The sequence below is a fragment of the Mus caroli genome, chromosome 10, assembly GCF_900094665.2.
Source record: "Mus caroli chromosome 10, CAROLI_EIJ_v1.1, whole genome shotgun sequence".
In the NCBI taxonomy this organism is placed as follows: Eukaryota; Metazoa; Chordata; class Mammalia; order Rodentia; family Muridae; genus Mus; species Mus caroli.
The window spans coordinates 119,510,144-119,576,588 of record NC_034579.1 but is presented as its reverse complement, the minus strand read 5'-3'; the positions used below and the strand labels follow the sequence as shown (position 1 = coordinate 119,576,588).

Sequence of the window (66,445 nt, the reverse complement as noted above, 5' to 3'; positions counted from 1 at the left end):
ACAGCAAAAAAGAAAAAAAAAATAAAAAAGAAGGAAAGAAAGAAAGGGAGAAAGAAAGAAAGAAAGAAAGAAAGAAAGAAAGAAAGAAAGAAAAAGAAAAGAAGAGAAAAGAAAAGAAAAGAAAAGAAAAGAAAAGAAAAGAAAAGAAAAAATAAGAGTAAGGGGCTGGAGAGATGGCTCAGCAGATAAGAGCACTGACTACTCTTCCAGAGGTCCTGAGTTCAATTCCCAGCAACCACATGGTAGCTCACAAACACCTATAAAAGGATCAGATGCCCTCTTCTGGTGTGTCTGATGGCAGCTACAGCAGACTCATAAATAAAAATAAACCTTTTTTTGAAGTATGTAAATGTATATTTATGCTATAGCTTATTCAACCATCCCACTATTGGTGGATATCCAGGCTGGTTATGAACTTTAAGAGAACGTGTATCCTGCTCTCTTCATGTTCTCACCCAGACCTTCGTGGTCCCTAAGCCAGTTACTTCCCATGCCCCCTCCCCCATGTCTCTGCTACCCTTGACAACAGCTCAGTTCTGCTGCCCCACGATCAGCTAGCATGATCGTTCTTTCAATCTCCACCTCTGTTCCTCTCTCAAGGCACCTGTGCTGGAGGAAGCTAGACAGTCAGAACACTGGAGCCACTGAGGGAGGAAACTGTACTGTCAGAAGGTTGGGGCCACCCGTGATGAGTTTACAAACTCATCTGGCCCTTGGTGCAGCCCTCCCCCTCCCCCGATGCGTTCCTGTTCAGTTTGCCCTGCCTGCTGTCCAGAGCACCTGGTCTAGATCCTAAGTCTCCTAGAACCACTCTTCTTGGAGACAACCTTGCTTCTGGGTTAAAGACAAGACCAAGGGAATCAAGTGTGAAGTCCTGTTGCATGAGACTTCCTGGGGAGACATGAGCAAGTGTCTACTTAGCCCAAATAAGAGAATCCCTGACAGACCAAAGTAGGGATACCACCAGTGTGTGACTTGGCAAACCCGTGTGTTTATTGGGGGTACTTCTGGAACGTGAGTGAGAGCTTACTTACAGGAGCAGAAATGACTTAGAGACAGCTGCATCACCAGAGCCCACTGTAGCTCATGAAACCTGGAAGCAGCGCCATCCATCTCTCTCTTTCAAGCAGTTCGGTTGGTCTGAGCCTCTTCAGGCAGCTCAGGGGTCTCTGTTCCCTCAAGGCAGCTCAGCCTGTCTGAGTCTCTCAGCACTCCTTATTGTTTACCTATGCTTAAGGAGGGAAGGACCGAGTGTATCTGCTCAGTTTCGGGGACTTCCTGAGCCTAGCAGGATTCCCCTCGAGATGAAATGTTTCCTCTCCCTTTAGAATGAGCATCCCGTCTGCAGGGCTTGCTTTTTCCCAGATGGAAGCTTTTCCTCTTGCATACACAGATCTCCATGCTTACACTTTCAGGTATTTTATTGCTATTTCCTCCAAATTAAGATGTTATCTCTTTGGGAGAGGAAGGAAGATAATCAGTGAGTTATCAGGTTCAGAGCACTATAAAGAAAGTCTGGCCTTTGGGAGGCAGAGGCAGGTGGATCTCTGAGATTAAGGCCAGTCTGGGCTAGGACAGCCAGGGCTATGTAGAGAGACCTGCCTCACAACAAACAAACAAACAAACAAAAAAACACAAAAGAAAACAGCAAAAAAGAAAACTAAAGGAAGGTACAAGACTCAGAAAAGGCACTCAGAGAATTATGAGTTGCAAGGTTCTAAGGTTGTATTAGCAAGAGAGATTCCCAGGGACAGGGGAACTTAGTACTTTCCTGCAGGGACCTCCAGAGGTACAACCTCGAAGAGGTCACTGCTTGGCTCTTCAGTGATACATTTGTCTTTGAGTCACTCCTGCAACCCCTCACCCCTACTTCAATAAGTAACCCCTTACCCCCACAATAAGCAACCCCTCACCCCTACTTCAGTAAGCTGTGCCCCTCCCCCAACCCATCAGTTCACCAAGCTAGAGTCAGGTGGAATCCTTTCTTTAATTGATCTAGCATGAGCCGTCGTCCATTCACATCGTGAGAGGCCATACAGCTAGTGCCCCGCAAGGCCCAGCAGGGCCAAAGATCAGCTGAGGGGCTGTTCCCTGGTGAGGGGGGTAAGGCTGCAGCTGAGGATGCCCTCTGAGGTGGAAGAGTTGGGAGGAGATGCTGAAAGGGCTACCTCTCTTTGCGGCGGTGTGCTTCCTGCTGTAATGGCACTTGTACACTTTCTGTTATCTGGGGTGAGATACACAACCAAGGCTGAGGCACCATGGGGGTGGGGTGGGTCCCAAGGATGCTGTCTTCCTCCTTGATGAGCAGGGTCCTCTACATGAGTATGGGATACCCTCCAGATAGCGGATGCAACATGTGTTATGTTGTCCCTGAAGCAGCAGGCAAGAGAAGAATTGTAAGCAGCTGTTGTCGAGTTGCTTGGCTTTTGCTGTGAACGTTCAGTCATCCAAACAGGGTTCAGCTGTCTACCCAGAAAGAACTTACCATGGAAGAGGGCTAATTATGAAAGCAGGGGTAGGGGCAGGGGGACACTACAGATGTATTCTCTGCTGAGCCTGATAAAGGGAAGGATAAATGGGGGTGTTGGTTTGCCATGCCTTATAGAAGGCGAGCCAGCCATAAAGAGAAGGAAAGTGCAATTTAGATCTGCAATAAAGCACTGGAAAGATGGTTCAGAGGTTAAGAGCATCAGCTAGTCTTCCAGAGGTCCAGAGTTCAATTCCCAGCAACCAAATGGTGGCTCATAACCATCTGTAATGAGATCTGGCGTCCTCTTCTGGCCTGCAGGCAGAACGCTGTACATGTAATAAATAAATAAATCTGAAAACTAAAAACTAAATTCTGCACCAAATACCTTTTCCTGGGATAATAATAAAAAAAATCTTAGAGCCCGTTGGGAGAGAATTAGTGAAGAAGGGGAGCGAGGGAGGACAGAGAAGAGATGACCCTGGCCAGAGACTCAGAGACTTAACTCAGAGAAAGGGATGAAATGAGGTCCTTAATAATGGTCCAGTTCGAGAAACGAGTGATCAGGGAATACTGTGCAGCTGAATTGCTGGCATTGGCACTGCCTTTTTAAAATTTTTATTTACTTTTATTTTATGTGCATTGGTGTTTGAGGGTGTCAAATTCCCTGGAAATGGAATTACAGACAATTTTGAGCCACCATGTGATTGCTGGTAATTGAACTCAGGACCTCTGGAAGAGCAGCCAGTGCTCATAACCACTGAGCCATCTCTCCAGCCCCCTGGTACAGACTTGTAAACAAGAAACGAAATGTAATCTACAGCCTGGCTGGTGAAGCTGGGGGGACACCTGGGAAGTTGCAATCCGAGGCTGTGGAAGTGAAGAATCTGAATATAACCACCCAGCACTGCCTGAGACAAAACTGCATTGTCGGAGGCAATGGAAGAGCTGTCCAAGGGTCCAATCGGTGGGCACATGTGTCCATGAGGGACACCTGGCTATTATCAGCTGAGGTATGAGAGGTTTGAGTATCAGAGAGCGATTGGAAGACAGGCATTCCTGAGAGAAGTGAGTGTTTGACAGCAGTAGTTTATAATTATACATACATACATACATATTATATCACATAGTTCCATCTAATACATAGTTATGTAATATATACAATATACAGTAGACATGTAGTATACATATCATATATATATGTATACACACACACACACATATATATATATTTACTTAGCACACCATTTCCACTGGAAACTGCTACAGTCATGAAGACAGCTGTTGGACAGACTTACAGCAGCGCTGAGCCAGATGCTGTGATTGCTGTAGATCTGCCCCTCACTTTTAGGCTTTGGTCTCTGCGTGTTGGCTTCTTGGGGACTTTCCGCGTTATGCTTCATTTCATGTCTGAGTCTTTTTAGGAAGGTCCTAAAGTTACTATCCCTTCTGTTTTTAGGGCGATAACTTTATCTGGCAGTGTTTAGAAATCTTCCTTATGCCCTGGAGCTCGAGATGAGCACAGAGAAGCACTAAGCTAGGGATTTCTAGTTGAGGCCGTGACCCCAGGAATCTTCTTGGGGGATTCCCACTAAGCAAACTCAGACTGTATCATTGGAACAGGGTAAACTTAGAAATGATTGACTAACTCTGACTGGCCAGGAGAATTGGTAACAGATTCAAAACCTCTTTTTATAATACACTTAGCATTCTCTGAAAATGTAAAGATCATACAGGATCATACAGGCACACGCCCAGAGGAATAGAACTCAGTAAATACGATAGATAAACTAAAATAATCTTTTCCTACTTTATGGCAAGAATGATAAAAAAAATACAGGTTAAGAGGTGTTAAGTATTCATCTGCTGTTATTAAAAAGAGTTGTTCAGGGGCTGGAAAGATGGCTCAGTGGGTAAAAGCACTGACAGCTATTCTGAAGGTCTTGAATTCAAATCCCAGCAACCACATGGTGGCTCACAACCACCCGTAATGAGATCTGACGCACCTCTTCTGGTGTGTCTGAAGTCAGTTACAATGTGCTTATATATAATAATAAACAAATAATAATAAAAAAGAGTCATTCAGATATTTTCGGGAATGGGGTCTGGAATGCTCTAAAACTACAAACCCTGCCAGGCTAAAAACAGCCTGTCATACAATAAATGTGTTTGCTTTGTGTGGAGAGCTTTTGGGGCTGCATCTAGGAATTTGGCAAGAGTTTGACATTGGGCTAGGACAGGAAGTAGGCTCAAGGTAAATACAGCTGAGGAGTGTGTTCTTTGTGTCTTGTTAACACCCTGAGTACAGTAATCATGGGACCTTTGTTTATGTTTTGTTTGTTCCTCGGCTACTTTGTTTATGCCTTAGGACTGACCATATTCTTTGTATGTACCTAGAATGATATAAAAGCAGACTGGAAAAAGATAAACCCACTTCTGCCTCAGAACTTGCCGGGGTCATACCATAATGCCATAATGTTGTCTAATTGTCTTTTTTTTTTTTAATTTAATCCTCATTCCCTCCTTTGAGACTCTGTTGACTGAGCTGGCTTGGTCAGCTGTGGCAGAAACATTCTTTAGTCTTTGAATTGGAATTATAGGGCTAATAATAAAAATAAAATTGGTTCTATTTGCACTTTCTAATTGTGACTAAACTTGTAACCCGGGACATGTGATGAAAAAACCAAACACGTGTCTGGAGACAAACTGATATAATCTGTACTTCTCAGATAATCACAAAACTGCCTTTGTTCGGTGAAACCCGAATAAATAAGGAAGCAACCTGACTGCTGGTCAGCCAGAAGTGCAAGATTCCCCTGACTGCAGTGTCTGACTCGCTCCTTCCTCTCACACTCCTCATCTTTTGGGAAAACTCTGTCGACCCTGGGGCCGGCCCCTGGCATTTACTTTGACTTTTGGAGATAGAGACAGACTCTTGTTATGTAGCGCTGGGTCGCCTGAACCTCACTTTGTAGAAAAGTCTTGAAGACACAGAGATCTGCCTTGCTCTGCTCTGTGTCATGAGACAGGAGCATGACAGTGAATGCAAATGGCTTAGACTGATAAGTTATTCTCTGCTGGTTAAAATGAGCCAATTCAAGCCAGGTTCAACTATATATAAAGGCAGGTTTAACGGGAAGCTGCTCTCAGGCCGGCAAGTTCACAAGGAAGGAAACCAGGGATGCCATCATGGGAAGGGAGACTGTAATGAGAATTTTTTTTAATGTATTTATTTTATGTATTTGACTGCCCTATCTGTGTGTACACCTGTGTGCCAGAAGAGGGCATCAGACCCCAATATAGACGGTTGTAAGCCACCATGTGGTTTCTGGGAATTGAACTCAGTACCTCTGGAAAAGTAGCCAGTGCTCTTAACTGCTGAGTCAAAGAGAATCTTTTATAAGCATCGCCTGTCAATAAAAAAGCGGATGGCCAATGAGCTGAGGCAGGTAATAGGAGGTGGGACACTGGCAGGAAGTGAGAGGATTCTGGGAAATTGAGAGAGACTAAAAGGAGATGGTGTGTGTGTGAGTGTGAGTGTGTGAGAGAGAGTGTCTGTGTGTGTGAGTGAGAGTGTGTGAATGTGAGAGTGTGAGTGAGAAGAGTGTGTGAGTGTGAGTGAGTGTGTGTGAGAGTGTCTCTGTGTGTGTGAGAGAGTGTGTGTGTGTGTGAGTGAGAGTGTGTGAGTGTGAGAGAGTGTGTGAGTGTGAGTGAGAGAGAGAGAGAGAGACAGAAACAAAGAGAGAGAGAGAGAAGGAAGAAGCAGAATTGAAGGCGAGGTAACTAACCATAGCTAACCTTGTGGAACACACCGAGTCATTGAATGGGTTGAATCAGTTACGAGCCAGTCAGGGATTGAGTGGAAGCTTGTGGCCAAGGCATTTATTATTAAATATTAGTCTCAGCGTCGTTATTCTGGTAGGAGGGGCTGGGAAAGAGGAAAATGGATTTTAATTTTTTTATAGGAGACAGAGGTGAGGGGGATGAGAAAGAGAAAAACATACATGCAGAGAGAAGGAAGGGGGAGGGAAAGGAAAGGAAGAGCAAGAGGGAGTGGGGGCGGGGGGAGAGGCCCCAAAATGTCTGGACTATACAGGAAAGAGCCTCTGAAGGAAGAACAGCCCAGCCCCTGGGCTGGAGAGTTCAGGGTTGGAGGTGGTGTATGCCAGGTAGGGACTGAGGGATGCTGGGAGAACCTGGGGCCGCCTGGAGTGCTTGAAAAAGGCACTTCAGCCCCATGTCCCAGTGTCTGAAACCAAACAGGACTAATGTGTAAACTGGGCTTACAAAGTGCAAATTCTTTAAAGAAGAGAGGAGAGGAGTTGCAGCACTTCCTCTTGGCACTTGGGAAACAAGCAAGTGGATCTCTGTGAGTTCAAGGCCAGCCTGGTCTACATAGAGAACTCCAGACCATCTAGTGAGACCTATTTCAAGAAGGGCAAGGGTGGGTGGGGGAGGAAGAAGACAAAGAAGTTTGCTGTCTTAGTTAGGGTTTCACTGCTGTGAATAGACACCATGGCCAAGGCAGCTCTTACGAGGACAGCATTTCATTGGGGCTGGCTTACAGGTCAGAGGTTCAGTCCATTATCATCAAGGCGGGAGCATGGTACCGTCCAGGCAGACATGGTGCAGGAGGAGCTGAGAGTTCAAGAACTTGTTCCAAAGACAAACAGGAGAAGACTGCTCTTAGGCGGCTAGGACTAGGGTCTTAAAGGCCATATGCAGAGTGACACACTTCCTTCACCAAGACCACTCCCACTCCACCAAGGCCACACCTCCAAATAGTATCACTCCTTGGGTCAACCATATTCAAACCATCACTTCTGCACTTCTGCCCTTATCACTTAGGGAAATTTAGCTAGATTTGTGTGAATCTACCATTCCTAGGAGAGAAAACTGACCAGAAACCAAAGTCAGCACTGTGAGCCTCTAAGGATATAAAATTGAGCAACAGTTTACCAAAGGATGCATTCTAGGCGTGGTGGACACTGTTGGCTAAGCCTGGGACCCTTTCAACAGCCAGATGTGGCTCAAGGAGAGGTTGTGGCCACCATGCTGGAGAGCCAGCTCTGGTCGCAGGCATGCAGCAGCAGACCTCCTAGATGAGGTCAGATGGCTCATGGGAAAGGACTTGATTATGAAGGGCTACAAGGAGAAATGTTCTTCATCCATATTGCTGTACCCAGCACTGCCATTTTGTTTTGTGCTTGTTTTGTTTTGTTTTGTTTTGTTTTGTTTTGTTTTTCGAGACAGGGTTTCTCTGTATAGCCCTGGCTGTCCTGGTACTCACTCTGTAGACCAGGCTGGCCTCGAACTCAGAAATCTATCTGCTTCTGCCTCCCAAGTGCTGGGATTAAAGGCGTGTGCCACCACTGCCCGGCTCAGCACTGAGAGTTTGATGAAGATATGCTTGTGACATACTGGTCCTTGTTAACATTTTTGAAGTATCTCCTTAACCACCTCTGACCAACTGGCATTCCCTTAGAACAGATGGTGCTGGGCCTTCAGAGATCTTGCCTACCCTCTTTAGAAAGAATCTGTTATGCAACACTCATGCATGAGCATAGTGCAGGTTTGGAAAGGCATCGTGGAAGAGTTGAAGCCACAGTTAAGGAACCTAAAGGAAAGTATCATGCATGGATGATGTTTTGTTAAGGCTACTGCCATTGCTGTGACAAAACGCCATGACCAGAAGCAGCTTGGGGAAAAGAGGGTCATCTGGCTTACATATCCTGAATCACAGTCCAACCGTGGGGAGCAAAAGCAAGAACTCAAGCCAGGCAGAAGTCTAGAGGCAGGAGCTGATGGCCATGGACAACTGCTGCTCCCTCGTCGTGGCTTGCTCAGCTCGCTTTTTTATAGAATCTAGGACCACTAGCTCAGGGATGGCACCGCCCACCATGGGCTGGGTCCTCACCCATCAATCATCAATTAAGAAAATGCCTTACAGGCTTGCCTACAGCCTGGCATTATGGAGGCATTTTCTCAATTGAGGCTCCCTCCTCTCAGATGATTCTACCTTGTGTCAAATTGACATGAAATAAGCCAGTGTGGGTAGAAAAGGATGTTCCCAGAACCAATAAGGTTATTGAATAATATCCCAGTGATAAGAATAAGATATCTTCCTATAAATTGAGGCCAAAAGCAAATGCCAGAAGTAGATGACAAGATCCTACCTACTATTGGAGACCCTGAATTCTCTGTCTATAGGGCACAGAGAAGCCCAGTTGGGACTGATCGGGATGTGCCTTCCCTGCCAGCTGGCTTTCACAGTGCCAAAAGGCACTACGCATTCTCTTGGGTATAATTCTTACCAACAGTTCTGCTCAGTTATGGATACTGTGTCCTGTGCTACCAACATGCCAGGGAAGATTTGCCCACTGGAGCAACAACAGTTGTGTAACTAAGTGCTTTCCTAAGGGAGTGAATTAAGCTTTGGTGCTGTAAGCTAGGCAAAGATCTGCGGTGGAAGCTTTCAGCCTTCTCAGAGGGAAACTTCCCTTTCCCCTAGTGGCCACTGAAGAGAGTCATAATAGACCAAGCTTTGAGACTGCTGAAGTGGTCCGATGCTCAGTGGTAAATGGGGGGGGGGGGATCCACACATCTGTATCACCCCTTCCAAGGCTCGGGCAACATCTCAGAAGAGAGGGAAGAAAGGATAGTCAGGAAGGATGGGGAGTTGGTAACTATTTCCTCTGAAGGGAGGAGGGGTGGGCTGGTGAGATGGCTCAGCGGGTAAGAGCATTGGTTGCCCTTCCGAAGGTCCTGAGTTCAAGTCCCAGCAACCACCTGGTGCCTCACAAACACCCGTAAGGAGATCTGACACCCTCTTCTGGTGCATCTGAAGACAGCTACAATGTACTTATAATAATAAATAAATCTTTGGGCCGGAGCGAGCAGAGGTCCTAAAAAAATTCAACTCCCAACAACCACATGAAGGCTCACAACCATCTGTACAGCTACAGTGTACTCACATACATAAGATAAATAAATTTTGAAGAGAGGGGGGCTCCTAAGACCGGAAGTTCATAAAACGTGTAAGATTCAGGGATCACAGATAGTGATCCTTTTATAAGCCTTTTATAAGAACCACGGGAGAGTCTTCTGTTGAGCTGCTGCAAAGTGGGCAGGAGAGGAGGTGTGACTTCACCTGGGGACGGGCCTTTGGTGACACAGCCTGCTTGGAGTCATTTACACTCCTACAGGTAACTCCTCAGTCCAGCTCCTTCTGTTTGTTGTTTATATCTCGCCAGAAAAGTCACACAGCAAGACATAGCCTTCCCTTCCCCTTACAGCCAAATGATGGCTCTCTTTTCTCTGGACATATTTGTCTTTTGAGACAGGGTCTTACTGTGTATCTCTGGCTGGTCTAGAACTCCCTATGTAGACCAGGCTGGACTTGAACTCAAAGATCCACCCGACTCTGCTTCTGTGTGTTGGCATTTGAAGGTGTGCACTACCACCACGTGCACAGTTGAACTTACATTTTTTTTTTTTTACAGCCGACTCAGAAGCAAGCTGCAGCTTCCTGTCCTGGGACTAGCTATAACCTTTGCTCTCTCTGCTGCATACAATGTTTCTGAGTTGCCCAGTGCACCTAACTCCACTGACCAAGCCAGCTCAGTCAGTCAACTGGGTCTTGAGGGAGGGAGGGAGGGAGGGAGGGAGGGTTGGAAAGAAAAAGACAAGTAGACAACACTATAACACGACTCCAGTCAGTGCAGAGGCTGAAGCGGGTCTATTTTTCTCCAGCCCGCTTTTAGACCATTCTAAGTACATGCGAAGAATAAGGTCAGCTCTAAGGCATAAACAAAGTAGTTAAGGAATGAAGCATAAACACAGATCCCATGGCCACGGTATTCAGAGTCTTAACAAGACCCATCAAGATATAAACAGCACATTCATCTGCTGCCAGAGCCTACTTTCTTGTCCTAGCCCAATGTCAAATTCCTGCCAAATTCCTAGAAGGCGGCCCCCAAAGCTCTCCACACACCACCTTTTGTCTCTGTGTGTCTATGGTTTCTTCTGTGTCTATCTGTCCTTTCTTTATCCCCACCCCAAGTCAGGTTTCCAGGACCAAGCTGTTCAGGATGAGACAGGATCCCTGGCCACGGTGTGGATGTAAGGAACTGAACCCAGGTCATCTGGAAGAGTAGTTAGTGCTCTAGTTGTTGAGCCGTCTCTCTAGCTCTATTTTAACTAATAAAAACGTTACATTTATTTATTGTGTATGTGTGGGTAGGCCCGTGTATGTGGAGGTCAGAAGACAACGGGTGGGAGTTGTTTCTCTCCTTCCCTCATATAGGTTCTGGGGGTAGGCCTTAGGTCATCAGGCTTGGCTTTACACAGACGCATCTCAACAGCGCTGCACCCGGCCTCTTTTATGATGCTCTGTCCCAGTGTCCTTTGCTTGTTCTGAGAAAAGTCACTCATGACCACAGAGTCCACGGCAATCCTTAAACCTGTATCCCCAGTCCAGATGGCTCTGCTAAACACTGGGCCCTTTTCCAGTCAGCCACAGCCTGGGACTTCCTCCTGTCTGTCGAAGCTCACACCCTCAGTGAATTCTCCAAACTGACCTTGAGCTGTTTTTATTTAGTCATGTGCTTCTTTATTTATTGTGGAACCTGGGAATGAGCCCAGGTCTTGCACATGCTAGCCAAACACTGTAGCACTGAGGGACACTTCTGGCCTCAAACCGGGTGCCTGTAGATGCCATTTCATCTTCACTGGGTTAGCTCACCATCAGTACACAGATTTTGGCAATGTTCGTCATCCACCAGAATGTCGGACGGAATAAACATTCTACCAGTGTAAAGCAAAGAGGGTCTCCTGTGCCCGTGTCCATCTCTAGCCTTATGTCTTCACTTTATGTCTTCTGTCTTCCTTTTGGTCTTCATCTTTGTATACTGCTCTTTCCCTAGGAAGCCTTTCAACATCTTGCTCTGAACTTACCTTGTCATTTATTTATTTTGGTTTTTCCAAACAAGGTTTCTTTGTGTAACCCCGGCTCTCCTGGAACTTGCTCTGAAGACCAGATTGGCCTGGAACTTAGAGATCTGCTTCCCTCTGCCTCCTAGAGTGCTGGATTAAAGGCATGCACCACCACTGCCCGGCATGTCCTTATCTCTTAATACTGCAGCCTTCTCATTGGCTAGTCTGCGTCTTTAGACTTTTAATTCCTCTAGGGTAGAATTTTTCCTTTGATCAAACAGAGGAGAATCAGCCCCAAAATGGTAGTGGCTTCCAATTATGTTCTCAGTAAATACCTGTTGGCTAGATGAATTAATGAACGAATTAAAAAAAAAAAAACAACTTGGAGCCATGACCAAAAATTTCATATTTCTAGAAGATGAAGAGATGACTTAGCTGGGCATGGTGGCACACGCCTTTAATCCCAGCACTTGGGAGGCAGAGGCAGGCAGATTTCTGAGTTCGAGGCCAGCCTGGTCTACAAAGTGAATTCCAGGACAGCCAGGGCTATACAGAGAAACCCTGTCTCAAAACAAAACAAACAAGAAAACAAACAAACAACCCCCCTCCAAAGAGAGAGAGAGAGAGAGAGATGGCTCAGCGGGTGAGAGCACTGACTGGTCTTCCAAAGATCCTGAGTTCAAATCCCAGCAACCATATGGTAGCTCACAACCATCCATAATGAGATCTGACACCCTCTTCTGGTGTGTCTGAAGACAACTACAGTGTACTTATTTAAAATAATAAACTAGCGGGGCTAACCAGAGCGAGCAGAGGTCCTAAATTCAATTCCTAACAACCACATGAAGGCTCACAACTACAGTGTACTCATATACATAAAATAAATAAATCTTTAAAAAAAAAAAAAAAAGAGCATGCTCGACTCCCAGCTCCCACAACTCCAGTTCGGAGGATCCGACGCCCTCCTCTGGCCTCCGGGGCACTGAACTTACATCGTGCCAGCCAAACACTTATATATATAGAACAATTAAATATATATATTTAAATTTGTCATGTCTGCAACCCCAACTTCATGGAGTCTGCAACCCTAACTTCATGGAGGACCAATCCACACTTCCATAATACCCAAACTTGGTACCGAGAATGAGGCAGGGGATAGCAAGTTTGAAGCCAGCCTGGACTAAGCAAGGAGACCGGTCTCAAACAGAACGTTCGCCTATGGACAGAGCACATCCACTAGCAACTGGACAGAACCGGAAGCGACAGAAGCGCCGCCCTGCACAGCGCCAACCCCGCATCCCTGCGAGCGCAACCCGCGCCAGGTGACCGCCGGGCGGCCGAGGGGGTGGAGCCAGCCCCGCCGGCCCCGCCCCGCTCGCGCCCCGCCCCGCTCGCGCGCCCGAGGGCGGGCCTCCGGTCACATGACGGCTGCGCAGGTGAGCACCGCTTCCGGGTCGGGCTTCGGAGTCGCGGCCAGCTCCCGCTTCCACTCGGTCGGGTGCGCGGGAGACTATGGCGTCCTCCTCCGTCCCTCCCGCCACCGCACCCGCGGCAGCTGGAGGTCCCGGCCCGGGATTCGGCTTCGCCTCCAAAACCAAGAAGAAGCATTTCGTGCAGCAGAAAGTGAAGGTGTTCCGGGCCGCCGACCCGCTGGTGGGCGTGTTCCTGTGGGGCGTCGCCCACTCGGTAAGAACCGACCCGGATCCCGGCTCCTGCCCCTCGGCCCGAGGGTCTCCCGGGTCCTCGCGCTGCCGCCTTTCCCCCGCCCGGCCTGGTTCCCAGCGCACCATTCCCCGGTGTCCCCCGGGGTGGCTTCTGGTGGAGACTCTTGTCTGTCCCCTTCCCCTTTACTCCTCCCCTAGAGTTCCATCTTCTCCACCTGATATCCAGCTCTGTTCCTTGACTCCTTCCTGTCAGGTCCAGCCCCAGGCTACAGGGACTGGCCAGGATCCGGCTGCAGCCAGAGGGACATTAAGGGGAGTGGCTCTGAAGGGTTATTGGTGAGGTCTGGGTGCGACAGTGCGTGAAGCGTGTTTGGGTACTACTGCCTGGCCAGAGAAGTAGTTTGATTTCTTCTCCACCTTGCTTTTGAGCCCCAGCCCTTGACTTTCGAGCCTTGGCTTTTTCTGGGAATGCCTCTAGGCTTTTTGGACCTTCTAACCCTGCTTGCCCTTTCCAGAGATTCAGCGTTTCAGAGAAGTTACCCCACTCTGACCCTAGGGATGCACTCACTGAGGTCGAAATGCTAATATATGTCTTTGGGCTTAGCTGTGTCCCCATTGTTGGCTGGAGTGATGGTGTTTGGTATAAATGGAGTCACCTGTAAACCAGGGAAAGGTTGAGGAGCCGTGGTGGCAAGGACGTTATTGGTGGACTTTAGATGCCAGAAGGGGCTCAGAACAGTGCAACTGAGTCCGATGGGTCCATTGCACCTCCTGTCCTGAGGATATCGTGGAGGAACCAAGGCTAGTGAGGCATGGCTGGTTTTCTCCTTACTTAGGTCGGGAGTAGGAAGCATGCAGTTATCTTGAGCTTGACAGGGACTATTTTGATTACCAACTTCTTTGGGTTGTAGACATGATGTGTTGTGGAGGTGTGAGGGGGCGAGGAAGATGCCACATTGTTATTTTCTGATTGGAACATCGCTGGCGGTCAGTTAGCTCCCTTCTGCCTTGGCTGCTCCCAGGGGTATTATCTTTAGCGAGGATTCCATTTAAGGCATTTGCTGTGGGTAAGACTAGTGGAGATAAGGCTGCCCTAGTACCTTCCAGGTGACTTACCCATCCCTGTGGAACATGTACATACAGGGGAGGGTTTTCCCATAAGACCTGCCTCACGCTCTTTAGGCAAAATACCATCAACAGCTCGCTTTCCAGCCAGCACACATGAACCTCAAGAGTGTAGAACAGAGAAACTCCTTGAACATATGTCTTAGCGATGATTCAGCGTGCTTAGCAGGTGGTAAGGAGCGGGCAGGAAAAGCTGGGAATCTCAAGTAGCTTTTTGTTTTTCTTTTCTTTTTTTTTTCTTTCTGAAGGGATATGTTCTGTCCTCTTTCCTACCAAGGACAAGAGCAGTTGCGTGCACTGCGGCATGTGGGATTTAGGTTAGACTGCAACCTTTGTCAAGTGAGAGAATGAGGACAGGCATCGTCTATTCACTTAATAAGCAGTTCAGGACCTCTGCGTGCCAGGCACTGGACTAGCTGAACCTGCAAGGTGCCGATTAGACGGGGCCTTGCCCTTGCAGAGGCCAAAGCTAGGGAGAGGGACTTAATATAAGCTGGGGATTAAAGTTCTGTGCAGATGCACTGTTAGAGGCGCGCGCCGCAGGGGACACAGATGAAAAAGGACGGATATGAGTCTCCCCTGAGTGAGTGGGCTGCAAGGTTTGGAGACGCAGGGAGCTTATGCCTCCTGCATCCCACCTGCATCCTTCCTGCTGTCGACTGATCTGCGCCCGGGGAGCAGACACCTAACGTGTTCATCTTCTCAGAGATCAGCCCTTCTCCCTCCACCTTTGCCTAGGCAGGTGGCACCTACTGCTGAGAACTGGGTCAGAGTGATCTGGAAGTGTTCTTTCTGTCAGGAGCTACCCGGAGTGTAGGGCATTGCATTCTGCACTGCTGTCAGCCCCTCAGAGTCCCACTAACTCTCTACACCTTAAAAACACATCTTCTTTCCCCTAACAAAGCATGCAGCTGTCTTGGGGTCCTGTCCTTTCCTTTTCTTCCTTCCTTCCTTCCTTTCTTTCTTTCTTTTTTTTTTTTTTTTTTTTCTAGAATTTCTCACAGCTTTAAAAATAGTCCTGAGTTGCTTGCAAGGCTTGCCAAGTATAAAGTGGCTGTTGTGAGCATGACGTTCCATGGGGGTGGGAGTGTGAGGAGCCGTGTGAGGGTGGCTGACAGCAGTTCTTGGGCAGCAGATGGGGTAGGGCCCTTCTCTTACTTCCTGCAGATGTGCAGCCGGTCTTGTTAGGGGAGCTTTGGGATGCTCTTTCTTGATTCTCACCCAGACCGAACTTCTCATGGCCTCCTTCCTTGTGCTTCACCAGATCAATGAGCTCAGCCAGGTACCGCCCCCAGTGATGCTGCTGCCAGATGACTTCAAAGCCAGCTCCAAGATCAAGGTCAACAATCACTTTTTCCATAGGTGAGTGGTCCTCACCCTTCTCATGGAAATCTAGAACAGCAGAGGGCCAGTTAGGTGGCTCAGTGGGTGAGGAGATTGCCGCCAAGCCTAAGGAGAAGGGTTCAATACCCAGCACCTACGTGTTGGAAAGAAATGACCTCTGCCCTCCAGATGAGCTTTGTGTGGTGCACACACCTATTCGCACTCACACAAACTTAAGTGTTCAAAGGGAGAGAAAAACAAGGCCTGGAGTGGTGGAGCCTTTAATCTCCGCACTCAGGAGAAAGAGGCAAGCAGAGCTTGTGGGTCCAGTCAGGGCTACACAGTGAGACCCTTTCTCAAAAAAAAAAGAGAATAGTAAATAGTCTGTTTTTAAGTGAGTCAAAGGGTTTAGACTTAGAAATCAAATGTAGAATTCAGTTTTGTGAAAAAATAAAAACTAACCAAAAACCATCTAAGGGCCAGCAAGATGGCTCAGCAGGTCGGAGCCGTTGCTTCCATGTCTGACAACCTGAGTTCAGTCTCTAGGATATCTGGTGGGATGAGGAGAGCAGGTTCTGTAAGTTGTCTTCTGACCTCCACGAACACGTGTGAGCACGCACACGCACATACCACACACACACACACACACGTACACACACACCACACGCACACACCACACACATGAATAGATATCTGGGTGTGGTGATGCACACCTGTAAAATCCCAGCACTTGGGAGGCAGAGGCGGGTGGATATATCTCTGAGTTCCAGACAGCCTGGTGTACATATTGAGCTACTGGCCTACATAGACTACATAGGGAGAGAGACCCTGTCTCAAAAATAATCAATTAATTAATTAAAATTTTAAATTTAAATATTTCCAAAGTTACCTACATTCTTGTATATACACCTACTCCCTTTCTTCTAGCCTATTCCATCCAATATTAATACATTCAGAAGCTTTGTCATCAGCTTTTGAGCACACAGGTGTGTGCACCACACACTCACAATACTGTAACACATGCATCCATTTGAGCACACCCCACCCAAATAAATGCAATAAGTACTCACAGGGTTTTGTGAGAATTGAACCAGTGTATTTATAGTGTAAAGGTACTTTATGAACCAGCAAGCTTCACATGAATGTAAAGCGATACTGACTACTTACCCTGAAAAACCTGTATTTCAGAGAAAATCTTCCCAGTCATTTCAAGTTCAAGGAGTATTGTCCCCAGGTCTTCAGGAACCTGCGAGATCGGTTTGCCATCGATGATCACGATTACTTGGTGAGAGTCTGTTGCGGGGCGAGGGTCCTCTCTGGTGACTAGAGAGTCTGTTGGCCATTATGATTAGAGAATTGAGAGTTTTGGGTAATATTGTCGTGTGTGTGCATGTCTATGTGCCTGTGTCTATGTCTGTGTGTCTGTATGTGCCTGTTATTTCTGAGCATGTCTGTGTGTATGTGTCTGTCTGTGTGTGCGTGCCTGTGTCTGTGTGCCTGTATGTGTGTGTGTGTGTATGTGCCTGTGTGTCTGTGTTTCTATGTGCCTGTTTGTGTATGTGTGTGTGTGCGCCCCTGTGTCTGTGCGTGTGTCTGTGGCGTGTGTGGCCCAGGGCATCTTTGGAAACGTGGGGCCGGTCAAGCTGCTCTGGTGGGTCAGGCTGTGCATACGCTTAGAGTTGACATTCAGCTGTGCTCAGCCATGTGTGCAACTGAATTAGGAACCGTCACAGAATCTCTCTCCCCGGGGTTCATTGTATTTTATTTACTTATTGTGTGTTTGAGTGGCTTCGTGGATGTGCACGTGTGGGAGTCAGGAAACCTTTCTGGAAGATGCTCTTTTCTTCCACATGTGTCTGAGGGATTTAGTTGCAGTCATCAGGCGTGGGGGCAGACACCTTTCCCACTGAGCCTTCTCAGCAGTCTGCTGCAGAGTCTCATTCTCTTTGAGAAGGGGTTGTTGGGCCGTTCTCCCTGTATCTTTCTGTAGAATGGGAAGAGGTGCTTCTAGCCTGTTCTTTGTCTCCAGGTGTCCCTTACTCGAAGCCCCCCAAGTGAAACTGAAGGCAGTGATGGCCGCTTCCTTATCTCCTATGACCGCACTCTGGTCATCAAGGAAGTGTCGAGCGAGGACATTGCGGATATGCACAGCAACCTCTCCAACTACCACCAGGTCAGGCCTCTCCAGCCCTGCTGTCCCACTGTGTGCATAAGGCTGGCAAAGCCCACAGCTTCCCTGTTCCTTGCTGTAGGCTGTCTCTCCCTCAGAAGCACTGCTCATCTTCTCATTGCACACTTAGGAAGTACAGCAACAGCAGGAGGGCCTCACTGCTTGCTTCTGTTTGACTTGACAGAAACTGGATGTGTCTCTTCCCACTGGGCACACATCGTCTAAAACCGCTGTTTGTTTTGTGTGCTTGAGCACGGAGGTCAGAGAACAATTTTCTGGAGTTGGTCATCCTTCCCCACATGTGGTTCCAGGGGTCAAACTCAGGCTTGCATGCCTGGTAGCAAATGCTTATCCCCACTGAGCCACCTCATGGGCCCTCAGGAATTCATTTTATTTAAAACCTTTTTATTTCATGTTTATGGGTGTTTTGTCTGCAAGCGTGTCGGTACACCATGTGTGTGCCTGGTGTCCTCAGGCCTGAAGAGGCATCGGATCCCCTGGAACTGTAGTTACGGACAGTTGTGAGCTGCCGTATACGTACTGGGAATGAACCCTTGACCCTGCAAGAGCAGCGGGTGTTCTTAACTGCTGAGCCATGGCTTTAGTCCCTAATAATTTTTAATTAAAATTTTTATTTTTAAGCTGGGTGTGGTGGTACACACCTTTAATCCCAGTACTGGGGAGGCAGAGGCAGACAGATCTACAGAGGGAGTTCAAGGGCAGCCAGGACTACACAAAGAAACCCTGTCTTGATAAACAGATGTAAAATTTGTTTATTTATGAGCGCATATGCCGCTGCCTACTAATGGCAATTGGGTAGCCCCAGGAACTGATTTTATCCTTTCATCATCTGGCCCCAGTGGCTGAGCAGACTGCAGGCTTAGAGACAAGCACTTGTACCAACCCCAGAAATGGATTTTGAGTGGTTAGAAGTAGAGGTTAATCACTAGACAGGGTGGACAAGGGAAGTGGTCTTTGCTAAAGCACAGTACCATGCAGGTGTTTGATAATTAGGAAATTGCAAAAATCCTAGTGTAGCTGGCATGTGTGGTATTAGGAAAATTAAGCTAGAATCAGATAGTGAAAGGGCCTATAAGTCTGTTGAATAGAAATTTGGGCCTTATCCTGAAGCTGGTTTTCAGGGAACTGAAAATGCTATTCAGGCTGGCCGGGCGTGGTGATGCACGCCTTTAATCCCAGCACTTGGGAGGCAGAGGCAGGTGAATTTCTTAGTTCAAGGCCAGCCTGGTCTACACAGTGCATTCTAGGACAGCCAAGGCTATATATACAGAGAAACCTTGTCTGGAAAAAAACACCACCACCAAAAAAAAAAAAAAGCCCCAGAGAAATGAAGGGCTGGACATAGAGCTCATACTTAGCATGTATGAGGCCCTGAGTTCTGTACTCACTGCTATAAACAGAAGACAAAGAAACAGAGAAAGCAAGCAAGCCAGAACCCAACCCTGTGGGTTGGAGAGGGCGCGTACAGAGCTGCCTGCGGTGCCGGTTAATTGTAACCATCTAGGTGAGAATGAGGAGAGTATGGAAGAGCCAAACAGCAGGCTTCGAGGCGTGTGAGGAGACCGGAAGTTAAGGCAAAGGCGCCTCCGAGTGCTTGGTGCCACATGTCATCGCCTGGGTAACAGGACACAAGCAAGAGCTCTCTGGAGGGAGATGGGTGCAACTCTGGGTATGGCCAATATACTTCATCCTGTTTCTGTTTCCTATGTCTGTGATGACTGGGGTATTGATAGAGAATCCAGGAAAGAAGAATAGATTAGGATCTCTGCGGCAAAAGTGCTCACTAAAACCATTTATCGCCACTTGAAATCACTATGGTTTTGAAGGGGAGACTATGGAGAGAGACACACACAAATCAAAAGAATAAAATCTTTCTTAAAAATACAAACGTTTTGGGATAGCATTGGAAATGTAATTGAGGAAAATACGTAATACAAACGTTCAGAAGCAAGTAGAGTGCCCAAAAGGAGACTAAGCATGGGTGAGCCGTTTGGATGACTGATGCCCTAGTTCATCCCTAAAGGACAAGGGACGGGAGGAGAGCAGAGGCGAGCATACTGGGCTGAAGGACATACATGGTCAGCAGGACCATGCACAGATGAAGGGACCCAGCACCTATATTCTCTGCTGGGTCTCGAAGCTGAGGTCTGGCTGTTGAAGCTGAACTCCAGTGATTGATTGTTTCTGAGAGTAATGGCTTATTCACTGCTTTATTAGGAGAGTTTGTGTGTGGGGGTGTTTTGCCTGCATACAGACATGTGCCACGTGTGTGCCTGCTGCCTTTGGAAGCTAGAAGAATCGGTCAGATCACCTGGAACTGGAGTTAACAGACAGTTGTGAGGGCTCCTCTGGAAGAGCAGCCAGTACTCTTAACCCCTGAGCCACCTCTCCAGGTCCTGGGTGATTACTTTTGTAAGATTATCTTTTAAGCCAGGCAGTGGTGGCGTACACCTTTAATCCAAGCACTTGGGAGGCAGAGACAGGTGGATTTCTGAGTTTATCTTTTAAGCAAAGTGGACAGAGAGAGCAGTTTTGTTTTTGTTTGAGACAGGGTCTCATGTAGCCCAGGGAGCGTTGTGACCTTGGACTTCAGATCCTATGACCTCTGCCTCCTGAGTGCTGGGATTGTATGGTGCGGGCCACCACACAGTCTTTCTGCCAGCTGGGCTCTATCCCCAGCCCAAGAACAGTGTTTTATTTGAAGGGGATCAAACCCAGGGCAGAATGGCCTTAGATTTATACCCGTCTCTCCTCAACTGCCCGCTCCCCTCTCCCCCAATTGTGGAATTACAGACATGTGTCACTATACCCAGCTGAGGAATTCAAACTGTGGCTGGGGCTGTAGTTTACCTGGTAGAGTGCTTGCCTGGTGTGCATGAAAACCAGCACCAAATAAACCAGGTATGGTGGTCCAAGCCTCTAATTCCTGCACTCAGGACGGGGAAGCAGGAGTTTGAGAAGTTCAAGGTCATCTTTGGCTACAGAGTGAGTTAGAGACCAGCCTGGGCTACCTGAGACCCTGTGTCAAAAAGAGAAGAAAATTCACATTGCAAGCCAGTTTCTTGCGGAGTGAGGAAGACCAAGTGTTTATTTGCTTTATTTTTAGTAATTAACAATTATTAATGTTTTATTATATTTTATGTGTATGGGTATTTTACCTGCCTGTATGATAGGCAGATGTGTATTATATGCATGCTTGGTGTCTGAAGAGGTCAGAAAAGACCTTTTGATTTCCTGCGACTGGAGTTTCATGTGGTTGTGAGCCACCACATGGGTGCTAGGAACCGAACCTGGGTCCTCTGGAAGAGCCATCTCTCCACTCCAAGTGTCTAAAGTCAGCTTTATTAGAGGACAGTCTGGCAACATCTGACTCCGACTCAGAAAGCAAAACAGCCCTGGGCTGAAGAGTCGGCTCCGTGGCAAGGAGCACTGATCCTCCAGAACTGTCTCTAGGTGACTGATTCGGGAGCTTGCAACGGCCTAGGACTTCAGTTCCAAGGGGTCCTCTCTTGGGGCATTCACACAGACACATAAATAAAGATAATAAAGATTTTTTAAATCGAAGTCTTGGCTGGGTGTGGTGGCACACACCTTTAATCCTAGCATCTCTGAGTTTAAGACGGGATCTGTGAGTTCCAGGACAGGGCTACACAGAAAAACCCTGTCTCAAAAAACCAAACCAAAATCAAGACAAAACAAAACCACCGAGAAATTTAAATAGCTTGGTAGTGGTGGTACATGCCTTTAGTCCCAGCACCTGGGAGGTAGAGGCAGGGCATCTTGTGAATTCAAAGCCAACCTGGTCTACAGAATGAGTTCCAGGATAGACAGGGCTACACTGGGAAACCTATCTTAAAGAAAAAAAAAAAAAAAAAAAAAGAGCAAAACAAAGGCTGGAGAGATGGCTCAGCTGTTAAGAGCACTGGCTGCTCCTCCAGAGGTCCTGAGTTCAGTTCCCAGCACCCACATGGCGGCTCCCAACTATAGTGGGATCTGATGCCCTCTTCTGTCACACAGGCACACATGCAAATAGAGTGCTCATATACATAAACAAATAAACCTTTTGAAGAAAAAAAGGATCCAAATTGATTGTAGATCTCCTTGTAAACATTTATAGTACAAAAACCTAACCCAACAAGAGGAAGTAAATCTAAGTAACCCTGCTTCTGTGATTTATTTGTGTAGAGTCTAGAATAAGAATAACAATACCTACCTTCCTTGAAAAAGTTATAAAGGTAGCCAGATAAAGTGGCTCATTCTTGTAATTGTAACACTTCGAAAGTAGAAACAGGAAGATCAGGAGTTCAAGACCAACCCCAGCTATGTAAGACTCAGTTTCAGACAGCAAAGAAATGAAAAGGTGAAATGGGAAAAGGTAGTTTAAAGAGATAGTTGCAGGCAGAAGTCTCGAGGTTTCTGAACTGTGTGACCTCTTGACTTTGCAACCTCTGTTTGAGATTTTTGCCTGACTCTGGGGTGGAAGCACCTGGATTCCTGTTCCTATGCCAATTGTCCCTTTCGTTTGCTTCCCTAGTACATAGTGAAATGTCATGGCAACACGCTTCTGCCCCAGTTCCTGGGCATGTACCGAGTCAGTGTAGAAAATGAAGACAGCTACATGCTCGTGATGCGCAATATGTTTAGTCATCGTCTTCCTGTGCATAGGAAGTACGACCTCAAGGTAAGAACGGGATAACCTGGGCTAAAGGAAAGACTGCTCATGGCCTGAGAATGGGGGTAACCTTGGCAGGGCACTGGGTAACCTGAAAGAGAGGTCCTTCAGGAACTGTTGGCTGTTCCTCTAGCCATTGCATCTCACTTAGTGTTTGGTCTCTTCACAGGGCTCTCTAGTGTCCCGGGAAGCCAGCGATAAGGAAAAGGTAATATTCCTTTTAGGTGGTAACTATGAAGCATAGGGATGGATGAAAGGGGTCTCCTTAGGATAAAGAAGCAGTTCTCCAGACTGGGTACCGATTGCCAGATGTTTATTCTTACCTGACCACTGAAAAGGAGCTAGATGATAAACTACTGATGTTGGGATGGCAGGGACAGCTGCCGTCGGCGTAGGCTCGTCTGTGTGGCTGGCTGGTCTGTGCTGAAGGTCTGGAGATGGGCAGGAATACCAGGCAGGCTCTCAGAGCCATGTGCTCATTTCCTGTACCTTGTCCTGGGCGCTGTGCTCCAGCAGTTATTTTTACTGAAGAAGGAAGGAAGGAAAGTCAGTACGGAGGGTATTGACTGCCATCTGTAAGCAGACAGCAGGGGGTGTAGTCTGAGGCACAGCTGATTGTGTGAGTCCAGGCATAAGGCAACTGTAGGGCTGCTGCTCTCTTCAAATTCTCTTGAGATGGGGAGCCCTGGATGGAGGTGGGGATCTCTTGATATGGGATAAATTCCCAAAACTTCTGTATTCCTATTCTAGGTTAAAGAACTGCCAACACTGAAGGATATGGACTTTCTTAACAAGAACCAGAAAGTGTATATTGGTGAAGAAGAAAAGAAAGTATTCCTGGAGAAGCTGAAGCGAGATGTGGAGGTAAGCAGGGTGCTCAGAAATGCTTATCTAATCAAAGAAGAACGTTTTTTTCCATTTGTGGTATAAGGTTTATCTTGCCTTGATTGGAGGCGGTGGGGGGGGGGGTGCGCTTCTTAATGGAGGGTTGGGGATGAGCCAGGAGAAACCCCTAGGCTAGGCCTGTCAGTGGCTAGGGGGTGTGGGGCTGGGTGCTTTAGGTTCTAGGACTTGGGCACTGGTGCACTGGTCCGCCATGACCCATTTCTATACTTTCCCTAAGAGGCCCTGAAACCAAGAAGGGAGATGTGTGGGTGGTGCCTGGCATTGGGGGAGTTGTGGATTCTGACTTGTCTGTGGGTCTCAGTTTCTAGTGCAGCTGAAGATCATGGACTACAGCCTTCTGTTGGGCATCCACGACATCATCCGGGGCTCTGAACCCGAGGAAGAGGGGCCTGTGAGGGAGGAGGAGTCCGAGTGGGATGGGGACTGTAACCTGGCTGGACCTCCCGCCCTGGTGGGCTCCTATGGTACCTCCCCTGAGGGTATCGGAGGCTACATCCATTCCCACCGGCCCCTGGGCCCAGGAGAGTTTGAGTCCTTCATCGATGTCTATGCTATCCGGAGTGCGGAGGGTGAGAGAGAACCTGGAAATGTTAGGGGGAGTGGGGTGATGGGGACCCTTGGGAGACAGAGACCAGGGTGGTGAGTGGAGAAACCGCTTAGCTTTTCACAACAAAGTTATCTCCTGGGGAAAAGGAGTTGGGACTGTTGTACCCTGTTCTCACTGCTGGCCTCTCTCCCCAGGGGCCCCCCAGAAGGAGGTGTATTTCATGGGCCTCATTGACATTCTGACACAGTATGATGCCAAGAAGAAAGCAGCTCACGCAGCCAAGACTGTCAAGCACGGGGTGAGGGTTCCCCACAGCCTTTCCCCTCTGGAAAGAAAGCTTCTGGGGTCAGAGCAGTGGGGTGGCTGAGGGAAGGCAGTAGGAGGGTAAACTGAGGGGAAGGCGGAGAGCTCCTGTGACACTGTTCCCTGTTTTTTCTTCTCACAGGCGGGGGCAGAGATCTCCACTGTCCATCCTGAGCAGTATGCTAAGCGATTCCTGGACTTTATTGCCAACATCTTTGCCTAAGAGGCTGCCTGACTCCAGGGTGATTGCGGCATTATGTTGGAGGTGGCGGGTTCTGAGAGGCTTAGGGGAGCTGGACTTGGCCATTACTTCTCTTCTTTGCTAAATTCAGGCTGCAGGCTCCTTCCATTCAAATAACTTCATTCTGGTGGATAGGGTTTTCTCGCCCCAGACATACACTGTCGTTTCTCCCCTTGTCCATTTCTCTGCCCTCCCTCCTTGCTCCCAGTAAGCCCTCCTGCTTCTTTAGAGTGTTATTGTCGACTCTTCTAAGTGCCTTGATCTTTGAAAAATATCTTGTTTCTATGAAATAGGAGGAGCTGGGGGAGGGGTTGTTTGCCATCTTCGGGACCTGACTGGACAGTGGACATGGCTCAAGCAACTGCCTGGATGCACTTTTGCTGAGTGGAAGAAACTGAATGTCTGGATTTTGCTGATACTTTTATGGGGCACTTTGTGGCATGCTTCCTCCCTGGTAAGCCCTGGAATGGAGGGCTTTCAGGATGCTCCAGATGTGGGTGCAGGCATTCACACACAGACAGTCTGGCCTGGAGGTCAGGTGGGGAGTGGTCAGCAGGCTGGCACCTCACAAGGCAGGACCTAAGCCTAAGCGGACTTTTGTGACTATGCAGATGATGGAGAAGGTCCCTGTGGAGCAACGAATGTTCCTGTTCTCCCAGCCCACCCCACCCCACCTCACCTCTTTCCGTGAGCACTTCTGGGTGCAGGAGCCCAGAGGCTAGCGGTGCCCGAGCTTAGGTGCAGGTGTGAGACTCGGGCTGCTCTTCCCACAACCCTGCGCCTTGCTGGTGAGCAGGGAAAGCAGTAGAGGCTGGGACAGGTCGGAGTGCAGGGTTCATTGCCTGGGTGACACCCTTTCTTCCTGTCTCACTATTCCTGGGCTTCTTTCTAGCAGAGGGGAACAGTGCCATCTCCATAATTTGGGGAGGATAGAGCTCTCGAGTGAGGGAGCCTCCGCATCCCTGGGGCATGTGTACCTAGAACTCCCCCTCCTTCTCAAAACCCTTTCTGGTTGGAGTTGTTATTTTGTCCCATCTTCCACTGCTAATGTGTCTCCCAGGGGACAGATGGCCTTCTTTGTCATCTCCCCTCTCCGCCCCCAGAGAGGAGTCAGAGCCATAACTCAATCCACCCAGTCCTCTCCAAAGACAGCTGAATATTAATGCACGCCATCCTCAGAATGGAGAGGACCTGCTAGGCATCTTAGCTCTCCCAGCTCGTGCCTGTAAAGCCAGCACTCAGGAGGCTGAGTCAGTTACTCTGAGAGTTCAAGGCCAGCCTGGGCTACTGAGTGAGACCTGGTCTCAGGAACACTCAAAATAGGTCTGGGGTTTAGCGCTGGAGATCATAGCTGAGTTGGTAGTGTGCCTGCCTAGCATGTACAAAGCTCTGGGATCCACCCCCAGCACCACTTAAGCCAGGCGTGGCGGTGCACGCCTGCACTCCTAGCCTTGGGAAATAGTGGTAAGCAGGATGGGGCATTCAAGGTCATCGCCAGTTACTTGGCGAGGTTGAGGCCAGCCAAGGTAACAGGAGACCATCTTGGGGAAAATGATTCTAAGAAGAGATAGATTGTCTTTGTCTCTGCCTAAAGCCTTTGGAAGCAAGCCACTCATCTTCACTGTTTGGCGCTCTGGAGGTGGGGTGGGCATTGAAGGCAAGGAGCTGCTTTGCTGTGTGTCCATGAGGTCCTCAGGGAGAAGCCCACCATTCCTCACCAAAGGAAGCAGCAAGATGGGCACCCGGTTGGCGTGGGTGGGCCCTGGTGAGTCTCCCATCCCTCAAGCAACCTTTCCCCTGTTGAATGCAATAAGTGACTCCAGCAGCGGTCCCTCAACAACTGGGTTCTCACCGTGAGGCTGTGGTCGTGGGCAGTATTGCCATCTTCACTTACTGCTTCCGTTTTCCATCTGTTTTGTTAATAAAATTGTATATTTACTCCCAATATCACAATAAAATAAATTATTTGATCTAAGTCATTCACAGAAGTTTTTATTTCAAAAAAATACTGAGTATTCCATCCTATGTTTAAGAGTTACAGAGTCAACTGAAGAATATTGGTCTTCAAGGTATTGGGCTCCTGAGCGTGTGTGTGTGGGGGGAGGGGGTTCCAAGATGACTGTGGACTTGGAGTTGTGGGGTGGACATAGGAGCGGGAAAATATTCACCAACCTTGTGGAGGCCAGAGGGGGAGTGGGATGGTGTGTCTGTCTTCACTATGCTCCTGCTCCTCCATCTGTTAACTTTAGTGGGCCTCTAGGGGTACCAGCTCTGTGGGAAGGAATTCTCTGTTCACTCAGACTTCCTGGGAAAGCTATCTGCTTAGAGGCCAGGAAGAGTCCTGCAGGGTCCTGGGAAAGTGAAGGAGTGACCAGTCCTCCAGTTCAGGGGGGAGGGGTGGATGACGTGGTTGGTGCTAGTCTGGGAGTCAGTACCTCTACTCTTGGCTGAGGAGGTCTCTCGGCTGGTGGAAAAACCTGGCTTGATGTGGCCCCAGGGAAGTGAGCTGGAGGAGGCGGAGACAGCTCTGACGGGAAGCAGAGCGGAGCAGAGCTTTTTTCTTTGGGAATTTTTAACTCTATTTGAGCCACATACTTGACACACCACCCCGAGCCATTTTTAAAGGATCTATCCACCTCACGTTCTGCACAGACCAGTGTCCCTATTTGTGGAAAACTAGTCACCAGCCCCCTTCTGGTAACAGGCTGCGAGGGGTGGGGGGTGGGGTCACCGGAGGTAACAGTCTGGAAGGAGGCAAGAGTTGAGGGAGGGGATTGAAGTAGTTTAGTCACAGGGTTTATTTTGTAGTACCAATGTTTTCCTTTTTTTTTTCCTAAAACTTCCCATCCAACATATTCCAGCGTAAGACTTCAAAAAATTGCCCTCCCCTCCAATCTATATACCCACCGACACTGCTCCCACCCCTACCAGTTCCTAAGGGCGCCACGCAGTTGGCTGGGAAAGAAGTGGGGAGAGGTCTCCTCCGGGAGGGGGAAGCCAAGAGAGTGGCGTTTCTAAGGGATTTAACCTCCTACCCTCGGCTACATGACGCCACCCCTCCCTCCAAACACTGGAACTGCGCCTCCATTTTTGTTTTGGGGCAGAGGCAGGGGCTCCCGGGTAGGAGGGGGTCAAAGGAAACGGTGATTATCAGCCGCCAAGGGGAGGGGTGCTCTCCCTTCCTTTCTCTCGGTCTGCACCCCGGCATCCCCTTCCACCTTCTCAGGGTCTCCCCCCCACCCCCGCCCCTTGTTGCTAAGGCCCGGACCGTCATCCCAGCAACAGCCTCAGTCATGTGACCGGCAATGGCGGCGCTGACGAGAGGTAGGTGAGCCCGGCGCCCCCACACCCACCGCGTGCCCCCCCCAGGCCGGGTCCGCACCCTCACAAGCCCCCCGCTTCCCTCCGCCCCCTCCTCCGCCATTGGCCCCCCACGCGCGCGCGGCGGGAGAAGAGGGCGCCCTCGGGGCCCGGGCCCATCATCTTTCCCGCACCTTCAGCCCTGGCCTCCATTTGGGGGTTCTAAGGGCCGCAGTCGGGTGGACACACACCCTCACCAAGCGGCGGGACTCCGGGGCTTCCTCGAGTATGGATGCGGGAGTTGGTTTCGGGTTGGATGGATCCGGGGGCAGTCTCGGGGAGAAGGGTGGGGGGTGCCTCAGTGGACACCCCCCCCCAGGGGACCCTTGCCCTTTCTCGCCGTCCCTGCCAGCGGCCGCTGTCTGGAGGAAGAGGCTGGTCTGGTGTCCGGCCTGGTTTGCCCCAGAGGAATGCTAGACCCAGACTAAACTGTGGCCCCGCCTCCCTGTGCCGTGCCAGCAGGACTTGGAGCTAGGACACCTAGATCCTGGGTTCTCTCTGGTGGGGAGGGGGCATTTCACCGTGCACGGACCATGCGGGTTGAGGCGCTGAGGTTTTCATCTCAAGGACCCTATGATGGAGGCACAAACGGACAGCGGCTTCTTTTTGGATCACAAGGAATTGAGGTCACATGAATGGCCCCTCTTCCTAATTGAGCTGCACTTTGTGTTGTGGGAAAGGCCCTGGAGCTGGGCTGTGACAGGGCTCAGGGGAAAACCTCGGGTCCCTCTAGCCGAGCTCCTGCTTGATTTGCAGCTGACAGCAGCTCTGCGGGCACTGGGTTTAAAGGTGACAGTGAGAACTTTGTTATTGCGGGACTGCTAACACTTTGCTGGCATCCCTAACAGACTTCCGGCTCTCAAGGAAAGGTCTCTGTCAACAACAGGGACTTGAACTATTCGAGAACGGTAAAGCGAGGAGCTTAGGAGATATTTCTGTCAGTGTAATCTGAGGGAGGTGGCATGTACGACCTTCATCCTGTGAGGCCCCCTTTTTTTTTTTCTCCTTCCTGTCTTTATCTGCATCTAGGATCTCCCTCTGCACTGGGGGGGAAAGAGGAATTAGCCTGATGAAGTTCCTTGAGCAACTTGGAGAGGATTCTGCAGGGGAGGAGAGGAACTAGAAGAGCGTTTTCTGTCTGGGCTGGCTGAGGAAATGCTATCATAACTCTTTACCTTCCTCGTCCCCAGCTCTGGCCAGCTGAAGGTGGAGGTGGAGGGACTTCCGCTACCTTCGTCTCTGTGGTCTTTTCAGGTACTCGTGCCTCAGGAGAACCTCAGCTTTCGGGTTCCTCCTGTATTCCAAGAAATCCCCATTTCCAGTACCCCTACCCCAGGTTCCTGGCCGTTTCAAGGGCTCCTGAATTGGGGCCTTTGGGGGTTAGAGAATAGTTTTCTTTCCTCCTCCTCCTCCTTCTGTTTTTTTTTTTTTTTTTTTTTTTTTTTTTTTTTTTTTGAGACAGGGTTTCTCTGTGTAGCCCTGGCTGTCCTGGAACTCACTTGGTAGACCAGGCTGGCCTCAAACTCAGAAATCCGCCTGCCTCTGCCTCCCAATGCTGGAATTAAAGGCGTGCGCCCCCACCGCCCAGCTTTTTTTTTTTTTTTTTAAGATTTATTTATTTATTATAAGTACACTTTTGTTGTCTTCAGACACACCAGAAGAGGGCATCAGATCCCATTACAGATGGTTGTGAGCCACCATGTGGTTGCTGGGATTTGAACTCAGGACCTCTAGAAGTGTAGTCAGTGCTCTTAACCACCAAGCCATCTCTCCAGCCCCCTTACTTTTTTTTCTTTCCCATCCCACCAGGCCACACGATCTCCAAGTATCAGGGGGAAAGGAGAGTGAGCCTGCATGCCAATTCTAAGCTCCTCCGGATCAAAGTGAGCAAATGGAGGTGGGATGGGGTGGGATGAGGGTGGGGAGTCTCCTTCCCTTTGGAGGAACCTTTTTTTTCCACCTTGGGGAGAAGGGGCAGGTTGTTGTACTCAGGGGAGAAATGAAATAAGCAAGCAGGGCTGGTGCTTGGCTTAGATAACGATGAAATATGGAAACCTGTGCCCAGAGGGTGCTGGGCTATGGGACAGAAGCGGAGATAGAAAACCAACCGGTTTGTGGGCAGTGTTGGGGGTTGGCTTTGAGGGGTTCAGAAGGAGCCTGAAGTAGGAGGCACATTTATCTGTCAAATGGGGACTCCCCACTCTGAGTCCCTTTCACCCTGGGGGCAGTGTCGTTCGTCCTGTCCAGAATGGCAGCCTGTGGAGGCTCCTGCAAGAACAAAGTGACTGTCTCCAAGCCTGTGTGGGACTTCCTGAGCAAGGAGACCCCAGCCCGGCTGGCCCGGCTTCGGGAGGAGCACCGGGTGTCCATCCTCATAGATGGCGAGACTTCTGATATCTACGTGCTCCAGCTGTCCCCACAGGGTCCTCCCCCAGCCCCTCCCAATGGGCTCTACCTGGCCAGGAAGGCTCTCAAGGGGCTACTGAAAGAGGCAGAGAAAGAGCTAAAGAAAGCCCAGAGGCAGGGGGAGCTCATGGGCTGCCTGGCTTTGGGGGGTGGAGGGGAACACCCCGAGCTGCACCGCCCAGGCCCTCCTCCCCTCCGAGCAGCCCCACTCCTGCCCCCAGGGGCAAGAGGGCTACCCCCTCCTCCTCCTCCCCTGCCCCCTCCACTCCCTCCTCGTCTCAGAGAGGACACTGAAGAGCAGGAAACCACCTGCCCCATTTGCCTGGGGGAGATACAGAATGCCAAGACGCTGGAGAAGTGCAGGCACTCCTTCTGTGAGGGCTGCATCACACGGGCCCTGCAGGTGAAAAAGGCCTGCCCCATGTGTGGCCGATTCTACGGGCAGCTGGTGGGCAACCAGCCCCAGAACGGGCGGATGCTGGTCTCCAAGGATGCCACCCTCCTGCTGCCCAGCTACGAGAAGTATGGCACCATTGTCATCCAATATGTCTTCCCGCCTGGCGTCCAGGGGGTAAGAGATCACAGTTCCTACCCGTTGGCTTCCTCCAAGTTCACTGTCTCTGACTTAAGAAAAAAAGGCAATGTAGAGAGTATGTTGTTAGACATGGTGTACTCTTGCTGTCTCCCAGCATGCCTTAGGACTTAAATGTTCTGGAGCTGTGGGGGAGGGGCCATCTCCTTGAGGCCCCACTGTTTTATTGGCATGACCCACAGGCAGATGTAAAACTCAGGTGTGGCCAGGCAGTGGTGGTGGTGCACACCTTTAATCCCAGCACTTGAGAGGAAGAAGCAGGCGGATTTCTGAGTTCAAGGCCAGCCTGGTCTACAGAGTGAGTTCCAGGACAGCCAGTGATATACAGAGAAACCCTGTCTCAAAAAACAAACAAACAAACAAACAAAAAACAAACAAAAAAACAACCCTGAAACCAGTCATGAGAGAAAGGGTTGCCCACTAGTACCCTGACTTGAGTGGATGTGTCAGACTCTTCGTGGAGGCAAAGCCCAGGTGAAGGAAGGCACAGCATAACAGGAAGGGAACCTGGCTGCGCTAACCATTGGGAGTGCTGCTCTGTTGCAGACTATATGACAATAAGAGCTGAAGGCAGATGTCTTCCTGCTGGACAAAGAGTCATGTCCAGTTGGTTCACAGGAACAGAGAAACTCTGAAGAAAAAAAAAATGGAGACCAGAGGCAGAGGCAGAGGCAGTAGTATTTTAGGAAGAGGAGGGAATGGGAAAAGATACAATCTTTCTTAGTTGTTGCAGTTGTGCTGACTTATCTGGAAAGTAACTTCCATCACTTATGAACGTCCATTTGTCCCTGACTTGAGATGTGAGGGATTAACGATAAGGATTGAGTCTAGAAACAGCCTCTTCCTGCCCAGGCTCCAAAGTCATCTGGTCCCTGGAAGTCTGTCAGTCTGCTGGGAATGCACGAAAAGGCAGGGCAGACTGACAGACCCCTTGCTGGTGTCCAAGGCCCTTGAGACAGCCAGCTGCTCTCTGCCTCCTCTTCCTCTCAGGCTGAACACCCCAACCCAGGAGTTCGGTACCCTGGTACCACACGGGTGGCCTACCTCCCGGACTGCCCCGAGGGCAACAAGGTGCTGACCCTGTTCCGAAAGGCATTTGACCAGCGCCTCACCTTCACCATCGGCACGTCCATGACTACAGGGAGACCCAATGTCATCACTTGGAACGACATTCACCACAAGACCAGCTGCACAGGGGGACCCCAGCTGTGCGACTCCTCCTCATCTCCCTCTCCATGGCGTCTCCCTTTCACCATTTCTAATTTGGGGGAGCCATCCACCCTCTCAGTCTGTTTTCATCCTGGTCCTGACGCGTTCAGCTTAACACCTCCCCTCCCCACCCAAAAAGCATATTCTGGCTGGGTTATCTTGGTTTTGGAGGTCCCTCCTCATGGGAAGTGGGAGGGGTCTGAATTTGGCCCCAACTGAGCCACTCAAAATGAGGGTGGGTAAGGAAGATCAAGTCCAAACAACTAACTCTGACCCTCATTTCTCTTTGCCCCAGGTTTGGGTATCCGGACCCAACCTACCTGACTAGGGTGCAAGAGGAACTGAGAGCCAAGGGTATCACAGACGACTGAAGGACAGCTCCTTTGCCAAGGCCCCCCCTGCTGTCCTCTACTAGGATCCAATGGAAGCCTCTGCTCCCCCGCCTCTCTCTGCCCCCACACCATCCTTGAGGGGATATGTCTGACTGGGGTGGGAGCTCAGAGGGGAAGGGGACACAGTCCCTTCCCCTGCCCCCCCACTGGCCAAGTGATCTGGCAGAGGCTGGTTTCCAAGGCTCCCGTCCCCTCACTCCGTGTACATATCTTCTCTGCCCCTGCTTCTCCAGTCTCCTTGGCTTTTCCTGGTATGTAACGTGCTCCAGTGACTAAGCTGAGAAAGGACCTGGGTAGGAAGGATGGGGTCTCTAGAACTCCAGTCCCTGAATACTGTCTCACCTTGGACTGATATTAGCTGCCTCCCCCAGCCAGCTGTGTGTTAAGATAACAGTAGTCCTACCTTAACGGACCCTTTCTCTCCTGTGTCTGTCTCTGTCAGTCTGTCTTTCTCTCGATCTTCTCTGCCCCTATAAGGAGCCTCCTCACCGCCCCCCCCTCCCAAATCTGGAATTGCTGCCAGACTGTAGCTTTTAATTTAATAAAAATAAAGTGAAATATGCAACTCTATGCCACACCCGTCTTCTGTTCCTCGGACAGGGTGGGAGTGGGTGGGGTGTGGACCCGCTGAGGAGATGGGGTAATGGGGAATCCTTGCATGCCTGAATGGACCCTTTCTCTTCCTAGGAGTCACTCTCCTCTGGCAGAGCTAACGCTGGGCGTTGCAATAACCCTGCAAAGCCCTAGGCCACACTTGGATTGATGGAATCAGGATTAAGAGGGGTTTGTTTGTGGTTCAGCTACGTTTGTGGAGAAGGGAACAACCCTACCCCTTTTGAGAAGTTTGGCTGCGGTGGGAGCCGGGGCGGAGCCGGGCAGGGGGGCGGATTCGGCAGTAGCAACTCCCCGGACGCACGCAGGCCTCAGAGCCCCCCAGCTTCCGTGGCCCCTCGGCCCTGAAACTTGAAGCAGGGTAGGGGTCCAGCATGAAGCCCCCGGACCGCCCCACCCCTGGCCGCACTGACCGGATACTGGGGGTCATGGGGGGCATGCTGCGCGCATGCGCCGTACCCGGGCAGGAGGGGGTAAGGAGGAGGGACCGCGGGTGGGGTCGGGGGGGTCTTTAGAGGACTTTAGGAGAATTGCACTCCACGACTCAGTTTCCCCGCAAACAAAAGTTATATGGAGCAGTCGCAAGGATCCATAAATTCAGTTACGAGGGCCATATGCCAAGTTCTGGTTGACGCTTTCAGAGTAATGTGCATTTTGACAGGAGGGAGAGAAGAAAGGGGAGGTCGTGGCAGCCTAGGATAGGGTCCTTACAGTGACTCTGTCTCGGCAGCCCCCGGAGAGAGATCCCTTAGGGCCTGGGAGTACCAAGACAGAGAGCGATTGTACCGAGGAGGATCAGACAGGGCAACGCGAACCTGAGGTCCTCGCCTGGGCTCCGCAGCCCGGTAAGAAGCTGGGCTTGGGTGGGGCACAATTTGCCATCCTGCGCAAAGTGGTGACTTCAGACAGATTCTGTTCATATTAGCATAAAGGCTTGCGCCTAATTTGCATGGGACCATTAAATCGCAGACACCACGCTTCTCTTCTAGCCCGATGTGTGTCCTCACTTCGGCGGGTCCCGAGCCCCCGAAGGCGGAGTGGATTGTCCCCGCGCCCCACCCCTGGCCCTGGGCCAGCCCAGGCGCCCGGACTTCGCCTTAATTGGTGATTAGTTTTAGCTGGAGTTCTGGGGCCTGGAGGAAAGATGGGTCGGGGGAGAGGGCGGCACCTGGGCTGTGTTCCCTACAAAGTGTTCCCCAGGCACGCAAGCCCTACTCTGGGCATGGGGGTGGGGGGTGGCGGGGAGACAGCCAGAACCTCAGAACCATTCACACACAAGGCCCCATCCCGCGAATCCTTCATCTTAGAGTCCAAGGGGGGAGCGAGGCAGACCCCACCTCCAGCCCTCTCGCCCACCCAGCCCAGCGCCCCGCAGTTGCAGCTGGGATGCTAGAAGGAGCCCAGGCCTGGGAGGAGGGGCGGAGGTCTGAGGACCCGGACTGAGAGCGTGGAGGTGCCTGGGGGAGGGGGCTGGGGAAGCGCGGAGGGGCGGAGCCTGGCCGCAGAGGCCCCGCCCCACGGCAGCACCGCGGCCCGGCCTGTTATTCCGCTCGCCGCTCGGCCCCGACCCGCGCAGCTCCAGTGGCTCCGGGAATCGGCCCCCGCATCTTCCTGCCCGGGCCTAGAGCCACCCCTAAGCCGAGTCCGGAGACGGAGCTGGAGCGGCTGTCGCATCCCGGCCGGGCCTCCCCTATCACCCCTTCCTCTGGCTGGACATCTGGACCCTGGGCCCCGCACCGCCGGGGTTCCGGAAACCCTCCCCGCCCAACTCCGCGGCCCAGCCCCGCACGGCCCTCCCTCCAGACTCCCCTGCCTCGACTTCCGTCTACTCCTGGACCCCCGCCTCCCATCCTTTTCCTCCCCCACCTCCCCAAGCCTGGACCCCGGAGGGAGGGAGGGGGGTGTGCGCCCTGCGCCCTCCCCGCCCCGCCCCCCGTGATTCCCCCTGCATGGCCGGCCCGGGTGGGGGGTGCGGGGGGCCCCGGGCGCCATGCGGGGGGGTCACAAAGGGGGTCGCTGTGCCTGTCCCCGTGTGATTCGAAAAGTGCTGGCAAAATGCGGCTGCTGCTTCTCCCGGGGGGGACGTGGTGAGTGCGAGATCTGAGGGGGCCAGCATTGAGCTTGAGCTGGGGTTAGGGCATCTGCTTACTCTAGCCCTAGGGCTTTAGGGCTGGAGCTTGTACAGGTGATTTCCAGAAAAAAAATGATTTAACAGAGAATGTCAAGGTCCTTTTCCACTTCTAGATTCCTGCTGAATCAAGTTGAGGAAGTTGAGGAAGGGTCAGAGGACCCATTTCTTTCCTATAGTCAGCTAGCCAGGAGGGAAATTTCTCTTGTGATCGCCTGAGGCCCAGAACCTTGTGTCTCAGATCACACGGCTAAAAGTCTTCCGAAAAGGGAGCAGAGGAATGGTGGGCTGGGGATGGGGCGAAGGGTATCTACCTACCTGTAAAGGGTTTTATAAGCACTCACATTGCAGCTCTTCCCAATTGCTGGCCAAAGATAGCCCGGCTGAGCTGTCCTCACTGCCCCCTGGGTTGGGTATGTGCATGCGCTGGAGAGGGGGGCTGTCCAAAACAATATATATAGTAATTACTGGAGTGGGAGGAGAGGGGCTGGAGGTGGCAGACAGCTACGTTCTTTTGTTCTCACCCCTCTCCAGGAGAATGGTCTGTACCTATCACAAGGGGGAGTGTTGTAGGGAAGCAGATGGCTACCCCCCAGTTTCCAGTGTCTGCCCAGATGGCTGCCCCCACCCCCATATCTGTGCTATGCTCAGGATATGGGGAACCTCCACATGAAACTGGAGGAGTACGGGCCTGGGAGCTTACTGTCCCTCCTCCCCAGGGTGCCTTTGCAAAGATTTCTATCCTGGCCAACCCAAAGGAGGGTGGCAAATGAGGGGACCCTGGGAGACAAGGGCTGAACATCATGGAGAGGACACCATGGGGGTTCCCCTAGAACTCCAGAGCTGGGGGGGGGGGCAGAGGTCCATCCACTCCTGTCATTTTCCTCCCATCAGAATCCTATTCTATTGCCGTCAGTGAGGGGAGCATGTCAGCATCTGCAGTCTCGGGGCTGGCTGCCCTGTCCGGCCCCAGCTCTGGCCTCAGCTCTGATCCGTGTTCTCCGATTCCCCCTGGACCAGTAACTGGCCTGAGGAGATGGTTGGATCATTCCAAACATTGTCTCAGTGTGGAAACTGAGGCAGAGAGTGGTCAGACCAGACAATGTGAGGTGAGCAGGGAATCCCACAGAAGAAGGACCCTGGGAAAGAGTGCAGGTTGGGGTCACTGGCCATTGGGGAACCCATCTACTGTTCACCACCTCAGTCACTGGATCTCTGTCTGCCCTTGATCTATCTCTGTCCAGAACTGGATGCTGGAGCCAACTTTAACCACAGAACAAGAGCTGCCTGAACTGACCTTACTGACTACATTGCTGGAGGGTCCTGGAGACAAGCCACAGGTGAAGAAATAGAACTGGGCGTGTGACAGGCACGTTTGGGCCAACCTCAGCTACAGATCAAGTCCCATGCTCTCTTGTGCTGTATGAAATCACGTTTCAAAATCAATCAGTGAGGGACCAGAGGCATGGTTAAGGATACTGGCCACTTTTCCAGAGGACCCAACCTCAGTTCTTAGCATCCATGTCACATGACTCACAACTACCGGTATCTCCAGTTCTAAGCCACCAGCACCCTCTTCTGGTCTCTGTGGGTATCTACACATGGCCCCCATAATGTAAAAATGGTAGTAGTAGTAATAATAATAATAATAATAATAATAATAATAATAATGACAATAAACTTCAATCCCAGCACTCCGGAGGCAGAGGCAGAAGGATGTCTGTAGGTTCAAGGTCAGCAAGTTCCAGGACAGCCAGAACTACATAGAGAGACTCTATCTATGTAGATAATGTACCTATGTAGACCCTACAAACAAGTCCTTTTATTTTTTATTTTGTTTCGAGACAGGGTTTCTCTGTGTAGCCCTGGCTGTCCTGGAACTCACTCTGTAAACCAGGCTGGCCTGGAACGCAGAAACCCACCTGCCTCTGCCTCCCAAGAGCTGGGATTAAAGGCCTGCACCACCACAGCCCTAAACAGGTCTTAAAACAATCAAAAGAATAGATCTGAGAAGGTTCTTCTCACTGAAAGGTATTCATTCCCCTGTTTGTCCACCTCCGACCTTCCAGCCAGCTGAAGAGGAAACTTTGTCTCAAGCTCCCAAGAATGAGGAAGAACAGAAAAAGACGGCTCTGGAAAGGAGTATGTAAGTTCACAGGGCACTTCGGTTAAACTTCCCTAAGATCCCTCACATTTTACTGCCCTCTGAGGGGGCTGTGGTGATGTTCTTTTAGTGCAAGAAGAACAGGCTAAACTAAGGATGTAGCCACACTCTAAAGTGAAGGCCTGCTGTGCTCTCTAGGTTTGTCCTGCGTGAGCTGGTGGAAACAGAAAGAACGTATGTGGACGACTTGGGACAGATTGTAGAGGTAGTTCTAGCTTCTCCTCCCCAGCCATGGCCCACTGACCCTTTCCCTCTGCCTGGGGATATTTTTAAGATAGGTCGCTCCCTCTGGTCACTTTACAGATTCCCTCTACTTCTGGACTTTGTGCAGGGCCGACCCGAGGCTGAGCTTACGTAATCATAGTCCCATCTCGTCCTTCCCACAGGGTTACATGGCTACCATGGCTACTCAGGGGGTCCCTGAGAGTCTCCGAGGTCGTGACAGGATTGTGTTTGGGAACATTCAGCAGATCTATGAGTGGCACCGAGAGTGAGTGATGGAGCCCTGAGCCAGGCGCAGGGGAAGAGCGCTCTCTGGTAGTCTATCCTAGACCTATTGGAACCATGGGTCCGATGTGATTCAAGGAGCCACTGGGGTTTTGTAGGGAGAGTGACTAGGGCATGTAGCTGAAAGTCTGGGNCCCCCCCCCCCCGTTCGGAGGTGAGCGCTCTGAGGAGTGTGTGAGGTGCTTCTCTCACTCTCCCAACTCTTCCAGCTACTTCCTGCAGGAGCTGCAGCAGTGTTTGAAAGATCCCGATTGGTTGGCTCAGCTGTTCATCAAACATGTGAGGCTGGGCCTTGACAGGGGAAGAAGGGCTTGGGGTGAGTCTGGGTTCTGTGGAGATGGGCTCTCTTTTGTCACCACCCACCCCCACTTTCTTCAACGTTATCCCTGCTAGGAGCGCCGACTGCATATGTATGTGGTGTACTGCCAGAATAAACCCAAGTCAGAGCATGTGCTGTCAGAGTTTGGGGACAGCTACTTTGAGGTCAGTGGCTGAGGTGCCTTGGGGGAAAGAAGAACAGGATCAGCATGAATAGACTTTTCAGGCTACATGACTGCCCTGTCCCTGTCCCTGTCCCCAGGAGCTCAGGCAGCAGCTGGGACACCGACTGCAGCTGAATGACCTCCTCATTAAACCAGTGCAGCGAATCATGAAATACCAGTTGCTGCTGAAGGTCAGGACCACCGTAGTCCCTGGGGACATGGCTGGGGACAGGACCACCCTTCTCCCTGGGGGCAAAACTACCCTAGTCTCTGGGGGCAGAGCTGGGGACAGGATCACCCTTCTCCCTGGGGACACAGCTGGCTGGGATGGGCTCTACAGAGCTTTCTTCTTTATGTTATAGGATTTTCTAAAGTATTACAGAAGAGCTGGGATGGATACTGAGGAGCTGGAGGTGAGGTCCCCAGGACACCGTATCTGCCTCATCCTCTTCATCTTGTGGGTACCACAGTCTCTGGGTGGTTCAGGGATGTCTGCTTTCAGGGACAGGCCCCTGGGGTGGGGATTGGTGGAGAGGCTCTCTCAAAAGGAGCTTCCCTGCCACTAACGAATCTGTTCAACGATTCCTCTCTTCACCTGTGTCCCAGCAAGCTGTGGAGGTCATGTGTTTCGTACCTAAGCGATGCAATGATATGATGTCCCTGGGGAGACTTCGGGGATTTGAGGTACGGGAATGGGGCGGGGCACAGCAGTGAACTGCGCTTGAGCTCAGGTCTTAGTCTGGATCCTTGTGAGGAATTACCTCCTTGGGCTTGTTGGCGTGGGGGACGGGAAAGAAACTGATGGTTCTCTTTTCAAACTCTTGTTGCGCCTTCTCAGAGGCCATGTCCTTCGGTTCCAGGGAAAACTGACTGCTCAGGGGAAGCTCTTGGGCCAGGACACATTCTTGGTTACAGAGCCTGAAGCTGGGGGTCTGCTTTCTTCCCGGGGTCGGGAGAGGCGTGTCTTCCTGTTCGAGCAAATCGTCATCTTCAGTGAGGCCCTGGGAGGAGGAGGCCGAGGTGGCACGCAGCCTGGCTATGTGTACAAGAACAGCATCAAGGTGGGGCGGGGCATATAGAGGGAGTCGACCCGAGGGGGAGGGTGGGGCGGGGCAGTATGGAGAAAGCAGCCCCGATGGGGCGGGGCATATGAAGGGAGCGGACCTGATGGTGCGAGGCTCTTGGGGCTGGTGGAAGGGCTTGCAGAATCTGAGAGCTGTCTCTGATTGCCAATCCAGGTGAGCTGCCTCGGGCTGGAGGGGAATCTCCAAGGCAACCCTTGCCGGTTTGCGCTGACCTCTAGAGGGCCAGAAGGTGGGATCCAGCGCTATGTTCTGCAGGCTTCAGACCCTGCTGTCAGTCAAGCCTGGATAAAGCAAGTGGCCCAGATCCTGGAAAGCCAGCGTGACTTTCTCAACGGTGAAGCTCCCGTCCTCTCCCTTCAGAGGCTCCCAAAGCTATTTGACCTCCTAACCCCCTTCCCCAGCCACCCAGTCTCCAACCCTTGCTTCTTTGAGCCTAACTTCTCTCCATCCTACACCCATCCGAAACCCTCTAAAGTTCCAAGCACCTTACATTGTCCAAATGAGGAAGAAGGTGAGGCAGGGAAAGTGATCTGTCTGGTCTGTAATACATCTCTGTTCCTTCCCTTGGCCCAGCGTTACAGTCACCCATTGAATACCAGAGACGTGAGAGCCAGACCAATAGCCTGGGGCGACCAGGAGGGCCTTGGGTAGGGAGTCCTGGGAGAATGCGGCCTGGAGACCTGGCCCAGGCCAGCATGCACACACCCATCAATGGCTCTCTCCCCTCCCTGCTACTTCTGCCTCGAGGGGAGGTGTCCAGAGTGCCGTTGCCCCCGGATACACAGGTATGGGGAATAGTTTCCTATAGGGCAGAAAGTGGAGGGCGTTTGTCTCCACCCCCACCCCATTTCCTTATTCCACCACTATCCTTTTGTGTGACTTTCCAAATTTTCATTCTTACTTTCTTCTCTTTCCTTCTGGGGCAAGAGGAATCTTTAGGGTCTTTTAACTGGAGAGAGGAAGGAGGGAAGGCTGGTAGCCTTGGATGACCCTCTGACTGGTAGCCCTGGCTGACCTTCTGACTTGAATCTTTCTTCAGGCTCTCAGTGATACCCCCCAGACTCCTCATGACTCTCTGGCCCTTCCCACTGTGAACACTCCTCCCTGTCAGGCCAGGCTTGCCAAGCTGGATGAAGACGAGCTGTAACCCCAAAAGTGCAGTGCTATTGGCGCAGGCATGATTCCTCAATGAATTTGGAGGGGGGACCCTGGCAATGTGCCAGAAGCCATCCTTCACGGTGTATAGAGGATGGGAGAGACTGGGAGGGAAGACCAATATGGAGGGCAGCACCTAGACCTGAAAGGACTCTTTTCCGCCCGAGGGACACAGGATCCGTCAGTTCCACTCCCTGCATGCACCACGACCCACTCAAATGGAGGATATGTACGAGCTTGGAGGGAGGATGAGGGCAGGGACCAGATAGAAATTATTGGCCTGGGTTGTGATTTTGTTTTCGAGTTTTCTTGTGAATAAAAGTTTTGCTATATCACTGAGGTTGTTGTCTTGGGAGGGAGATGGTGAGGCTGCCATGGGAATGGGTTGGTAAAGTGGCATAGAAGAAGTCTGCTGGCTGCGGTCATTTGAGGAGGGCCCTGGTGATAAGAAGAGGGTAAAGCTGGATGTGTGGTGCACACCTTTAATCCCAGTACTTGGGAGGCAGGGGCAGGCGGTTCTCTGAGTTGGAGGCCAGCCTGGTCTACGGAGTGAGACGAGACCTCTATCTTTGCCCTTCATCTCTAATCCATTGCAGCATCTCTCAGTCCAGACCTCAGGCTTAGGGAAAATCTTAGTCTCTTAATGTATTCTCCCCTTTATTCAGGGCTCTGGGTTCTAGATCTATCATCCTTTGGTTCAGACTCCACCAGAAGGCTCACTGTTCTCTGACCCCCTACCACTCACAGCATCTAGACCTAAAAGCACAAAACACCCCGGGTACCTTTCCTCTGAGGCATCCATGCTCTGCTGAAGAATGGGAGGATGGAGCAGCTCTGGGGTCTTCTTTGCCATCTTGAGGGAAAGGAGTAAGGTGTGTGCACGCTGAGTAGAAATAGATTCTTTAAACCCGGAGCTAACGTGGAGAGCTGAAGATGTCTTTGCCCCTCCCAGCTTCTGGCACAGCCTCTGGAACAGGAACAGCCAAGTGTGTGGAGACCCAGATGACTGCCTCTGGGTCCCTATGTATCTCTGTGTGTCCACCGTGTCCGTCAGTCCCCTGGGCTCAGTCACGTGCACTGGGGCTTCCTCAGCAGACAATAGACTACTGGGGTGGGGGGTGGGGAAGGAGATGTGGGAGCCTCAGGTCTCCGTGGCTGACAATGAGGGGAGGGATCTTTAAGGGGGGGGACAGGACGTGAAGCCCAGATAAGATTTCTGGGGAACAATAGGAGGAATTGAAGAAGAGAGACCCACCCTCTCTGGACCCCACCCTGGGCTTTGGGGTCAGGGACTGGGGGAACCACAGAGTGATGGGGGTGCCGAAGCATCTCTGAGTGGATGACGGCAAACAGTGAAATCCTGGGGCTCAGACCTTTGTGTCTCTTCAGGGGAACATGAGGTGGGTGGCCGGACCCTTCATGCCCCTGGGGCAGCCAGGCCCACCACTGCCAGTGGTGACAAGGTGGCCAAGGCAGCAATGGGCAGCGGTTCCAGCAGCACGCGGCATGCCCTTAGTTTAATTGTGTACTTCTAAATGCCTACTTGGAGAATAACACTGGATGTAAGGAACAGTATTAGAGGACTTTTGGGCTCCTAACAAATAGATAAAAATGTTTTTGTTAAGCCGGGCGTGGTGGCGCACGACTTTAATCCCAGCACTCGGGAGGCAGAGGCAGGCGGATTTCTGAGTTCGAGGCCAGCCTGGTCTACAAAGTGAGCTCCAGGACAGCCAGAGCTATAAAGAGAAACCCTGTCTCGAAAAACCAAGAAAAAAAAAAAGTTTTTGTTAGTTCAGTCTTTCCTCTAAATCAAACCCAGCCAACTGCATTAGAGAGGGTGGAGTGGTTCTCTGTCCCTGTCCCATTCACCATGCACGAGCTTATAAAACAGTAAGGCCTCTTGTACTTTTCTTGGGGCAAGTTTGCCACATGAGGAATGGGATTTGAGTGGGGAATCCCAACTGGCTGTGAATTTTGTGCTCCAGCGGCGGCGGTGGTGGTGGTGGTGGTGGTGAGAATGCAGAGGCTCAGGGAAAGAAGACCTGTGACCCAAAAGGAACCAGCTCTATCTTTGCTCAAAGTGCAAATGAAGAAAGAAATGCCTCCCAGTCCCTGAGAAGCGAAGCGATGAGGGTCACTGGAAGTGACTGTGGGTCTCTTATCTCCCTATGGTTCCTCAACATCCTCACTGCAGGCCCCAGGTTCTTAGGCAGTCAGAGCTAAGTAAGGATATCTGAGGAAACGCCTAACACAGGGACTTTTTCCACCCAAGCCTGACCCAAGGAGGTACTCTCGAGAGTACTCCCTACAGGTCCGGATTGGACCCTGCTTTATAGAGGCGGGCTCAGAGCTGATGGAACAGAGGGTATTTAAGACCAGGAGATGCTGCAGGGGGCCAAGGACAAAATGAGTGGGCCACTTGCCTCTGGGACCTGCTCAGATCCAGAAGAGGCTTCTGACCTTAAGTCTCCGCTGAGCTCAAGGTTCAGAGAACCTCTCACCCACGCTCGGTTCCAGGAGCTCTTCGGGGGCGCAGAGCCGGAGCCGGAGCTGCCAGCCGAGCCCTGCCTACCCTGGTTGTGCAGGCTGCGGAGGAGGCGAGCCAGCGCCTGTTCTGGGCCGGGGGCGTGGCGCGTGCTGCTGGCACGGCTGCCCCCGCTGCGTTGGCTGCCCCAATACCGCTGGCGAGCCTGGCTGCTCGGAGATGCTGTGGCTGGAGTAACCGTGGGCGTTGTGCACGTGCCCCAGGGTAAGAGTCCCCAACTCCAGCCCGTTGGAATTCCAAGTTATGGGGCGCTTCCAGGGCAGGGCCCTGGGGAGCTGAGAGTCCAGCAGTGATGTGATGGATTTGTGTCCCTGCAGGGGGGAGGATCAAAGAGGAGGAACTTGAGGTTCGGTTAGAGAGGACTGAGGGACTCCATCATAATTTCCCACCCCCATCCCTCCACATCTGTGCAATTCTGCGAGATATACTGGACTCTGTTCCGCCTCAGAGAATTGGAGAGAGGCACAAAACCTGCCACCCAGGACGCGGGCAAGGATCTGTGACCTTGTCAGCATCACGACCTCCCACTGAGGCCCATTAACCTTTCCGTTCCCTCCGGGGTCATGATTGATAGTATCTGGTGCCAGCCCAAGAGTGTGGGGAAGGGCAGTATCTGGAGGTTGTGCACACCGTCATCCCCACCCCTACCCCACCCCACCCCACCCCAATTCCTTCTACTTTTCTTCCAGGCATGGCTTTTGCCCTCCTGACCTCGGTGCCCCCGGTGTTCGGACTCTACACGTCTTTCTTTCCTGTCCTCATCTACAGTTTACTGGGCACTGGGAGACACCTGTCCACTGGTGAGTGGCCAGACTGCCCATGACTTTGCTTCTCTTTGGGATGAAAATAGACAGGGACTTGAGGCATTCCCTCATTCCTTGAGATAGGGTCTCATTGTATAGTCTTAGCTGGTCTGAAGCTCCCCACAGACCAGGTGGTCTCAAACTCAGAGATCCACCTGCCTCTGCCACCTGCGTGCTGGGATTAAAAGCAGGGGTCAAACACACCTTAGCAAGGCTGCTACTTGGAAGCTTTGGGGCTGTATTCCCCTCTGCCCCCTTCCCTCCCCTACTTGCCGCCTCTCTTGGGATCCACAACCCATTTCCACCCCCTTTGCACAGAACTCTGTCGCCTCCCCAGGCTTGCTGGAGTGGGTACAGAGGCGACAGTTTACAAGGATCTCCTTGTCCCCTGTGACATTTGGTTAAAAGAAACAACTTGAAGGGACCATGACCTTGAAGGGAAAGAGGTGCACAGTGGCTCACGGTCCAGTGAGAGCGAGCGTGAGGAAGGGGCACTTTTTTTTTTTTTTTTTTTTGCCAGTGGGTACACTCTTCTCCTTGCCCACTGGTTCCATGGGTGCGCTCTTCCGCATCGGTTCCTGGCTGCTGCACTAGCTCGTGATCCTTAGGTCTTCTAAGAGAGCGGATGGGACGCACGCGAGACTCCAGAACTGTGGGAGTCACGGCTGCTACTCTGCCCCAGGCTACACGAATGCTAATCTCTGCATTTGGCCCACGACTGCAGGAACTTTCGCAGTACTCAGTCTAATGACCGGTTCTGTAGTCGAGAGGGTGGTGCCCGAACCCCTCGCGGGGAACCTCAGTGGAATCGAAAGGGAGCAACTGGAAGCTCGGAGAGTTGGGGCGGCAGCCGCTGTGGCCTTCGGGAGTGGGGCGTTAATGGTAAGCGAGGACTCGACCCGGGTGAGGATCTTAGGGGATGGATCCACCGAAAAGGACCAACACAATTGAGCCAGAGGATGGAGGGGAGGATAAAAACACCCCGAACTTGGCTTCCGGTCCGGAGTGGCAGATGTATCGTGGAGAAGCTGGTGCACTGTGCTGGCTGGTCTGTTGGAGGTTTCGCACCACGCCTCGACCCCACCTCTCGCCGCCTTCTCTACAGCTGGGGATGTTCGTGCTGCAGCTTGGTGTCCTGTCCACCTTTCTATCCGAGCCTGTGGTCAAGGCGCTGACCAGCGGGGCCGCGCTGCACGTGCTGGTGTCCCAGCTGCCAAGCCTCTTGGGATTGTCTCTCCCACGCCAGATCGGCTGCTTTTCTCTCTTCAAGGTGGGGGTGGGGAAAGAGATTTCTAGATGTCACGGGAAAAGGGTGGCTCGATAGGGACGGAGGGTGAAGGGGTTACGATAGGCAACAAGGAATGAATGCAAGGAACTATGGCGCTGCGTGAGAGCTTTGGGGACGTAAAAGCCTTGATGGCCGCTGAAGAGAGAGTTTTGCCCCGGTCTAGTGGGTTGGTATTGAGTCTCTCGGGGTCAGTTAACGCTGGCACCCGGCCTTTGCACACTGTCCCTGCCCGCAGACGCTGGCCGCGGTGCTCAGCGCCCTGTCCCAGAGCAGTCCTGCAGAAGTGACCATCTCGGCTCTCAGCCTGGCGTTGCTAGTGCCAGTCAAGGAACTAAACGTGCGATTCCGGGACAGGCTACTCACTCCGATCCCAGGAGAAGTTGTCATGGTGAGGGGGCTCTAGATCCCTGGACCCCGCTGTGTCCGGATCCTCCCCATCCAGTGGGATCTGGAGGCTGCCGCCCCCTTGTGGAATGCTCAGGAGTCACAAGCGAGAGGTCCCGGTGACGCGTACTTTTCCAAGCATCTTTCCAGAGCAGTTGAGCCATCCGAACCCCCCCTCTCCCCGCTACACACACACACAACACACACACACACACACACACACACACCTGCACTGTCCCACTTCCGGAGTCGAGTGCCAGGCCTCTCTTTGCTCTTCTCCTTCCTTCCCACTGCACTTTTTCTCTCCTGGGGACCCTCACTGTAATTCCTTTCACTGCCCGCCCAGATAACTCCTCCAATGTAAATGAATGCCACAGCTTTCCACAGGCAACTCACACGTGCTTTCTGCTTAGAATGGCTCACTTGGCTCAAGTGTGTCTTTTGTGTCCATCAATCCCAAAGGACCTCCTCTTAGGTCCTTTGTCCCTCTCTCCGGGCAAACACTGACTCTTCCTTCAGTGTAGGTGAGTTAGTTTGTGGCCTCATCAGCTGCTACACTTTAGAGAGGCCCCCACACTCGCACTGGGATTCTCTTTCATGTTAAACCTCTTTCTTCTAAACCGGGCAGTGGTGGCACACGCACTTGGGAGGCAGAGGCAGGCGGATTTCTGAGTTCGAGGTCAGCCTGGTCTACAGAGTGAGTTCCAGGACAGCCTGTCTCAAAAAGAAAAAACAAAACAAACAAACAAACAACAACAACACACACTCACACACGCACACAAAACAAACAAAACGAAGCAAAAGGTGTGATCGTTTTCAGGTGCTTCTGGCTACAGTGCTCTGCTTCACCTCTTCCCTGGACACAAGATACAATGTCCAGGTAGTGGGACTATTGCCTGGAGGGTAAGAGAAAGACTTCCCCACCTCTCCCAAGATACCCCTCCCCTGCCCCGCCCCTTCCTGTTTCCTGTCTGCTCTGTTCCCTGAAACACCGGCCAGGCAGACCCACCCTTATCCTGGCTTTCTCCTTCCCTAGATTTCCCCAACCCCTCCTCCCCACCCTGGATGAGCTGCCCAGAATACTGGCCGACTCCCTGCCTATCTCGTTGGTGACTTTTGCTGTGTCCACCTCTCTGGCCTCCATCTACGCAGACAAGTACAGCTACACTATTGAGCCCAACCAGGTGTGACTTGATTGGGAATGTCATCCCTTTTCAGAGTTAAGCCCCTTAGCCTCACTCCTCCCCACCCCACCCCACCCCATGCCTACGTCTTCCCCATCTTCATCCTGCCGCGTCCTTCTAGGAACTCCTGGCCCACGGTGTCTCCAACCTCATTTCTTCTCTCTTCTCTTGCTTTCCCAACTCGGCCACACTGGCTACAACCAGCTTATTAGTGGATGCTGGTGGGAATACACAGGTAAGGGTATCCTTGAGAGGGTGAGGAGAAAGGATGGGACATTCAGCAGGGGTGGCAGAAGAGAGTGGGGAGCAGGTGGATGAGCCAGGATTTAGTATCTACATATCCCAGGATGGCAATGGGGTTATGAAGAGGAGGGTTAGACAATAACAGGACTCCATGAGGACCTTTGTTGGCTGTAAGCAAAAGCTGCAATGCCTCAGACCTGATTAAAAATAAAAACAGTAACAGCTAGGTGTTGTATTACATACCCAGAGTTCTGGAACTAGGAAGGCTGGCAGAACAGAGGGGTGTCTGGGGCTCAAGGCAGGCTGGGGCACATAGAGACTGTGGAAACGGGACTGCCACCATTCTGTGGAGATGGCTCAGTGGTTAAAGCAGAAGCATTAGCACAGGGGTTCAAGGCTCCAACTCCATGGGCGTGGTGACCTGTCTAGAAGGCAGGGATGGGGGTGGGGTGCCCTGGAGCAAAGGGCCTGGCTAGGCTAGCCTGTCAGTTGAACCCAAGAGCTCTGGGTTCAACTGAGAGATCCTGCCTCAATGAATACGGTGATGGGGGAGGAGGCCCAGTGTGGAATTCTACAAGAACTGGGACACAGGTATGTTGTCCCTGCACACACTTGTGCTTCTGCACACATTCAAACACACACACACACACACACACACACCTATAAATGTAGGAAATAAAATAATTCTGATGGTTCTCAAAAACAAAACAAAACAAAACAAAACAAAATAAAACCAAAAACCTTTGGGTTGGAGAGATGGCTCAGCAGTTAAGAGCACTGGCCACTTTTCCAGAGGTCCTGAGTTCAATTCTCACCAACACATGGCTCACAACCATCTGTAATGGGATCTGATGCCCTCTTTGTTTGTTTGTTTGTTTGTTTGTTTGGAGACAGGATTTCTCTGTGTAGCCCTGGCTGTCCTGGAACTCACTCTGTAGACCAGGCTGGCCTCAAACTCAGAAACCTGCCTCTGCCTCCCAAGTGCTGGGATGAAAGGTGTGCGCCACCATTTCCGGGTCAAATGCCCTCTTCTCGTGTGTCTGAAGACAGCGACAGTGTACTCATGTACATAAAATAAATAAACCTTTTAAAAACCCAAAAAAACAAAACAACCAAATCACAACAGTAAACAAAAAGGAAAGAATGGTTACATACCACTCCTACCTTTATATGTTTTGTTTCCCCTGTTGTTGTGTTGGTATCCTACGCAGATGGCTAGCCTGCTTCTCAAAGCACCAGTACCAAAGGACCTTTGCAGATGGCGATGGGCTATAAGAATGGGGAGGTTGAACTGCGCACATCTGGGAGGGACTGGCAAGTGATAGGCATTTAGCTGGGGGGGGGGAGGGGCTAAGTGTGATTGGCAGAACATCAAGAACGGGGTGAGAAGGGCATATTTCTGTGTTGATGAAGTTGGGGGAGGAAGGAGAGTTTTGAAGAAGAAGAGACAGACTAGCCGGCCAGGGAGAGCAGCTCCCACGCAGGTGGGGGTGGAGGAGTCTCCCTGTCTTGTCTATGTCTTTCCTTCCTGCAGCTGGCAGGCCTCTTCTCCTGCGCAGTGGTCCTGGCAGTGCTGCTGTGGCTGGGGCCCTTCTTCTACTACCTGCCCAAGGTAGGGTGGGAAAGAGGTGCTTGCTCGCTGCGTGCGTGAGTGGAATTGGCTGGGTTCCAGAACCTTTGTCCTGACAGAGGCCTGCCTTCTCCATCTCAAGGCTGTCCTGGCTTGCATCAATATCTCCAGCATGCGCCAGATGTTCTTTCAGATGCAAGAACTTCCGCAGCTCTGGCACATCAGCCGTGTGGACTTTGTGAGAAATGGCAATATGCCAGGTTGCCACCCCCCCCCCAAGCGCCCTGGTTCTGCCATGGACCAAAGTTGACCACCCTAAATTCTTTAATCCGTGCAACCTCCAACATACAGACCTCATACATACATTGGGGGAAAGGAGAGGGTGGGATGTGATTCACCGTGCCTGAGTGTTTGTTTGGAGGTATTTTGGAGTGGGTTCTGAAGATTGAACCCAGAACCTCATAAATATTAGGAGAGTTCCCTACCACTGAACTATACTCCCAATCCAGACTCCCGGCTTGCCCAGGGTCTGGTGTTATATTTGGTGTATATGCTTAAATGAGCTCGTCTGTCCACCACGCTTCCTTTCCCTTGCTCATATTTGTCCTTGAACCTCCGTTCCTTCTGGAGAATCCACCCATATCCATGTCCCCAGGCTGTGTGGATAGTCACGTGGGTGGCTGTCGTGACCCTGAATGTGGACCTGGGCCTGGCTGTGGGTGTGGTCGTCTCTATGATGACAGTGGTCTGCCGAACTCAGAGGTGAGCAGAAATGGGCACCAAATGAGGGAAGGGGGGATAGGTATCCTGGGGTGACTACAGCCAGCTGAGGCTGGGACTCTGAACTGAGCTTCTTCCCTAGGGTGCAGTGTCTGGCGCTTGGATTGGCTGAGGGGACGGAGCTCTACAGGCCAATCAGAGAGAGCCGTAAGGTGGGTGGGCTGTATATAGCCATGGAAGGCAGGAGTGATCAGACAGGCCGTTTCTAACAGTCTTACCCCTTAGCTCCTCCAGGTTCCAGGTCTGTGTGTCCTGAGTTATCCAGCACCCCTCTACTTTGCAACCCGTGGGCAGTTCCACCGCATCTTGGAGTGGCATCTGGGGCTTGGAGAGAGAATAAAGGTGAGGATTTTGGTGGAGGAGGAGCGTGGACCCTCTGGGTTTGGGAGGCCGGTGTGTTCTGAGGATGGCACCTGTGTGATCTTGTTGTCTTTGTTTACAGCCAGGTAGTGTACCTGACAAAGGTGAGGTGGGCTGACAGAGGGAGAGAGATTCGGTCATGAACCATGGAGTTGGCTGGCACATCTGCTTCCTCCCACCTTAGGTGTTGAGCCCATCAGAGTGGCTATCCTAGACTTCAGTGGTATCACTTTTGTAGATGCTGCAGGAGCCCGGGAAGTGGTCCAGGTGAGGGAGTAGTCAAGCTCAGGAAAAGCTCCCGGTCATCCCTCTTACACCCTCGATTTGGGTTTAACCCCTGTTTGATTCCTGCAGCTCACCAGGCGGTGCCAGGACGATGGGATCTACCTTCTCTTGGCTCAGTGTAATGGTTCGTGGAGTGAAGAATAGAGGGTTGGGAGGTGGAGGACTGACTGGACACTTGTAGGGTGGATGTAGAGGCCCCAGCGCCTGACACTTTTCCCACACAGCCATGGTGCTCGAGACCTTGACCCGGGCGAGAGTCCTGGATAGCCTGTCTCCAGAACAACTCTTTGTGAGCGTCCAGGATGCAGCTGCGCATGCGCTGGAGAGGCTGGTAAGGGGGAGGAGCATCAAGAGTGGGAGCCAGGAGGTGCTGGGCTAGGGTATGGAATAGATGAGGACGTGGGGAAGAGGGATCCAGAGAAGGGACTGAGGAAGATCAAGGGGGAAGTAGAGAGAAGCTGCCTAGTAGATTGGAGGGCAGGGGCAGGCACATCTGTGATCCCCCAGCACATGGGAGGCAGAGGCAGGAGGATTTCTATGAGTCTGAGGCCAGCCTGGTCTACGGCAGTCAGAGCTACATAGAGAGACCCTACCTCAAAACCCAAACGAACCAATCCATCCATCCATCCATCCATCCATCCATCCATCCAACAAACAAACAAACAAACAAACAACCTAGCCAAGTTCAAGAGTCTGGGGCGGGCTGGTGAGATGGCTCAGTGGGTAAGAGCACTGACTGCTCTTCCAGAGGTCCCGAGTTCAAGTCCCAGCAACCACATGGTGGCTCACAACCACCCATAATGAGATCTGATGCCCTCCTCTGGTGTGTCTGAAGTCAACTACAATATAATAATATTATACATTATATTAATAATATACAATAATAAAAATGAATCTTAAAAAAAAAAAAGAGTCTGGGGCACCCTTTACCAAGGGTGGAGAACTGAACTAAGGTTTCCAAAGGGGTGACATGCCACCAGATTACTGGTAGGTCTCAGGGAATATGGTACCCGATATTCTCTAACTGTCCACTTTTCTTTTCCAGAAACCTACTGGCCCAAAGATTTGCACAGTGTGGGTCTGACCATGCACTTAGAGTGTGAGGAAGGCCACGCTCCTTGAGCTCCTCCCCAATGCAGCCAATAAAATGAAGCTGAGAATACCCGGAGCCCGTGGAGTGGGTCTAGGTGTCTACACGTGGAGCTCTCCCATCCCCCCACAAGCCCCACCACACACAAAGTACCATAGAGACACAAGTAAAAATGGCTTTCACCGTGTGTTCACCAGCCCCACAGAACTACAGTCACAGTGCTTTCTGTGAGGGTATGTGGGAGCCGATACACACAGTGCTGGATCCGGAGCTGGGGTGGGGTGCATGTCCCTGGGGTTGCAAATTGGGAGTTTCCCTGCCCACCTCAGGAGGTGAGAGTGTTTCCACTTGAGGGTCTTAGAGTCCTTCTGGGCTCTTTGGCACTTGGAAAGTGAACCTCCCCATTTCCTGCCCCATAGGAATGGGGTTGTGGGAGGACTTGGCACTGGCTGTGGGGGGAAGAGGATATGGCTCCATCGGGCCTCTGGTCTCTCACAGAAAGGAAGGGTGTCACCAGGACAAGCCCCCGTTAGGAATCAGATTGGTGGAGAGGATTGGGAAGCCAGGGTGTTCATCAGTGGGGTGCACAGGGAGGAGGGTGGTGGTGGATAACCCTGGAAGGAACAAGGAGGCAGGCCCAGCCTGACAGTGTGAAGGCCCAAATCAGACGTCACTCGGCAGTCATGCACTGGAGCCGGTGTTTGAAGAAGAGTAGGCGATGTTTGGCCACCTGACTTTGGTCCAGTGATCCCGGGTAACGGTAACGGGCATAAGTTTCGGCCCCTGGGTCCTTTGCTGTCCACGGCAGCTTCACCTTCGATGCATGATCCACAACAACATCAGAGCAGGAGCCAACACGAAGGAAACCAAGTCCATCCAGGAAGAATTCTGGGGTGAGGGTGGGGAGAGCAACGGTTAAAAGCTCCTGAGGGGAGAGACGGCCAATCCCTACGCTGAACTGAAATACAGGGCTCAGAGGGCAGCTAAGGAAAAATGTTGCTGAGGACACTCTAGCTTCTTTTGCTCTGATTTACTCTCGTGTGGGGTTCATTTCAATAAATACCAGTTCACTCCCTCTGAGTAGGGTCTGAACTGGCAGAAAGGTAACCTTTGCAGTGGAGGGGGAGTTTAAGGCTGACCAGCACCTGCGCCTGAGGTGTTAAGTGGGATATCAGGCAGAAGAAAGTGGAGGTTTCAAGTGCAGACCTTTGTCAGCCTCTCTAAACTGCTCTAGGGCAAGGGCAGAGGGTGGTGGGGACGGTTCAAGTGGCAGCGCCCCGCCCGGCCCAGAGCTGCGACTGGTCCTTCCCATTCCTACGCCCTGCCAGGAGGGGGCGCCACTCACCCAGATGTGCCACCCGGTTGAGGCGTGGGTCAAAGCCCACTTGGCGCACTTTGTCTGTGCGCGCCAGGAAGAAGTTGACCACGCCGTCTGTGACCACACAGCTTGGGAAGCCAACGAGCTCGTGGTGGAAGCCCTGCTTTTGCCGGAGGCAGTTCCCAAGGCCTGGGGCGCCCGGCTCCACACTCAGCAGCTGCCGGTAGGTGGTAGCGTAGCCCGAGATCTCCCGCACCGCGCCCCCTACCTGCAGGGAGCGAGAGGATGCTCCAGCTAAGACCAGGTCCCCGAGAGTAGGGCGTTTCCTCCCCGCGCCCCTGCCCCACCCTCGCCCTATCGAACCACACAGGGCCCACACTACCCCCCAGACTCGCTTCACCTTTGGACGTTCCGCTCTCCCGTCTCCCACCCAACATCCGGCTCTCATCCCCTACCAGGTCCAGGGGCGTCCTCTCGAGCACGTCCACAAGCTTCTCCAGCCGCGTGCGCGCCGTGAAGACAAAGTCGTCGTCCACCCACAGCACGTATTTGGTGGTTACTTGGGACACCGCCAGGTTCCGACCTGCGAACCAACCCTAGAAGAGTTGTATATGGTTGGGAACAGAAAAAGCCTGACATCTTTTTCTCTCTCCCCGCACTCAAAACAGCCTGTGTCCCGCTCTAGACTTCTTAGAGCTTTCCGATGACCGGAAACTAGGTTTAAAACCTCCCAGAGGGTCCCAACCCTTTTCTTAGATATTTTGAGCCCTTTGGGGGAAGGGTCTTGTATTTCATTGCTTCGTGCACACATCCATTGTATTGCTATAGGTATTAAGCACCATTTCAAGAATGCGGAACGAATAAGATAGGCAGGATTCCTGATTCCGAAGCCCTTGTGATAGGCACACATTTGTTTGAGGGAAGTGGTCCTTAATCAGCACCCGGGAAGCTGTTGGCTGAGGCACGCCCCCTTCCCAGAGTCCTCTGGCGCCCCCGCTCTGCTTTGCGGGCAGCGCACCTTGCCGAAGGGCATGAAGTAGTGCTCCACGTGTGGGTCGCTAATGCGCTCCGGTTTGTCGCTGTCGTCAGCGATGACTATGGTGACAGTAGGGTAAAAGCGTCGGATGCTGGCAATGAGTGTCCGTAGTCGATCATAACGAAGAAAAGTCTTGGTGGCAATGGTAACCAGAGCACTGATGTTGTACTCGGCTGAAAGCAAGATGCAGGAGCCAGTGTGAGGGGGCGGGGGGTTAAAAAGAGTGAGAAAGAGAAAAGGGAAATCAGCCCCACCCCCACCCCCAGGGCCAACCCCCTCTTTACTTTCCTAATCCCTGGAGCCTCGGCCTCACCTCCTTGGGGTAGGGATGATGGTGGGTACAGCCGGGGGTTGGGAGGATGTCTTATGAGGATGGTGAAGGCAACTTCATGTCCCTTGGTGGAGAACCGGACTGGGAAGAAAGGAGGTGGAATTGGGCCTTTAAGGCTAGAAGAGCACTCTCCTTTCAGCGGCCAGTATTTAAACTCTTAATCTGTGTTCTGCCTTTCCAGACCTTGGTGGGCAAGATCATACCGTTCTGGCTTCTGTGGAGCTTGCATGTTGTTTTGTGGGATTGGGAATTGAACTTAGAGACTACCACGTGCTTGGCAAGCACTCTACCGCCCAGCTGGGAGCACCCGGCTCTCCTCCCAGCACCATGGTTCCGGAGAATGACCTTAAATTTCTCGAACCTCCTGCCTGTGCCTATTGAGTGCGATTGCAGGTGTTATTATCTACAGATGTCTCCTAAGGAGAGACATCATGTAGGGGTCCCAGCATCTGTGCAGTGCTGGGAACTCAACCCGTGGTCTTGTGCATGCTAGGGATAGCGTGGTACCTGTTGAGCTACAGCTTCTGCTTACAGCTTAGGAGGTGGAACAAAGGCAATGAGATTCTCGGCGACCCCCACCCCCAACCCCCTTTGGTTTCTCGAGTCTGGGTCTTGCTTTGTCGCCCTGGCTGGTTTGGTACTTATTGCATACAACCCAGGCTTGTTCCAACACTAAGGCAATCCTACCCGTCTCAGTTTCCTAAGTGTTTATATAGATAAACATCACCACACATAGATAAAAGCTAACTTTTTTTTTTTTTTAAAGTTAATCTTTACAGCCGGGCAGTGGTGGCTCATACCTTTAATCCCAGCACTTGGGAGGCAGAGGCAGGTGGATTTCTGAGTTCGAGGCCAGCCCGGTCTACAGAGTGAGTTCCAGGACAGCCAGGACTACACAGAGTAACCCTGTCTCGAAAACCAAAACAGAACAAGTTAATCTTTACTGAGCATGTACTACATGCCACACACACACACACACACACACGGTCTTGCTATGTAGCCTAGGCTACCCTTGAAATTTCTCTCCTCCTCCTATGGCTTCCCAAGTACAAACATTACAGGCATGGATCACTATACTCTGCTCTGTGCTGCACAGATTTAAATTTTTCTGTAAATTGGGTGTGGTGGCAAACATCTGTAATCCTGGGATTTGGGAGTTAGCAACACCAAGGAGCAGGAATCAGGCTCTGCTGAATAGTGAGTCTGAGGCCAGCCAGAGCTAAATAAACGAGATGGTTTTCAAAAATAAAAACAAAACAAAAAAATTGAAAATGTGTTCTAAATAGATGAAGCCATTTAATCTTCATGGTAATCTTATTAGATAAACTATTGCAGGGAACTAAGCTTGGGCACAGAAAAGTAAATTGTCCATATTACACAACGTCAAAGCTTAGGCTGAGTAAATAAGAACCGTCTAGTGTCTAGTGTTAAATAAAAACGGAGGCAAGGGACATTGTCTCAAGCAAACAGGAGACGTCTGAGCCCAGATGTAAACATCAAGAGGGAGCCAACCGTGAAAGCAAACAAACAAACTTGGGCAAAAACATTCCTGAAAACCGGCAGATGCGAAGGCCCTAAGGTAGGCCCGGGCTCAGAAAAGCCTGTTTTGGAGAAAAAAGGAGGAAAGGAGAGGGAGCTTGGCAAGGTAAGTGTTGGGCTAGAAACAGCCAGGAACAGGTCACTTCCTGGAGCCGTGATGACAGACAGAAGTGGGAATGCTCTCCAGCTCTGGTTTCTCCCTGGCCTGTTTTGGCCCTAGATAAACAAAGGCTCTTCTGACTCCTGGTCCTGCTGCCCCACTTGCAACATTCATTGTGTGTCTAGGCTGTTCTGGTCATTGCCTTAGGACCTCCCACCTGTGTCTGCTGTGTTGGCCTGGTAGCTCCGGCTGCTGTAAGTCACCAGTTGCAGCTGCCGGTTGAGTTTATCCAGAACTGGGCTGGCAAGGGTGAGATCCGGCTGCCCCTCTCCGGTGAGAGTCACTCCTGTTACTTCCCCTGCCACGTCCCAGGTGCCTAGAGAAGCAGTCAGGTTCACCTGGCAGAGGGTGAGAGACAGCAGCCTTAGATCCCTGACCCGCCTCTTGCCTTTTCAACCCTGGCATGCCTGGGTGTGGGTGTGGGTGTGGGTGTGGAGTGGGGATCTGTAACCCATCAAGAATTCTTCATTCTCCAAGCCCACCTCTTTACTGGTTTCTCTCACCTGATAGATCTCCTGAACAGAAACTTCCTGCAGACTTAGCCCTGGGAGGAAGAATGGGGAAGCCAGAATTTCACAGTCTTGAATTCTTCCTCATTGTCTCTCCCCCTGCCACCACGTGCCATACAGAACTTTGTGTCTGACTCTCCCGTGGAGGCCTCAGCAGGACTGTGCACAACCCACAGAACTCAAGTGACTGCTTTTTAACTCCTTCCCATCCAAAAAAAAAAAAAAAAAAAAAAGGCATTTCTTCCGTGGCTTGTCCTGACTAGCTAGCTATCAAAGAAGGGATATGTACTCATAAGCCTCCCAGGTATTCCTGCAATACCTGACAACGGTAGAGTCCCTCTGCCTCCATAGCTCTTGGTCAGAGACCTCCACCTGCTAGCCTGTAGCTCTGCCACCCTCACGACCTGACTTAACCCCGAGACCTTCCTTCTTTACCTGGCACCAGGATGCTCCTGAGGGGCTGAACCTCCACACCCTGCAGGGGGTACTGTAAGGGGGAGTTGGCGGGAGCTATCAGCAGCTGGTCAGCCAGGGACCGACTCCTGTAGTGCAGAGGTGATAAAGGAGTCAGTAGGAGAAGAGCTCTTTCTTCCAACCGGGTCACTATGACACCACTGGCCTCCCTGGGAAGATCTGGGTCCTCCTCTCTCACTGGTACCTTGCGAGGAAGGCCTGGTATTCCTGCTCCCTGGCGACAGAAACAGCCCTCAGCTCCTCAGCGTCAAAGGCTTTAGTGAGGTCAACAGCCCGAACCTGTCTCAGAAACGGCAAGGGAAGGCTTCCTCCCTTGGATTCACAACTGCAGTTGTTCTGAGCCAGCAGCCTAAAGGGAGGAGAAGCGGCTTCAGAGTCCAGGTACCTAAAGCTCCATTTATCTCACAAAACGCACAGCGCTCCACACTTTGATCCCTCAACTCTGCCCACAGGTGAGAGACAGCTTATTCCTTAAATCTGAGCGTTACAGAGGTGCGAAATAGGGCCAATTACTGGGATGTCTACGTAGCCGCCATCCAGGAACCCTTCTGGAATCTCAAGTCTAAATCAAGACAGCAGGCAGTCTCCGGGTGCTCTTTTGCCTGTACATCCTCCCACACTCCAGTGGCGGCGACAAGGTTGAGGAGGATAGATTTGCCGCGCCCCTGTCCCCCCCCCCTCAGTTCAAGCCTCAGTATCCCTCTCCACCTCCCTAATAACTGCACCCAACCAGTCAGCAGAAAGCAGCGTCTGAGTCTAGCACTGGAGGAAACAAAAGCTCCCCGGCCACCCCCTCCAAGCATGTTCTGCGCTGTCGCCGCCGCCACGCCGCGGTCCGCACTCACCCCACCACTTGCTCCTTGATCCTGACCGGGATGTGTGCGTAGCGAGGCTCAGGGGCAAGGTCTAGCAGATCGGGTCTCGGGGGACCTTGTGGGGGCGACCACAATGCCAGAGGGTTCGGGAGACTTGGCGCGTTTCGGGTGCTGGAGTACAGGAGACCCAGCGAGGCGCAGGCGAGCAGCAAGACTAGCGCATAGAGGGCCCGGCGGTCTAGCCGCATCCTGATATGGGGGAGGGTGAGAGGTGACCAGGCTCTCAGAGAACGTGAGGGCCGGGACTCTGGACCCCGCCGCCTCCGAGGCTCGCGCAGGTACCCAAGGCCAGCCATCTCCGCTCCGCACGGCGCGCACCCCTTCCCTCATGCTCACGCCAAAGGTCTCCCGGCCTCCTTTCTTCCGCCTCTCTCTCGCATCTGGGCTTCCGCATACACCCAAGGCTTGGCGTGGTGACATGCAGTATCTTGGGTGCGCAGCCCTCGGGGACCCCACCCCCACCCCACGGGCAGCAGCCAGGCCAGGGTGCTGCGGAGGGGCGGCTGTACTGCACCTGGCCGGTCAGGGAAGGCACGGTGTCGCGCCCGCGCTCGCGGGTGCCCGGCCTCGGTGACCCTCGGGTGGCCTCGTTGAGCCACGGGCACGATGCGCGGGGCCCGGAGGACGCCGCTCCTGCCCACACCTCGGCCGCCGGGCGCGCCAGCGCACTGACCTGTCTAACGTTCTAAGGCCGCGGCAGGATCGCGGTCCGGGCAGTGCCCGGTTCTCCGCCCCGGCCGGGGGGTCCTCATGAGGCCGGCGACGGCCTGATGCGGGAGCTGGGCGGGAGGGAGCCCGACAGTGTCGGGGATCCGACTCCTCCCGCCTGCGGACTCCGGGGCTTTGTAGACCGCAGCGCGGGGGTGGTTCTGAATGTTTCCTGCCGGGGTGAACTGAATCGTAAATCCGCCGCGCCCCAGCCCCAGCGACAAAGCGGGGAAGCCCTGGCACCGCGTCGCGCTCCCAGGCAGCCGAGGGCTCAGGCCTCCGCCCGGCTCTCACACCGCAGCGCAGCGCCGCTCCCGGGCTGGCTGCCGCACAGGCTCGGGCTCTGAGCGGGGATGGCGAGCTCCGCGGCGCCGTCTGGCGGACGCGGAGAAGATTGCTCAGGCGAGGAGCCCTCCCGGGAAGGTCCCCTTCCTCACATCCCTTCGTCCCCAAACCTCGGTGTCTCAGATGCCAGTTCCCGGTCCCCGCCATTTCCCCATTCGTTCACAGTGTAGCCCCAGGAAGGGCGATTGGGTGCAGTATGCGGTCTAACCTCATTTCAAGGAACACTTGGATGGGGAAGATGAAATAAATAAAACCAGCCAGCCCTGTAGATGAACACTGCCTAACGAGCAACAAAGACAGCGGCCTCTCTCTGACCCCTTGGCTCCGAATTCCAGCAATCAACCGAGGCAAGCCGTTAGTTACTCAATGGCCGGCCTACTTCCCCTAACTGCTTCTTGGTACAGACTTGAAGAGGAACCGCAGATAGTGGCCAGATGGACAGTGAAGTAGGCCATAGGTGGCTTGATTCCCGACACTGACCAGAAACAAAGTCCCGTGGTTCTCAGAAGGATCAAAATTGAATAGAAAAATAGGTAGAACATAATGAAAAATGTGTCTGGGGGCTTGGGGCTGTAGATAGGCAATATTGAATGAACTGTGTGTGTCTGTTGGGGAGAAGAGGGAAAACCCACCCTTAAACCAAAAGTTTCAGATCAAATGCTAAAAGTAGAATTACAAAACCTTTAAAATAAATCAAGGACTTTTTTTTTTTTCCTTTACAGTCGGAAGAGATCCCCTAAGCAAGAGGCGAAGGGAAATATTAGTAAACCTGCCTATATAAAACACTTACTGGAGAGATGGCTCAGCAGTTAAGAGCACTGGCTGGTCTTCCAAAGGACCTGGGTTCAATTCCCAGCACCCACATGGCAGCTCACAACAATAATTCCAGTTCCCGGGTGTCTGGATACCCCTTCACAGACCCACATGTAGATAGAATATTATTGTAAATAGAAATAAATTTATTTACAAAACACTTGATAGACATCAGGTGTAGAATCCAAAGTTAGGTTTTTATTACTGTGCCCAAGAACTCCTTGAAACAAAATGATCTTTGTAACCTGTCAACTCCCTGCCCAAGGACAGATACACCAGATTCTCTGAAGGCTGTTACCCATATCAGATAGCAAGCCACTTGCGTTCACTTTCCTAGTCAAGTTTGGTTGACCCAACTGCATGGGATCAGAGGGAGTTGAGAGGTAGGTAGGCAGGAAGTATGTCAGGATGTATGCTTGCTTCCAACTGACCAAGGCATAAAGTGCATAGCCTGTGGGTTAGCCTTTATAATCACCTGGCCATTGTAGCTGGTGGCCATTTTGTAGGAACCCTGGAATGGACTGGTCAGAGTCCATCATCCTGGCTAGTATTAAAGCGTGCTTCAAATTTGGCTCAAAAATTGTGGCAGTCATCTTATTCCTGACTGGTAGAATCAAAACAGACGTGGTGCATGCCTTAACACCTTGGAGTAATCCTAACACTGTGGAGTCGGGAGCTGAAGAATTAGCAGGTTTGAGTTTGGTCTGGTCTATGTAAGTGAGACCCTGTCAGAAAGCCAACAGTTGGGTTGGGGAATATGGCATAGTGGTTAAGAGCTTTTCCCCCTCTTCTAGAGGACCCAAGTTTGATTCGAAGCACCCATGTTGTGTGGCTCATAACTGCGCACTAGGAGACTTTGTGCCCTCTTCTGGTCTCCTCAGGCTCTCTCTCTCTCTCTTTCTCTCTCTCTCTCTCTCTCTCTCTCACACACACACACACACACACACACACACGCACACACACAGAGCACACACTCATGCAGACACACACACAAGTGTTGAAGATTAACCTCATTGAGAGAATGGTATTTTTTTTAATTTATTTATTTATTTTTTTTTGTATTTATTTATTATATGTAGGTACACTGTAGCTGTCTTCAGACACTCCAGAAGAGGAGAAGAGGGCGCCAGATCTCGTTACGGATGGTTGTTAGCCACCATGTGGTTGCTGGGATTTGAACTCTGGACCTTTGGAAGAGCAGTCGGGTGCTCTTACCCACTGAGCCATCTCACCAGCCCTAATTTATTTTTTTATTAGTTATTTTCCTCGTTTACATTTTCAATGCTATCCCGAGTCCCCTATACCCACCCCGAGAGAATGGTATTTTGAGATTTTTCCTCTATTGTTTTCCTACGCATGGAAATATCTTGTGAAGCACACACACACACACATATGTTCTTCATACATGTGCATACATGTGTCTGTGTGTTAGGATGTGGTGGTTTGGATGAAGAGGCTCCCCAATTGGCTGAGATATTTGAACACTTGGTCTCCAAGTGATGTCACTGTTGGGGGAGAAGGCATCTTACTGGAGGAAGCACGTCCTTATGGCTGGGCTCAGAGTTCAGAGCCTCAGCCCACTTCCTGTCCTCTCTCGAGCTGTTTTTGTCAGCTGAGGTGTGATCTCTCTCTCAGTCTCCTGCTCCTCCTGCCTTGCCTCCCCACCACAGTGAGCTCATCTCCATCCGAAACCACATGAGCTAACAACCTCCTTGTTCCCTAAGCTGTCTTTGGCCATGGTATTTTATAGCAGCAACAGAAAAGTAATCAATACACACAGGCTAACTAACCCCGATTCAAGAAGCCCCCTTCTGGGCTGTGAAGACAGTTTAGCCAGTCAAAGCACTTGGTACTCGGAGTCTGGCCACTTGAGTTAGATCTCCATGTGTTCACACACAAGCATACAATAATAAATAATGAACTCCTTGATCGGTGTGGTTGGAAAGGATTTGTGACAATTTCTAATCCTTCATGATCTCTAATGACCAAAATCTATTTTTTCAAAAACATAGTTTCTGGGGCTGGAGAGATGGCTCAGTGGTTAAGAGCTCAGACGGCTCTTCCAGAGGTCCTGAGTTCAAATCCCAGCAACCACAGAGTGGCTCACAACCATCATCTGTAATGAGATCTGACTCCCTCTTCTTCTGGTGTGTCTAAAGACAGCTACAATGTACTTATATAATAATAAGTAAACCTTTGGGCTGGAGGGAGCAGGGCGGTTTGAGTTATGACACCTACCTAACCACTTTTCATTTTCCTCGTGTCAGTCGTAAGTGCTGAGCATTCTGCTTATCGTTTGGTAACAACCGATGCTCCTGCGATCCAGGTGCTTCCATTTCTTCTCTAAATGAGCAAACAGGGATGGCTTAGCTGAGGGGGCAAAATTAAGATTAAAACTCAGCAGCGTCTATCCATGTAACCAGGGTATTAAACTGCTTCCAAGGCGCACACACACCACACAAGATGACTATAAATCCTGTCTGACACAAAACCATATGTTTAACTAAAACACAAATTTTGGATTTTTTTTCCCTTGTAATTCAATTTCATGGATCTGAAGTGGGAACTTTACGGAAAACAATGTTAAAAAGGTTGGACATATCTCTCAGTGATGAACTAATGATGAGAGATAACTAATGATATCAAAGAATAGAAATCTACATTTTTAATTTCACTATAAAAATGCTCTTAGCTGGGTATAGTGGTGTTTATATTCCCAGCTACTCAGGGGGATAAGGCAGGAGGATCACTTGAATATGAGAGTTTAGAGAACACCTGGGTAAATATATGTTTAAGAAATGCTCTTGAAGCTAGGCAGTAGTAGGGCACGCCTTTAATCCCAGCACTCGGGAGGCAGTGGCAGGCGGATTTCTGAGTTCAAGGCCAGCCTGGTCTACAAAGTGAGTTCCAGGACAGCCAGGGCTACACAGAGAAACCCTGTCTTGGACCCCCCCCCAAAAAAAAAATGATCTTGAGGGATGTAGAAAGATGGCTCAGGGGTTATGATCACTGGCTGATCTCCCAGAGGAGCTGAGTTTGATTCCCAGCACTGACTTGGCCATTTATAAGAATCTCCAACCGTCCTGGGAGATCCAGTACCCACCTCTGACCTCTTCAGGTACCGAGCTGCACAGACACACATGTGGGCAAATCACTCACACACAGAAAACAAAACTGGAAAATTTTAAAGAAGGGATTTTATATTAGAGAAAATCTAAAATTCTCATCAAATAAAAAAAAAAATAACAATGGTGGAAGCTCTGTTGTGGTTCATCATTCTTGGAGTGACTTTGCTCCTGGACTTCTGCTTTTTAAGACTATCAAAGCCAAGTTATAGACACAGTTCCTTTATAGACTTTTTTTTTTTTTTTGGTTTTTGAGACAGGGTTTCTCTGTGTATCTCTGGCTGACCTGGAACTCACTCTGTAGACCAGGCTGGCTTTGAACTCAGAAATCCTCCTGCCTCTGCCTCCCAAGTGTGGGATTAAAGTGTGAGCCACCACTGCCCGGCAAAGGCTGACATTTTAAATCTTAGACTTTCTTCTGTATGTGATAAGTTGTCATAAACAGGCTTTTTAAAAGGAGCACTTACATAAAGTGTGTGTGTGCACTCTTGTGCACATGCAAACGCTCACCTGTGAGTACCGTAACACCAGTGTGGCACTCACAGGACAAGCTGAGAATGTTTGTTGTTCCCTGGATGGACCTCAGGTTGTCACGTTTGGCAGGCAGGGCCGGTTCCTGATGGGCCGTCTCATTAGCCTAAGAGGTTTTATTTTACTTCATCTCAGTGCAGAGATGTGTGTACAGCATAGTGCTTTGTCTGTGTGTGCATTTGTCCCCCACATGTGTGCCTCGTATCCATGGAGACAAGAAGGTGTCAGATCCCCTGGAACTGGAGATACAGAAAGTTGTGAGTCACCATATGGGTGTTGGGAACCAAATCATCTTTCCAATTCCTGCACTATCTTTCTCGTAAAGACAAACAAGCTCTTTGGACTCATTCCAGTCTTTAGTCAAAGGTTGAGGAAGAAAAAGTTAAAGATGAACCTAGAATTACAGAAAATAATAGTTAAAAAACAAAACTAGGGGGCTGGTGAGATGGCTCAGTGGATAAGAGCACCCGACTGCTCTTCCAAAGGTCCGAAGTTCAAATCCCAGCAACCACATGGTGGTTCACATCCACCCGTAATGAGATCTGATGCCCTCTTCTGGTGTGTCTGAAGACAGCTACAGTGTACTTACATATAATAAATAAATCAATAAATGTAAAAAAAAATTAAAAAAAAACAAACAAAAAAACAAAACAAAACTAAGCCAGGTGGTGATGGCACACACCTTTAATCCCAGCACTTGGGAGGTAGAGGCAGGCGGATTTCTGAGTTCGAGGCCAGCCTGGTCTACACCCTGAGTACCAGGATAGCCAGGGCTACACAGAGAAACCCTGTCTCAAAAAAACAAAAAACCAACCAAACAAACAAACAAAAAACTAGAGAGCAGGGCGAGGTGGCACACGCCTTTAATCCCAGCACTCGGGAGGCAGAGGCAGGCAGATTTCTAAATTCGAGGCCAGCCTGGTCTACAAAGTGAGTTCCAGGACAGCCAGGGCTACACAGAGAAACCCTGTCTCGAAAAACCAAAAGAAACAAAACAAAACAAAACAAAAACTAAACAAGAGTTCAGGGAAGGCTCCGTGGACAGGAGCACTTGCTGCTCTTGTGTGGACTCAGGGTTGGTTTGTTCCCAAAACCCACTGAGTGATCTTTTGTACCTCTAGTTCCAGAGGGTCTGATGCCTTCTTCTGACCTACTTGGACACCAGCCGTGCATGTGGATGCACATACATACATATGTGCAAACAAACACTTATACATATAAAATTTTTTTAGAAGGAGGAGGAGAAATTGTAAGAAGAGGAGGAGGAGGAGAGGGAAGAGAGGGAGGAAAAGAGAGGAGAAGGAGAAAGAAGAAGGAGGAGGAGGAGGGGGAGGTGAGGAGGAGGAGGAGGAGAAGGAGAAGGAGAAAAGAAAAAAAGGTCTAGTGAGATGGCTAGGTGGGCTAAAGGCTCTTACAACCAAACCAGATGGTGTCAGTTTGATGCCCAGACCCCACACAGTAGTGGAAGGGGGAAACTAACTTCTGCAAATTGTCTTCTGACTTTCACACAAGCTTGTACACACACACACACACACACACACACACACAGTCATACACATACACAAGCTTGGTAAAACACACACACACACTCATAGATACACACACAAGCTTGGTAAAATACACACATACACACACATATACCCACTCACAAAATCATACACACACACAAGCTTGGTAAAACATACACACAAGCTTGGTAAAATACACACATACACACACATATACACATTCACAAACTCATACACACACACATGCTTGGTAAAACACACACACAACACATACACACACACAAGCTTGGTAAAACACACAACACATACACACATACACACACACAAACTTGGTAAAACACACTCACCCAACACATACACACAAGCTTGGTAAAACACCCAACACATACACACATACACACACACAAACTTGGTAAAACACACTCACCCAGCACATACACACAAGCTTGGCAAAACACACAACACATAACTCACAAGCTTGGTAAAACACACACACACACTCACATAACACATACACACTCATTCACACACATATACACACATGCACACACACTACACATACACACACTCATACACACTTACCCTCACACTCACACACAGATATATATATACACACACATACACAGTCACACACACACACACACATATACACACACGCACACACAAAAAGTGTAACTTTAGAAACCTTTAAAAGAATTGTTTTTAAAATTGATAGGAGGGGCTGGGAAGACAGTTAAGTGGGCAAGAACGCCGGCTGCTCGTCCAGAGGACACGTTCAATTTCCAGCAACCACGTGGCACGTAACTATAGTTCTAGGGAATCTAACTACCTCTCTGGCTTCTGAGGACACCAGGCAGGTGAGAGGTACACTTATGTAACTCAGGCAAAATGTCCTGAGAAGGCAGCTTCAAGACCTTTGCACTGGTAGAATATTAGGACAACTTTAGCATAAAAATAATTCATGATAAGAATGAAATGTGAATTACTGGAAGACAAAAATCCCTTCGCCTAAACTAAACAAACAAACAAAAATAATTAGGACCCTGGCTGGGTGTGGTGGCAGGGCTACATAATCTAACAGGGGAGAAGTCAGGGCTGTGAGTTGGAAGCCATTTCAGCCTAAAGTGGGGCAGATAAGAGGCTCACTCGCTGCCAATGCTGATAATCTGAGTCTGACCCTTGTTACCTACATGGCAGATGGTCAGAACTTTCTCTCTGTTCTAAGAAGTTGACCTCTGACCTCTGCATGCTTGCCCACACATATACATACCACAAACATAAAACAAATGTAAAACAGAACAAAATAATTAAACAAATAGAGATTAAGAGCCCTTGAGCCACGCCCTGGTAATCCATAGATCAAGGATCAGGGAAAGGACTGGCACCTGCCCGTTGATAAGTGTGGAGGAAGTGGACAGAGCTGTAAAAGGACAATAATGACCCCAGTAAAAGGCGGTTACAGTGAGATGGGTAAGTGGATATTCATTAAAGGAGAAACTTGATTAAGTGCAGCATCTATGATGTATTAATCTTTGTGGCATTGAGGATCAGACACAGGCAAGAATGTTAGGGAAGAACATCAGGGGCTGGTGAGATGGCTCGGTGGCTAAGAGCACTGACTGCTCTTCCGGAGGTAATGAGTTCAAATCTCAGCAACCACATGGTAGCTCACAAGGGAAGGGATTGGGGGGGGGGGGACATCAGGCAAGCACTGTATCCCCAGCTCCAGAAATTCCCCTCTAGCAGGCTCATTAGTTACAAAATGGAAACTTTCCAGTGGTTAACAGTCAGTGCCTTAAGGAGGAACACTACTCAGGAGGGATGGAGGAATATACAGTCCTCCACACAGGCTACCCTGAGGGAGACATACTACAGTACAGAATCCTACCTGACGATGCTCAGCCTGATTCTAGGTAGGAAGATGAACACGAGCTTAAATGAGGAAGAAGTCGGTGTGTACACATATCTGTGTATAAATAGAAACCAACCTGTAGTTATTAAAACTCTAGTCTTTTTTTTTTTTATTATTCCAAAGGAAGACTGAGAAATTTTGAGACTAAAGATGAATAAGGAACTTCTTTTTTTTTTTTAAGATTTATTTATTTTATGTATATGAATACACTGTAGTTGTGAGCCTTCATGTGGTTGTTGGGAACCGAATTTAGGACCTCTGCTC

General features: G+C 50.9%; 5 protein-coding genes and 2 long non-coding RNA genes across 20 annotated transcripts; 4 read left to right on the top strand and 3 right to left on the bottom strand.

Annotated features, from left to right (window-relative positions):
* The first annotated feature begins 12,802 nt into the window (after positions 1-12,802).
* Positions 12,803-26,352, top strand: Pip4k2c (phosphatidylinositol-5-phosphate 4-kinase type 2 gamma). Of its 2 annotated transcripts, none has more exons than XM_021173527.2 (10): positions 12,803-13,087; positions 15,455-15,552; positions 16,702-16,798; positions 17,543-17,686; positions 22,239-22,385; positions 22,546-22,584; positions 23,127-23,240; positions 23,584-23,851; positions 24,024-24,127; positions 24,275-26,352. In XM_021173527.2, the coding sequence occupies exons 1-10, from the start codon at positions 12,914-12,916 to the stop codon at positions 24,353-24,355; spliced, it is 1,266 nt and encodes a 421-aa protein (XP_021029186.1). In that variant the 5' UTR covers positions 12,803-12,913; the 3' UTR covers positions 24,356-26,352. The 2 variants fall into 2 exon arrangements, with proteins under 2 accessions (XP_021029186.1, XP_029338422.1); XM_029482562.1 differs by lacking the exon at positions 12,803-13,087 and adding an exon at positions 13,305-13,401.
* Positions 20,769-28,145, bottom strand: LOC110302796. The gene is made up of 4 exons (XR_002378842.1): positions 27,868-28,145; positions 26,546-26,644; positions 26,226-26,283; positions 20,769-22,901 (listed from the first exon to the last, which is right to left on the bottom strand). It is a non-coding gene; the product is annotated as an uncharacterized LOC110302796 (long non-coding RNA).
* On the top strand, positions 26,961-32,907 carry Dtx3 (deltex E3 ubiquitin ligase 3). 7 transcript variants are annotated; one of them, XM_021173528.2, is made up of 6 exons: positions 26,961-27,070; positions 27,634-27,697; positions 28,763-28,987; positions 29,543-29,616; positions 29,981-30,710; positions 31,722-32,892. In XM_021173528.2, the coding sequence occupies exons 4-6, from the start codon at positions 29,588-29,590 to the stop codon at positions 32,157-32,159; spliced, it is 1,197 nt and encodes a 398-aa protein (XP_021029187.1). In that variant the 5' UTR covers positions 26,961-27,070; positions 27,634-27,697; positions 28,763-28,987; positions 29,543-29,587; the 3' UTR covers positions 32,160-32,892. The 7 variants fall into 7 exon arrangements, with proteins under 7 accessions (XP_021029187.1, XP_021029188.1, XP_029338425.1 ...); XM_021173533.2 differs by lacking the exon at positions 26,961-27,070 and having other exon boundaries at positions 27,149-27,697; positions 31,722-31,939; positions 32,236-32,907; XM_021173534.2 differs by lacking the exon at positions 26,961-27,070 and having other exon boundaries at positions 27,151-27,697; positions 29,962-30,710; positions 31,722-31,939; positions 32,236-32,902.
* Positions 32,908-33,226: 319 nt separating this feature from the next.
* On the top strand, positions 33,227-40,804 carry Arhgef25 (Rho guanine nucleotide exchange factor 25). Of its 4 annotated transcripts, none has more exons than XM_021173604.2 (16): positions 33,227-33,417; positions 33,675-33,789; positions 35,967-36,181; positions 36,317-36,412; positions 37,142-37,218; positions 37,375-37,441; positions 37,623-37,726; positions 37,953-38,022; positions 38,137-38,226; positions 38,324-38,416; positions 38,588-38,638; positions 38,832-38,909; positions 39,086-39,286; positions 39,464-39,644; positions 39,884-40,095; positions 40,350-40,804. In XM_021173604.2, exons 1-16 carry the CDS (start codon positions 33,319-33,321, stop codon positions 40,455-40,457), a joined length of 1,857 nt encoding a protein of 618 aa, XP_021029263.1. In that variant the 5' UTR covers positions 33,227-33,318; the 3' UTR covers positions 40,458-40,804. The 4 variants fall into 4 exon arrangements, with proteins under 4 accessions (XP_021029263.1, XP_029338387.1, XP_021029264.1 ...); XM_029482527.1 differs by lacking the exon at positions 33,227-33,417 and adding an exon at positions 33,480-33,586; XM_021173605.2 differs by lacking the exons at positions 33,227-33,417; positions 33,675-33,789 and adding an exon at positions 34,089-35,031.
* LOC110302848 lies at positions 35,025-42,986 on the bottom strand. Its single transcript, XR_002378864.2, has 5 exons — positions 42,926-42,986; positions 41,248-41,432; positions 39,390-39,616; positions 38,987-39,261; positions 35,025-35,511 (listed from the first exon to the last, which is right to left on the bottom strand). It is a non-coding gene; the product is annotated as an uncharacterized LOC110302848 (long non-coding RNA).
* Slc26a10 (solute carrier family 26 member 10) lies at positions 42,848-51,069 on the top strand. 2 transcript variants are annotated; one of them, XM_021173601.2, is made up of 18 exons: positions 42,848-43,214; positions 43,700-43,810; positions 44,538-44,695; positions 44,919-45,083; positions 45,337-45,489; positions 46,306-46,388; positions 46,522-46,669; positions 46,791-46,904; positions 48,447-48,524; positions 48,625-48,720; positions 49,138-49,244; positions 49,345-49,414; positions 49,488-49,604; positions 49,705-49,708; positions 49,807-49,889; positions 49,977-50,031; positions 50,132-50,238; positions 50,953-51,069. In XM_021173601.2, exons 1-18 carry the CDS (start codon positions 42,848-42,850, stop codon positions 50,989-50,991), a joined length of 2,055 nt encoding a protein of 684 aa, XP_021029260.1. In that variant the 3' UTR covers positions 50,992-51,069. The 2 variants fall into 2 exon arrangements, with proteins under 2 accessions (XP_021029260.1, XP_021029262.1); XM_021173603.2 differs by lacking the exons at positions 42,848-43,214; positions 50,953-51,069 and adding an exon at positions 43,264-43,356 and having other exon boundaries at positions 50,132-50,286.
* A 91-nt stretch (positions 51,070-51,160) lies between these two features.
* B4galnt1 (beta-1,4-N-acetyl-galactosaminyltransferase 1) lies at positions 51,161-58,597 on the bottom strand. 3 transcript variants are annotated; one of them, XM_021173598.2, is made up of 11 exons: positions 57,913-58,494; positions 57,210-57,428; positions 56,549-56,713; positions 56,326-56,432; positions 55,885-55,925; positions 55,539-55,719; positions 53,665-53,763; positions 53,334-53,524; positions 52,771-52,911; positions 52,343-52,583; positions 51,161-51,885 (listed from the first exon to the last, which is right to left on the bottom strand). In XM_021173598.2, exons 1-11 carry the CDS (start codon positions 58,437-58,439, stop codon positions 51,668-51,670), a joined length of 2,130 nt encoding a protein of 709 aa, XP_021029257.1. In that variant the 5' UTR covers positions 58,440-58,494; the 3' UTR covers positions 51,161-51,667. The 3 variants fall into 3 exon arrangements, with proteins under 3 accessions (XP_021029257.1, XP_021029259.1, XP_021029258.1); XM_021173600.2 differs by lacking the exon at positions 57,913-58,494 and adding an exon at positions 58,501-58,597 and having other exon boundaries at positions 51,168-51,885; XM_021173599.2 differs by having other exon boundaries at positions 51,168-51,885; positions 57,576-57,999.
* Positions 58,598-66,445: the final 7,848 nt, after the last annotated feature.

Bases quoted from the DNA above. Each gene is read 5' to 3' on its own strand.
- Pip4k2c (XM_021173527.2), top strand. From the start codon at position 12,914: ATGGCGTCCTCCTCCGTCCCTCCCGCCACCGCACCCGCGGCAGCTGGA. The intron at 13,088-15,454 runs GTAAGAACCGAC...GTGCTTCACCAG, and splicing joins TGTGGGGCGTCGCCCACTCG to ATCAATGAGCTCAGCCAGGT. The intron at 15,553-16,701 runs GTGAGTGGTCCT...CCTGTATTTCAG, and splicing joins AACAATCACTTTTTCCATAG to AGAAAATCTTCCCAGTCATT.
- Dtx3 (XM_021173528.2), top strand. From the start codon at position 29,588: ATGCCAATTCTAAGCTCCTCCGGATCAAA. The intron at 29,617-29,980 runs GTGAGCAAATGG...CGTCCTGTCCAG, and splicing joins CTAAGCTCCTCCGGATCAAA to AATGGCAGCCTGTGGAGGCT. The intron at 30,711-31,721 runs GTAAGAGATCAC...TCTTCCTCTCAG, and splicing joins TCCCGCCTGGCGTCCAGGGG to GCTGAACACCCCAACCCAGG.
- Arhgef25 (XM_021173604.2), top strand. From the start codon at position 33,319: ATGAAGCCCCCGGACCGCCCCACCCCTGGCCGCACTGACCGGATACTG. The intron at 36,413-37,141 runs GTGAAGAAATAG...CCGACCTTCCAG, and splicing joins GTCCTGGAGACAAGCCACAG to CCAGCTGAAGAGGAAACTTT. The intron at 37,442-37,622 runs GTAGTTCTAGCT...TCCTTCCCACAG, and splicing joins ACTTGGGACAGATTGTAGAG to GGTTACATGGCTACCATGGC.
- Slc26a10 (XM_021173601.2), top strand. From the start codon at position 42,848: ATGCTGCAGGGGGCCAAGGACAAAATGAGTGGGCCACTTGCCTCTGGG. The intron at 43,811-44,537 runs GTGAGTGGCCAG...CCACGACTGCAG, and splicing joins TGGGAGACACCTGTCCACTG to GAACTTTCGCAGTACTCAGT. The intron at 46,905-48,446 runs GTAAGGGTATCC...TCCTTCCTGCAG, and splicing joins ATGCTGGTGGGAATACACAG to CTGGCAGGCCTCTTCTCCTG.
- B4galnt1 (XM_021173598.2), bottom strand. From the start codon at position 58,439: ATGGCGGGGACCGGGAACTGGCATCTGAGACACCGAGGTTTGGGGACG. The intron at 57,429-57,912 runs GTCAGTGCGCTG...CCCCCATATCAG, and splicing joins GGCCTTAGAACGTTAGACAG to GATGCGGCTAGACCGCCGGG. The intron at 55,926-56,325 runs GTAAAGAAGGAA...TCTTCCTCCCAG, and splicing joins CAGGAGCATCCTGGTGCCAG to GGCTAAGTCTGCAGGAAGTT.